The 59135-nt window shown below is 40.9% G+C and overlaps 5 protein-coding genes across 5 annotated transcripts; all 5 read right to left on the bottom strand.

Annotated features, from left to right (window-relative positions):
- Positions 1-12179: 12179 nt before the first annotated feature.
- On the bottom strand, positions 12180-19025 carry LOC131883670 (uncharacterized). Its single transcript, XM_059231187.1, has 3 exons — positions 18801-19025; positions 18552-18740; positions 12180-13444 (listed from the first exon to the last, which is right to left on the bottom strand). The coding sequence occupies exons 1-3, from the start codon at positions 18865-18867 to the stop codon at positions 13080-13082; spliced, it is 621 nt and encodes a 206-aa protein (XP_059087170.1). The 5' UTR covers positions 18868-19025; the 3' UTR covers positions 12180-13079.
- A 7786-nt stretch (positions 19026-26811) lies between these two features.
- LOC131883673 (uncharacterized) lies at positions 26812-28492 on the bottom strand. The gene is made up of 3 exons (XM_059231189.1): positions 27554-28492; positions 27269-27481; positions 26812-27130 (listed from the first exon to the last, which is right to left on the bottom strand). The coding sequence occupies exons 1-3, from the start codon at positions 28393-28395 to the stop codon at positions 26866-26868; spliced, it is 1320 nt and encodes a 439-aa protein (XP_059087172.1). The 5' UTR covers positions 28396-28492; the 3' UTR covers positions 26812-26865.
- A 3880-nt stretch (positions 28493-32372) lies between these two features.
- Positions 32373-34246, bottom strand: LOC131883674 (uncharacterized). The gene is made up of 5 exons (XM_059231190.1): positions 34115-34246; positions 33745-34049; positions 33466-33678; positions 33339-33403; positions 32373-33266 (listed from the first exon to the last, which is right to left on the bottom strand). The coding sequence occupies exons 2-5, from the start codon at positions 33986-33988 to the stop codon at positions 32493-32495; spliced, it is 1296 nt and encodes a 431-aa protein (XP_059087173.1). The 5' UTR covers positions 33989-34049; positions 34115-34246; the 3' UTR covers positions 32373-32492.
- Positions 34247-36600: 2354 nt separating this feature from the next.
- LOC131883503 (nuclear hormone receptor-like 1) lies at positions 36601-38291 on the bottom strand. The gene is made up of 2 exons (XM_059230986.1): positions 37863-38291; positions 36601-37810 (listed from the first exon to the last, which is right to left on the bottom strand). Exons 1-2 carry the CDS (start codon positions 38289-38291, stop codon positions 36653-36655), a joined length of 1587 nt encoding a protein of 528 aa, XP_059086969.1. The 3' UTR covers positions 36601-36652.
- Positions 38292-53232: 14941 nt separating this feature from the next.
- LOC131883502 (uncharacterized) lies at positions 53233-56265 on the bottom strand. Its single transcript, XM_059230985.1, has one exon. It carries the CDS (start codon positions 56263-56265, stop codon positions 53233-53235), a length of 3033 nt encoding a protein of 1010 aa, XP_059086968.1.
- Between the last annotated feature and the right edge of the window lie 2870 nt (positions 56266-59135).

Below are 59135 nucleotides of genomic sequence, written 5' to 3'. Positions count from 1 at the left end.
TATACCATACTTCCCATGACGAAACCAAAGAACACCCTCTCACTTTGGAAAACCAATTTGAACGCACAATCGGACACTTGGCTTGATGAACTCAGACCTTATACTGACCCTAGGAAGACCAATTGGCCCTGCAGAACTTCCAAGACCGTCAGCAGTAATGCTATGAACAAAATTTGCTGGTTCTATCCAAATTCAAAAATATTACCTGAAAATTTGAAAGACGCAGTTTGGTTTGTAGCTAAGCACAAATTTGCAAGATTCCTTACCAGTGCCAATGCATTTATAATTTTAGTTTGCTGACATGAATTATCAACTCCTTGGTTTGGGAGAACGCCACCACTGAACTCCCTACATCAAAAAGAAAAAGCGAAACTTGTTAATCACTTTATGATTTAATCCCCACACCCCCTTTTCCATAACTCTGCTGCAACACATTTGTCTTCTTAAATTAGAAGCAACAGTCTTAAACTGTCTACGTCTCATCTTGGTTCGAGATGTGTCTCACAAAAAACTCGTTAATTGATTTCCCAAACAAAACCAGAGGGCCGTTGTAAACCATCACACAAAGGCACCTTGATAATAATATGTGACCAGGGTACTTGCAAGTGCCGCTGGTCTGCACAAATGTCAGCCCCGCCCTCCCAAGGGCTGCACCAAAATGTGTATTTCTTGACTGAAAAACCAAGCCACCATTCTCCCCATGCCATCTTCCCAGATACAACAGAGTATTCCACTCAAGGGCCAACCACTCACTCAACATGTTACCTTGAGGGCTAGCGCCATCTTGCTTTGAATGGCGCTTGGTCATATTGACTGCTATCATCTGATTCCTTGGGCCTGGAATGGTGGGACCATCCCTTCCGTGAGTTTGTCTCTCTCTTTGCTTGTGCATGGATGAAATTTGAGTGAGCTTGTACCTCCCCCAAAGTCACTTGACTTTCATTCTCTACTCCGGATTCAATCACGGGTTCCCAAGGTTTTCTCTCCCTCGGGGAGACCTCGGCCGTTTTCCTATCACGAGCGAACAAAGTATCCGGGGTCACGGGCCATCCGAGGTGACGGGCCATCCGGGGTCACGGGCCATCCGGGGTCACGGGCCATCCGCGGTCACGGACCATCCGGGGTCACGGGCCATCCGGGGTCACGGGTCATCCGGGGTCACCGGCCATTCGGGGTCACGGGCCATCCGGGGTCACCGGCATTCGGGGTCACGGGCCATCCGGGTCACGGGCCATCCGCGTCACGGGCCATCCGGGGTCACGGGCCATCCGGGGTCACGGGCCATCCGGGCATCACGGGCCATCCGGGCATCACGGAGCCATCCACACACTGGCTGGCATTCCGCACTGGCAGGCACACCAGTGAGCGATCCACACACCATGGCTCCAGGCATCTGGCCCTCACAAGGGGCAACTGGCCTCTACACAGGCATCACAGTCCAAATCTGGGGTCATCACGGACATAACCAGGGCATCAAGGAGCCATCTACACCCTGGCTGGCATTCCTCACTGGCAGGCACACCAGTGGGCGATCCACACACCAGGCTCTTGGGCATCTGGCCCTCACAAGGGGCAACTGGCCTCCACACAGGCAAAACGGAAATCGCCTCACCATCCGCACTCCGGCGGGAAATCCGCGCCCTATTAGGCTCTGGGCATCTGGCCAGCCAACAACGGGAGGCTCTGGTCTCCACGCGGAGTTTTAAGGATGGGGCGGGCTCTTGCCAGCTGCAAGGTCCTCTCCTCCACATCTCTCACACTAGGAGAGTAACGCTCGATCCTCGAAAGCGGAGAGCAACACAGGTGGACAGAGGGCAGCAGCCGGCCAAACCGACTGCGCCATGTCATGTTCTCATTGGGAGCGTATTTGAGATGACTGTGTTGTTTATTGACTTGGACGAGTTTATATAGATAGTGTGTTGTCTCGGTCTCGGTCGGTAGCATCTGCCAAACACATATTCCAGGGTTGCCATGCATTGTTAACATTGGACATTTACATTATTATACCACATGCCCCCCTCCTGTAGATCGACAACTTCGAATTTAACTAACATTGATGAAACGACTCGGAGGTTTGATGTTTCGTTTCGGTCTTGGGTTGGTTTGGCATTGTGCCGTGTTCCAGTCAAGATGGTCGATGAGGACTGCAGTATCCTTGATGGGCTTGATGAAGATCCGGTTTCTGGTTAAGGTGCGTCCTTCTGAATTGGTGACATAAGAACGTCCGCGATTTCTGATATTTGTTATTGTTCCTTTGCGAGACCAATCTGTGTTTTGATGGTGCTTGATCCGGACGTGTTGACCAACGCAAAGTTTTGGCATATCGCGTGTGGAGGAATCGTGATGCTTTCTTATTTTTTCCTTCATGTGGACTTGTGTCATAGACGCTTGCTTTAATTTGTCTTCCGGAATGCGTTCATATTTGGAGGAGTGAGCCGGAAGAAGAGTCCTCTGAAGCCGATTGAACAACAACTGAGAAGGTGCTTTCCCGTCCAATGTTCTAGGCGTGTTTCTCCACTCAGACAAAGCAAGATTGAACTCGTTAACGTCCAGATGTCCGTTTTTCCAATATTTCTTGGTGAGATCTTTCATGGCTTTTACACATGCTTCAGCATGTCCGTTGGATCTTGGATAATGAGCTGACGACAATACCTGTTGGATGTGAAACTGTTGGCAAAAATCGCCAAATTCACGCGATGAAAATTGTAATCCGCCATCTGATACAATCGTGGCAGGGATGCCATAATCACGGAACACCAGACGCAACTCTTCAATTACTTTGCTCGAATTCGGAAGCTTTCCGAATCGAACCACAATGGGCCATCCTGAAAAACGGTTGACTATGACCATGAAGTGGACGGCGCCAAACTCAAACAGGTCAACAGACACAGACTGGAAAGGGTATTGAGATTGATAATCTGACATTAAAGTCTCATGTTGTTGGCTTGGACGAAAACGCTGGCATGTCTCGCAGTTTTCCACCATCAGTTTCACCTCGTTGCTTATTCCATGCCAAAAAAATAATTCCCGAGCTCGACCACGGGAGCGAGTGATTCCTTGATGTGATTGGTGTAACACATGAAGAACTTGAGCGCGAGCGTGACGTGGGACAACAATACGGTGGCCATCATAAAGTACAAGACCGTTTGGTTCCACGGATAGATCCTCCCAACATCTCAGGTACGGCTTGGCGGGGTGGTCATGGCGAAGCTTCTGGACTTGTTTGCGATGTAGTGACAAGACACTGTGAGCCAGCTGACCGTAAGAGCTATCTGAGGCCGCTGCTTGTAGTAAAGGTTCCAGCAACAGGTCCACGTTGTTTTCATCCTTGCTCCCCACTTCCACCTCACTGCTAAGCAGGGCATGAACGTTTGGGTACTCAGAGTTATCATCTTCTTCTATTATTGGATCGCTAATGGGAGACCTACTCAAGGCATCTGCGATGGAATGAGTTTTTCCGGCCACCCACGTGACTGTAAAGTTGTAGCCTGTCAGCTTTTCCAAGATTCGCTGCATTCTTGGGTTGTTGACGGATCCCAGGTTGGCAGAATTGACAATGGACTGGAGTGGCTTGTGGTCAGTTACAACCTCAAAAACAGGAAGACCCCACAAGTACACTCGACAAGCATAAACTGCATATTGGATAGCCAGAGCCTCCAATTCGCCCACTGAATACCTGGTCTCAGCATCAGTAAGGAAACGGCTTCCACATTGCACAACCCTCCACATGGGGTTGTTTATTTGGCCATGATCCTGAAGCAACGCGAAACCCAGTCCCTTCAACCGGGACGCATCTGTAACCAGATGGGACGTTTTGTTGACATCAAAATGCGCGAGAATGGGCGGTGACGTCAATGCCTCTTTAACAGATTTGAAGGCTTCTTCATGTTCCTCCAACCACTGGAAGGCATTAGATGAGCAAAGGAGAGGGCAAAGTCCTGCAGCTTTTTCTGCCACTTCACTAGAGAACGAAGCCAACTGGTTAATTAAACCGAAAAAGGACCGCAGATCAGTGATATTAGAGGGAGATGGAAATTCTCGGATAGCGGCCATTTTAGTAGGGTCAGCTTCTATGCCTTCTCGTCCTACTATTATGCCAACGTAAGAAACAGCCGAGTTGATTGCCATTTTCTTTGCCGACAAGGTGATGTCGTTGGTCGCACAACGGTCCAAAACCTGATACAAAAGCGACTTTACCTCCTCAAACGAGTTGGCAAAAAGCAAAACGTCATCCACTAGCTGGACAAACCCATGGGTGCCCTGGTATAACAATATCGACCCCACGGCGTCAAAAACGTTGTTAGCAACTGGCTTTCTGGGTCTAGTGGCACCTGCCAGTATCCTCGGGATGCGTCCAAGGTTGCAAACCATTTTGCTTGGGGAGGGATGGCTGCTTTGACGTCTGAAATGCTGGGGAAAGGGTGGACAGGACGTTCCACCACCCGATTCAATCCTTTGAAATCCACCACTGGGCGGATTCCACCATCCTTTTTTCTCACGACCAGGAATGGCAAAACGACTTTGGTAGGCTCATGGACTTGGCGGATGATTCCCTCGTCAATCATCTTATTCAATTCCAATTTTGTCGCGTCTCTAATTGCATAGGGAATTTTGCGGGCCACGGTGCATGGATTTGGCACGTCCTCATCTGCCACATTCTTACGAATGTGAATTTTCATAGGTGGACCAACCATGGGCTTGAGTTTTGCCAAGTCATTGAAAACGGTGGGATATTCTTTGATGAGTTGCAGACGAAGCTTTTGAATCGTCAAGGAGCCTGGGTCTTGCTCCAAACTGCACACCTGTGAGCCATATTTAGAGCAGATTTGATCAGACATCGGGAACGATTTCGGGATGATGTCCAGGTCCACTAGAGCGTGCCATGAGATTAGCGTGTCAGAAACTTGAGGTGATGCATAGACCATGACCACAGTTTCTCGGTCATACCATTTGAACCGGAGATTTATCGCCCCATCACACTGCATGGGCGTGCCATTTGCAGCATGCAATGCAACTGCACGGGAAGCATCTGGTGTCAATCCCTTTTGGTGCAATATTTTGGTGGCCATGATAGTGTCATTTGCTCCAGTGTCTGGTAGATCGTTGATTGAGAACGTCACGGTATTGTCCATGTTAGACACCTGAAGTGAAGCTTTTGGAGACGATTTGTTCACGTTGTTGATGATGGTCCCGACTTGGACCAAATTCGTTTTCACTTGGGATTTGGGTTTCCTTTCCTCTTCTGATCTGAGCTTGAGACACATTTTCTTATAGTGGCCCTTGATACCACAGAACAGACAACTCAAAATCTTGGCTGGACAATCGTTGCCCAAATGGACCTTGTGTCCACATTTGTTGCATGGTACGTTGCCTCCTTGCCATAAGCTGTCTCCCGCTTGTCGTTTTCCAGGTCCATGTCGATCATTCTTGTACTTGGGATTCCCTTGGACGTTCTTTTTAGACTGCTTATATATAGGTGGACACAACATTCACACCCGAACTAGGACTCACAGCCATGGATGCTTGGTTTCGTTCAGACTCTTCCCATGCAAGACATTCAGATTTGACGGCTGCAAAGTCCGTGGAGGTCTTTTTTCGAAGCAGCTCAACTTGCAAGTTTTTGCAGTGGACGGTCGCAACAATGTGGGAGGCTAACACCTCCTCATAAGGCATTTTATCCAATTTGGCATTGTCCGCCACCAGCCTCAGACGCACTAGATACTGAGAAAACTTTTCGCCTGGCTGTTGTTTACAACGGAAAAAGTGAAATCGCCTCGTCGCCAGATTTAACGACTCTCCAAAGTGGTCCTGCAACGCATTTAACACGTCTGATACTGGCGACCCGTCCGGAATCTCAAGTAGGAGACGGAGCGTATCTTGTACACCCACCGACATGCATGATCGAAGATGAGCTCGCTGATTCTCGATGGACATGGAACCCATGTTGTTTGTCCGATAGTAATCTTCAAACCGCACTCGCCAATTTTGAAATGTTGCCAGGTTCACGCCGATTTCAAGACTATCGGGTTTGAGAGTGGTGACTAACCGACTATGAGCTTGGGTGAGGGTTTGAGCTTGGGTGGCATCTCCACCTTGAACCTGTTGCAACGCCAACACTTGCGCTTCATGCAACTCAATCTCACGTCGTGTACGTTCTTTACTCTCCATTTGGTTCCTAGTGCCAACTGTGAATTTTTTTGCGGCGTCCATGATGTCTTCCAGTTTGGAAAACTCCAGGAAGTACTTCTCTTTTAATCCAGCTTCTGGATCCATGTTCAAAAGATCGTGTAGATCCGACAATCCTACACGTACTTTGTCCAGTGAGGCCTCGGTCATAGGAATGTATCCTTCGACCTTTTGAATGTCACTGATGGTGAGGGCACTGGCCTTTTCGAGCTCCTGAAGAGCTTTGTCCATGGCCATGGCTTTTTTGGAGGCGCTAGCCAACAAGGCCGCCACGCTCCGCTTTGAGCGTGAAATGTTCGCCATTTTGAATTACCGCTTGCAGTTGTGTGGGATATAGTTTGCAAACACAAAATGGTCACACTGCAGTCGCAATTTTCAAATCACCAGAGATGAAAATGATGACGGAATTTCCGAATTTTCGAGAGCGAATTCCGGGCTCCCGATCCGATGTCGACACGCCAGCGACGGCAAATCTTGGCCACGGGCAGGAGTTCAAACGGGTCAAACTGTTGGACACTTATTTTTACTTTTTGCTTCATGGGAGTTCAAGCAGTCTCGGCCCGAGTTCAAATTTATGGATTTATGAATTTATAGATTTAACTTCTATCTGTATATGTTGCAACCCTTCGCTTATTTTGATGTGACATTCGACCATCTTCCAAAGTACGACGAACTACTACGAAAGCAACAACAACAACATTAACAACATTTGTCATGTCCCCGGAATTCAACTACCATCCAACTAAAAGCAAAACCATCTTACCATCTGTGTCCCTCAAGCATTAAAATAAGTAGGGTTCTCATATCATTTCCAGCAGGGCAGGGGGATGAACTTTGTGATCATCCCGACCATCAAACATCTACTATTCAACAACAACTTAAACACACATAAATATAGCCGGTGTAACAAAATCTATAACATCAAATTTCCTTTATTCATTACTATCATGAAAAAGACATATATTTAATCACAAAATGTAACCACTCTGGAGGCGTTCTTTAACAAAAATACAGCCAAAAAAAGAAATAGCGCGCGGAGTCTTGAGTCATTTCATTCTAATATCTAGAAGGTAAAATATTAGAAGAAACACAAGCGTAGTTTTAATACGGAACAATGAAGCATACATTGATTGAGAAAAGGCGAAAAAGAACATCCTTAGGATGGCATAAAAAAAAAACTTACCCATGGCTTGATATCACATATAATTTTCAATATTACTCTTAACATTATTACGCGGTATTGTAAGGTGCAAAAACCGAGCAGCTAGATAATTCACCAATAGCTTTTTTCATATTTACCTACAGTGAAAAATAAAATCAATAAATTGAAGCATGGACTCTCGGATTTCATTTGGCCTTTGTAAAGACTTCCTGACAAAACCGACCCGAATTTGGTGAAACAGCTTTTCAAAATATGTCATTGTGCTTAGAAACTTGGATTTGAACAGGGTATAGTCTCAACATTGGTGCTTCGGCCCATCTGGTTGACCGAAGAGTAAAATTTCGGGATTCATTGTTGCATGAACTGACTGCGTCTCCTGAGTTACTCTAGCCGTATTTTGGATCAATACTTGGCAGAGATCAGTAACTTGGCAACATATTTTGAACGTAACGGCAATAACAGATTGTTCTTGGCCTAGATTTCATTATTCATAATTGGCTCGTGTGCTTGGGGTCATATGACATTCTAACGGTAGTAAAACATTTCTATTTTAAACTGGATTTTTTATTGGTATTGCATGCATTTGGGAAAAATGCTGTCATGTAGTGGGCCTAGAAAGGCATGACTAGGCTAGTGGCATGATGAAGCAAAATGCAATGGATTTGATAAACTCAATAATCTTTGCAGTCAAGAGCTTTTTTTCTTTTAAGGATTTTACGGTGTATCCAACCTCGCACAATTTGGAATTCTTCATTACTCTAAATGAATTTTTTTTCACTATTGTTGTAGTCGTTTTTCTTTGAAAATAAATTTGATTGTCAACAAGGGCTGGCACAATACTTAAAGAGCAACAGGAGCCTCGACATTTTGTTTTACTTCTTATTCTTTGGCTTGTGTGAAATCACAACTTCTTTCTGCCCATCTATTCGTACAACTGAACGAAACTTGAAAATGACTTTTCAAGCGTCTCATCTCTGTGTCATGAAATGACGTTGAATCATACCAAGCATTCTATTAGCTTTCGATTCAAGCTCAGCAGAGTATTCACTGAATTTCAGACGTTTATTAAAAGCCACTCCATGGTAAACATGAGCAGGATGTCTTGAGAGGCAAATGACACCAATCTTATAGTCGTTCACATATACCTTTCGGCCGACACTCCACAACGTGCACTTGCGTACATTGAACTGCATTTTGTTTGCGTTGCCCAATCACAAAGAGTTTCCAGATCATCCAGCAGAAGGTGCGATTCATTTGGACCAAAAATTTGCGGAAGCAGCTTCACGTCATCAGCAAACTTCATCACTAGGGAACCGTGCTTCGGTTTAGGTCGTTGATGAACACTAGGAATAGTAGTGGACCTAGAATACTGCCCTGTGGAACACAGGAAGTCACTGCCTCCCAACGGGAAGAATGGCCATTCAAGGTAACTCTTTGTTTCCTATCCATCAGCTAGGATTGGGTCCAATTAAGAACGTCTCCTTCTATCCCAGCAAGTCGAAGCTTCGAAATCAGGAGAAAGTGGCACACCTTATCAAAGGCTTTAGAAAAATCCATAAACATGACGTCGATTGGGAATTTGTTGTCCAAAGGATGAGTCAAGTAGTCCTAAAAACCAGTCCACTAGTGGTACAAGACAAGCCGTAGCGGAAACCATGTTGGTCAGATGCCAGGATGGCGTTATCTTTGAAGAATTTCATCATTACTTTCTGCATAAAATTCCCCATCACTGAGCCTTGGGGGATCCTCGGTCTCAGACAGCTCTTTAGTTTCATGGTCTATGGGATGTGAGGTGGCATAGTCAGTTGAGGTACTTGAGTCAGGCACAAAGATGTCCCTTCCTTCATTGGGAGCGTACGTAGGACAATGCATTTTGAGGTGATCTGTTTCACCACAGAAAAAAAACATCTCTTGATCTGACTGGGATGGGAAAATCGAATTTTCCACCGCCCAACGTAGACAAAAGCGGAAATCTCACCAGAAATCTTCACAGGCACTTTCATGTTACCTGCTCCCAACCCACTAAGAGGAGAGTCCTTTCTCAACGATAATAGAGGTTGGAGTGGCAAATGATGCTATTGCTTGCTCCAAGCCTTTGCAGGAAACGTCCTCCGGAACTTGGACGAACCTCAAAAACGGTTCCCTAAAACCTCCTCGGGAAGTTCCTTTTCTTCCATCCACAATTCGCTTGAAATCGACTTTGGTTCCAAAACACTCGCTCACAATAACTTCCTGCTTTGTAGCGACTATGGTGGGTTTACCTGCCGATCCAACCCCTTTCACTCGCATAATTTCGCCATGAGTTAAGGCCAGGTCTTGAAAGATGAATTTGGCCACAACATCGCTCGAAATATGCTCTTCTCCAGACTCGCAAGTTATGTCCAAGACCAACGCCTAATATTTCCTCACCATGTTTGCATACGACAAAATTGGTGGAAACTGTTGATCACTGCCCCCTAAGGCCACACCAGTGATGTCCGCCGGTTCCATCTATCGGGAGGAAAGTTTGAGATCTCCATCCGTTGGTCGGAGCACTTTATTTGGAAAAAAGACAAGTATCTGAAGAGCTCGTAACCACATATCCGTTGTCCCTGAACGCAGATTCAGAATCGAAGTTGTAGGGGAAACAGTACATAAAGTTAAAATTTTCGGCCTAGTCTTGGTCAGCTAGATAATCTTTTGACAAGGTAACTTTGAAACCAACCACTTTACAAATAAATGGTGTAAAAATGACCTGCCATCAATGGAGTTGCTTCTTATTTTGCAATTTTTATTTTCGGAAAGTGACTCAGAGTGACTATGATCAAGAGTAGGCCGATTTGGCGGAAGGTGGTTCGCAGCGCATATTTCTAGAAGTTTGTGATCTATTGCAAATGAACAGCGCGTTAGCTTCTTGACACAAATTGCATGCAAAGTACTTTAAATTCGGTAACACAATATTCAAACGCTTTTTTACACATGGATTTCTCGGTGGCTCAAGCACATATTCCTAAGTCGATAAAAAATATTCATCTCCTAGTTGTTACACTATATCATTCAAAGCAGCTCGAAATATGATTGACTGTTAACCGATTTCAAAAAGGTGTTATGTTTGAGCCCATACATCAGAAGTTTCCAAATATCAAACGAGATTTTCGGGGCACCAAAGAATAACCAGAGGCTTGTTTTTTAAAGCTCGTATGTACGTCTTGAATCAGCATCGACTCACTACTTTGGGGATTCCACCTTAATACCGGTCAACCTCCAAGCCTTAAGTCAGAGGTGCCAGCGTCTAAAAAACTGGCCTCAGCATGAGTAAAGTGTTCATTAGTGCCTTTCTTTGTGAATCTCTTTATGATCAAGAAACAAATTCCCTGTTTATATGGGCAAGATATTCTCGTGGTATCGTGATTAGAAGTGACGTGTATGGCCTCTAAATTGGACTAACAACCGCGATAATGTGTTGCTGGCCACCTCAATGGGCTGATGGCCACCCAAAGGTTCTCCGATGTACGTACAGTACCACAACATGGGATATGCATTTTTTAGTTGTGGTGCTACAATCGGAGGTTTGTTCCTCGACCCGCCAGCAAAGCTATCCATCAAATCATTTGCAAATGGTTCCGATAGGCAGTCCGTATTAGATTGCTTCTCCGTCTCTGGGTGGGGTTAGCGTATAAAAGATTCCTTAAGAAGGGTCGGTTAAGAGAATCGAACCAAGGGCTACGATCATTTCCGGAAACTACTGGCGTTTTTTACCTCTACTTGGACTGCACTGAATAGACCACTGCATGGAGCGTGTATACAAGAGCCGAAACGGGAAAACCGGGAAGGAGGCAACAATGACTGCGATGGGTATAGGGGCTGAGGAGGCGGCTAAAGTTGGTTGGTCATGACGACCGGTTGCACAATTTGAAAAAATAACAAATTGACTGCAGTGTTTGCGCATTAAGTCACAATCACGATATCATTTTCTTAAAAAATGCAACTATTCACACATGAAATGGTGGCCTGGTTGTGCCACTTTGTACAATAGATGTTCTGGGGCAATTTTTCGTTTGCTGAAGTGCGCAGGCAGGTTCATAGGTACTTGTGGTGTAACATTTTTAACGGTCTCTCCAGTTCTATTTTACCCTTTGGTGTTTCATGGTTCCTCTTGTTAGTCGGTAAACGGGGTTGTAAATTCAGCCAAAATATGAAAAACACAATTTCTCAAATTGCCATTAGGTGTACAATAGATAGAAAGGATAAAGGTAATAGGGCCACTTTCGATTGATACAGATCACACTGGGTTACCCTCTTGTACTAGTTTGAGAGGATTAGGGATCGGAAACTAAGTTGAAAATCTATTTCAGTTAAGAAAATCAGCCAAAATAATTACCGAGAGCGTAAAAATTACGGATAAGAAGGTACAAAAAGTTTTTATTTGTTTGGTTATTCAAGTATTATGGTGGTTTTAAGGCAAAAGTCGCCTGATTATTGTTTTCACGATCGTCTTGCTCTTTGGGCTCAGATATTTAGTCTCACTTTTACATCAGCGATGTGGCCTCTAAGTGATAGCCAATTTTTGAAGCATCCTGTTTTCATGTTCCAGGACCAAGTAGATGAATGGTCTCTATAATCAACACTATTATTGTACGAGAATCTAAAATAATTAGAATGATATAACAATTTCTATTTTTGCCATTTTCTGCCACTGATTTTGGACCATTTTTTGCCGTTTTCTGCCACCATTTTCTGCCAGGTGGTAGAAAGTTACCAACCGCCGTTAAGCTACATAAAGTTAGATTACATTTGCAGTACAGCACTCCTACATGTGTTCAACGGTTCCTCTTAATGAAAGCTAGGGGTTCAAGGTCACACAAATCTTTGAGCGGGGACAAACATTGTCAGATAGAGGCAAGGTAGCCTTGAATTTCCTTCCACCCTGTATTTCTCGAAAAATACGTCTAAACAAGAGCAAAGTCCTTTAATTTCCATAAAAATCCTCGGTTTTCCTTTATTTTATGGTTCCGACCCCTAGAGACGATACATTAGTAAATGCACTTAGCGGCCGGCAGGCCGGGGTTCCACCATCCGGCCAGTATACACAACAAAAAAGATGCAAGGAAATGTCCTTGAAATAAGTTACAAACACGGAACCAAATTGAATAGCACATTAATTATTCTGGTCGCATCAAATCTAGTTTCTAATGCAAAACATGTCAACTACGGATATTGAGTTAAATACACCAAGTGGAGTATACAATACTTAGAGGGAAACTCGAAGGAGTGAACTTACTTCCGCGTTACCTATGTGTTGTTTACTGGAAACCAAATCGAATATCGCATAAATCTTTTAGATTGAATCGAGTCTACGGGTAAAATGCTAAATAACAAGCGTTCGATCTGATGTGAGTGGTTTTCTTAAAATGCAAGTTAAACAATGTGCATCACCCTCAAAAATTGAGCTCTTAATACGTTATATAGGTTTATCAATAGTTGGCGAAAAATTCAATTACGTGATTATTCTTTTCCTTGCGAAACAAGAATGATATGAGAGAGTATTAAAACTGACAAATCGATTAGTAATTGTCCTCAACCCTTGTCCACGCTTCAATTAATTGAGTCTCAATCTATCGAACATGGACATTGTTCTGATATAAACAACATAATGCAAGCTGATTCATATAGCTGTGGTTTAATTTAGTATGGATTGTGTTTACGTTCCGACAGTGATCAAGGGCACTCACAATAAATAGGTTTCACGTGCTCACCGTAAACTTTTGCCTCGATCCATCCAACCCTGACCAACCTCATTGATTTGTGTCGCCCGCTCGACCGTCACATTTGCCCAACAGCGACAACGAAATTGACAGACTGATGGATATTCTTGGTTCAAGTAACTGATGAACATCCGGGATTGTTGACTTTGCTTATAAGAGCCAGTGTATACGAAAGACGATTGAGCAACTGTAACACCTAGAGCAACCATGCCTCCAGTCATGAACGAAGGCTGGAACGAAAATGGTGTCCCATCCACCCACGTTGTGCTTACGTGAGAGCAAGCACTGTCCAGACACTCCTTTGCGACGCGAACGGGTTCGATACCAATATGGATGAAATCACTTTTTTTAGCTTGAAAAGAAAAAAAATGGTTTGGGTGATGTGGCCGATGTGGGTTTTCTAAATGAGAAACTGAAGTAGTATGGACTTGAAAAATGGGCAAATGGGCAGATTGGAAAGGTTGCTTTTAAGCTTGCAGTGATCCTGTTCATAAGTATGTGTCATTAGTGATGCACGGTTTCGAAAGCAAAGTAGGTTCAGCCCGAATTCAATTAGTTGGACTAATATTCTTGCTATTGTGTTAATCCAGGGACTCTAAAGAGAGGAAACGGCACGGCTTTCCCCTGACCGCCAAGTTAGGCCATTGCGTTGAATCAAGACAGTAACTCTAGTATCAATAAAGCAAGATTATCAATACTAGATAGTACATTGAAGTGGTTTTAATCAAATAATGATCTCTTTGATGTACAACTCCCTTCATATCGTAAATATTTCAGAATTAGTTTTGAAACTCAAAAGAATAAGGAAATACCCATGAATATCAAATTTATCAAAAACATTCAAATCGTCTTTCAAATCAGTGAAATATTGCGCAAAACTGGCTCAAAAACATGCATAGATAGAAAATAAACAAAAATAATTTTGTTAATTGATGAGGAACTTACACTGACAAAATATAAAAGAAATGTAAGGAATAAGCAAAAGAAGGAACATGTACATAAATGTTAACATTTTGGAATGTTTGGGAGGAAAAATTGATAATTTTGTCTCAATCCGCACATTTGACAAAAGCATCAGGCATTGGTGGAAAATGAATGAGCTATTTTTTAGTAGAGTTCAGATTTCTACTTTTTAGGGAAGTTTTCATGAACGGCAGGCATTATTTCAGGGGCACAGAGGAATACCAAAGCACAGTACACTAGATTTCAATTTTTTAGTGTCCTTGGTTAATCATGCAATCAGTGAGTGGTTCTGAGTGGGTGTGGAAAAAAGTTTCATAATCATGAACTTTGCTTTGAAAACTTTCAATCCATATCCAATAGTTAAAAATATGTTTTATAGATATTGTAAAAGAGTAACTTGCTAATTAGCAACGCGATTTGAGTTCCTGCTACAACAATCGGCGGGAGAACAATTTGTGGAGGTGCAAGTGAGAAGTGAAATGGATCATTGACCAATTGAAGTTATGGACTTACCACGACCAAGACTAGTCTTAACAGCAAGCCAATTCAGCCGTAATTAAGTTTAAGTTTAAAATGCAAAATATCTCATCTCATAGAAGAGTGTTTCAACTATTCACTATTACATGGGAGAACAAAACATGAAATTTACTAGCTAAAATTTGGCGAGAGAGTTTGCCCCCGCATCGCTCCTGAAATTATTTCTTTCCTCCACGTTAGGATGCAGGTCAGCCATTGGAGCAATAACGGTTTTTGGATCCTCAATGAGAGAGAAAAGGAGAAAATGGTTTGGAACTTTTTTTTGTTGTTTCAATTTAATAATCAATCCATATCAGCCACCAAAGGAAGGGTTCCAAAACTCCAATCCGAGAAAGTTCTTATAGATTTTCTTGAAGCCAAACTCACTTTGCTGAATCATGTTTATTAGAACTAGAGGGCGAATGTGAATGTTTTGTCTTGAAAAAGTGCAGAAAAGTGTGAAAAAGTTTACCAATTTGTTGGATGTTTTGACTCACCTCTGATAGTTATAGTTATATGAAACCGAATGTTGCTCCTAATCAAAGCATTGAATTGCCGGCACTGGTGCTTGCTTTGCAAGCGTGAGCAAAGACGGGATAGCCTCATTTCTTATCTCTACGCAATTTAAGCCGGTAAATAATTCGAAAAATAACCATCCTGGATCATTCAAGTTTGAAACAGTTTTAGTTCTCATGAAACATAGCTACCAGGTAGATCACAATTCCAAAATTTTGTACACTTTAACATAGTTTTTATCTTGCGCTGATGGATTCTCTGAACAAGATAATGTTTTGTCTTTTCATATCTTTCTTGTTGATGCAATGCTTGAACTTTCCAATAGAAGCAAACTCAGAGGTATTATCTAATTCTCCTGCCGTATGGAGAACTTATGTTTTCGTTATCAAACTTAACTTTGGAGGGTTTTAAGAAATTTGCAAAATGCAGAAATTCTTGCTTTTAGTTTCACTTTTTCATGATGTTTCAATTTTGAAAGCAATGAGCTAAACCAAATTCCCTTGAATTAGTTTGAAAGTTCCATTTACAGGGTAAGCTTACAGCTAGGGAAAAAATAAAAAAGGAAATTGCTCTAATTCACTTTAAAATAGTCTGACCAAAACGATATTTTGCCTGGCAATTCTTTTGGTATATGTACCGACATTTTTCATGTTGATTGATTTCAGCACATCCGCCTGTTTGTCAGACTCTACCCTGAAATTGGTGTGGAACAAGAGCACAAGCTGCACGGACTGTGTCCTCTGAGATTTTGGCCCATTCCTCCTATACTACTGTTACTCTGAGGCTGGTCACATAGCTGTGACTTACACTACACGCCATGGTCACAAGAATGAACCACAAGGAGAAGTCCATAGGTTTGAGGGCAATCACTTTTACTTGTCCCAAAAATTGGGTGAAATTAGCCATGTACCACTTTTGCACAAGTTCGGACTTTTGGGCGGGCGCACCGTCATGCTGGAAATTGACATCGTACTCCAGGCACTTAGACTGGATGCACCTAACGTAAGTTCAATGTTCGTGCCTTCAAAATTTTCGGCGTGATATTCACAGCAGTTTGATACTTACAATTCAAAATTGAAGAAAAAGTGGCATTTGAACAATATTCCATGAAAAGTGTTTTACAGCAAAAAAAATCGCAAAAGGTAAAAAAAGTATTTCTAGGTGAAAAAACTTTCAGATCCGCCCTCCAATTAGAAACAACCCTTCTTTTGGGGGCAACAAAGAGTTTTTGTTGACCTCCTTTCCCCTTTTATATTTATGTACTAGAGCGAGCGCCAAATTATTGTTCATGTTTGCTCAACTTTGCAAGGAAATAAGGTCTGATTAATTCCTTTTGAATGCGATTTAAGGTTCAAAGAACCGTGGTGGCTGAGAGGTCTAATGTACCTAATAGAGACACGACTTGGATTTCGAGAGGAAATGGGTTCGAAACCCACCTTGGGAGTCAATTGTGATTCTTTTCATCATGTCACATCAAGCACAAACGAAATTGAGTGCATGCACATATTAAACAGAATCATACCTTAACCAACGATATTGACTTGGCATGAATAGATAATGATGGTCTACCTAGATCATGAATATTTAAGACGCTGAAACAACTTTCAAAACTTTAGTTTGATCCCGTTATCTTATTGCAACGCTTTTAGGAGTACAGTACCAATGTACCGAGCAAGCAAGTTCTACGAAAGTTGCAGTTTATTTGTTGTGTGCAAATGTTCTTGTGGATATTACCAGGATTTATATCCACTTCATAATTGATTTATGAAGGAAAAAGTTGGTTAATCTGGCTGTTCTTGGATTCAAAGGTTGAAAAAGAATTTTGTTTCAAAACGTGTTGAAGTCTGACGTAAGAATTGATAACACAGACGTGGACTGTATTGCTCAAACCATAAGGGATTCTCAAGGGCTTGAATACACTCGCAAGCCTGAATTGACCCTACAAATTAATATGTGCTTCTGAAAATACAGAGTATTAAATACTAGTGACAATAAAATATACAAGTACTCTCTGGCAGCAAGGACTCCGAGCACATTTTAACATGATTACTCAACTGATTAAGCTTATAGAGCAGGTCATTGAGAGACTGGAGAGTCATGAATCATTCGAATGGTCATGATTCCGATAGTCTGGAAAAGGTTCTTAACCGGTGACCGGACAACTCGACCCAGCGAACAAGTCAACCCACTACAACTCGACCCAGTACAATGACTAAACAACATATTGGCCAAAAAAACATGATTATGGAACAAAACTAAAGCTTGATGAATCAGCATTCGATGTGCATGCAAAGATGTTAGCATCAGTAAGGCATTAAATAAAAAATCAAGTTTGATTAAAACATTATCAAACTTGATTTTCACACCTTGATTGATGTAAACATAACTTGCTTTTAAAGATCAAATGATGAATTGTGTAAATCCTTTCAAATTTTGACATGTTTTACATTACAGTTCCAAATTTGCTCCATAAGTATGAACTATTTGTAAGCCAACATGTTGGGCCTAATATCTGTAATGGGTTGAGTTGTCCACTCCACTGGGTCGAGTTGTCCGTTGGGTCGAGTTGCCCTGAGTCGATTTGCCCCGGGTCGAGTTGCCCGCTGGGTCGAGTTGTCCTGGAACCTTCTGAACCAAATCTACTCTTGGGTTGCTATGAGTAATATGGCACTGAATAGAATGGACTTCCGCTCAATGACCTTTGGGTCGATGCTATTAGACTTTCCACTAGAAGATGCTGAAGGCAAGCTTAGTCAAGATGTGAATACTGATTTGAATCGTACACTACCGCATACCACAGCAGGTAGCCTGATGCTGACTTTGCCCAAATGAGTACTTGCCCAAACTTGGGTTTACAGTGTATACCAACACTTTGGGGAAAATAAGTGAGGCTAAACCTTCACAGATATTCTTCTTCCAGAGCAAGTTAAGTCAACTCATGCAAGAATAGCAGTAATTTGCGCAGACCATGAAACGACAATGTACCTGTGATTGTACCTGTTGTTGGTGCGTGCCCCCTCCCCCAATAAACGACGGATCTCTGCTTATTAGGTGGCCCAAGTTCTGCTTGTACACCGGTAGAACTTAGGTGTGCTGGGGGAGATTAAGATAAATAATCATGGGAGGTTGCGACTAGGGCTACCAATTTACATTTTCATTGGCTTATGCCATTATTGCTGGAATGTCGGAAGCCCTTGAGTTAGGCTTAAAAAGTAACCGATAGTTTTCTTTTGTCAAACCAGGGTTGCTTTTTGCTCAAAATTGACCCCTTACGTTTTGATAGAATTGGCTGATGCTTTCACTTTCCAAGTTTTCTGGCATCCTTGAATTTGAAATTTGAGTTGATCCCATTACTACAATTTGGTGTCTCTTATTACATGCTACACGCCAGACGATGAGTGGCTAGTCATAAAAAACTCTAATATGATTTGTAAAAAAACTGTTCGAACTTCAAATATATTTACCATAAAATTGCAGCGCCTTGTATTCATCCTCGCTTTGAAACACGCCGAGATGCCCTCCATCCCGCTTGCATAACTCTATAGCGTCGCTAAAGAAGGCAGGTTCTGTCACGTAACGATAATAATCATTGAATTTCAATTCATAATTCTTATTTGGTGGAATACATTCTCCGAGCACGTGGCTAACCAGTCCTATTAGGGATCAAATGAAAGATTGTAATGTCTAGAGTTGCACGTTCAACCTATACGTACCAATGAAAAAAGTGCCCCCAATCAAACACGGTCGTTTGGCTTTCATCATAGTAGTGAACTGGCTCATGGTTCACAGAATAATGCAAGGCAGTGTGTTGGTTTCAGGAGCATGCCAAGTAGAAAAGAAGTTGCTAGGCGAGCTATCCCATTATTGAATATGAAATACAGTGTGCTCTGAAAATTAAGGTTTCTTCCCCTTGAACGAAAAGAACAGATAAGGACTGAAAATTCTTAACCGCGCCTATAAACAGGTTGAATCTAGACATGCTGACCTGCTAACTTTAATAGCGTTAAAAGGTGCAAAAAAAGTATTGTAGAGCAGTCGAACCCGAAGGCTTTTTTTCTCATGCCAACTCTAAGAGAGCGGAAACGCCCTATATGGCCCTTCAAGGTCAACGAGGAAGCCACAGACAAGGTAGAGGCTATGGTTATTCATGGAGTAGGTCAGTACTAGAGAGGAAAGCTCCCTAAATGTCGCTAGAAGACGATTCAGTTTTCTCCCAATGTAAACCTTTAAGCTAATGTCAAACTCAATTTTTCTAGAAAGATGGCCACGAAACCTGCATTTTGATTCCTCTTTGGGCGGTCATTTGTCATTGCTCATTTCCTAATATAAGTGTGTAGTCTAATAAATGGGGATCCTTAGAACAGTCCGATCCATCTTGGCAGGAATCTTGAGTCAATTATTTACAGGGTGACAAGAAAAGCTTAGGACACATATTTTGTTATTTTATTTTGTAAATGAAAAATTGTCAAGTTTTCATTGAACGAAAAAAATGTCTGCACCCATAGTACATGAAACTCAATATATAAATATTTACAATAGCCCCCTTTGGCCTTAACAAATGCGTCCAGGCATTTAGGCACTGCATTAACTTGGATTAACAAGGAAAACTTGCATTAAATGATGAGAATAATAAAATATCTGATTTGAATGAGACATCATAATAAATATGACTAGCATTGTTTATTGTGTGAACCACTCAACAATCAAATTGATAGTAACAGAGGGGGTTTAAGAATAGACTAACAATTAGGAACCATAATTGGGACAATATATGTGTAAAATTGAACAGGTTGTAAAAACTATTGTGATCCAACGAGAAAAAGAATCTCGCAATAAAGACTTTTAAATAGGATGAAAAGTTTTTTCAACCCACTCACTGTTCAAGAACGTTTCAGGGATACAGGCAAAGTATTCCATATATATAGGCAGAACGCACAAAAAATGAATGGTAACATACACAAGATTTGACAGATAGTTTTAAAAGAGGTACGTTTTCTGATGGGGTACCCCTGCATGGTTTTGTGAGGGCTTATTTTGAGATGAAATTTAGTCCCAGTGGCACCTACTGCAAGTATCAGATAGATTCTTGAACATAAATTTTAAAAAAAAGTGACCGCCCAGGAAGTTTATTTAATTGATGACGTCATCAGTCAGCTATAGCTTAAAGGTCACTATTGAATGCTTGAACTGGGAGTTCATTGAGCACTCTCTCAGTGTAAATACATCTGATAAGGAGGTACGGTAAAAATTGGATATAAGAGCAGCTTTGGGGCCGTGCATTTCTGCTCTTATATCCGATGCTCCAGTTCCGCGGTTCCAGACGAAAAACTGATGACAGAAAACAAATTTTTAAGCCATAATTTGATGTGGTTTTACGGTCCAAACAAAACGCAACCATAAAAATCGAGAAAAATGAAACAAAATGCAAGGAGGGCAGTGTGTTGGCTGTATGTTTATGTACATAATTTGTTTGCTTTTATGAGAAAGCGGCTGAAAACTTGCTTTTATGAAAATAAAAATAAATATTTTGCCGCCTTCAATTCTGCTCTTATATCCGTTGAGGCCCAAAATTTTGTGCTCTTATATCCAATGCTACTTTACTAGACTTTACTATACAATTTGATTTTGGGATTCACAATCCTGCTCTTATAACCGATGCTCTTATATCCGATTTTTACTGTATCACATACAAAACCTCTCTGGAAGACGTCTGAAATTCGTTCTAGCTTTCGGCTCCAGTACTCAGGTACTCCATGGGTTAACATAGTGAGAGATCAGAGCCCGATATTTTGAACAAATAAAATCAGTCATAGGATTGAAGTTAGAACGGAAACAAGGATTTTGGTGTTTGAATGCAAGATCCAGGACGGGGCTGCGACTGAACTTAGACTTCTTTCTCATCAGAAATTTTCTTGTCCCCAATCACGGTTTGCCAAGAACAAAAGTCGCCTGAAATTACATCAGCCAATAAATATATAGGATTTTGTATTTGTGGGTATGCTAGAGCATTGCCTAAAGATTCAGAAATGATTTAGCATGATATCGGTTGCAGTTCATTTAAAAGGTAATGTCGAAAGGTTAATTATGGATCTTTCTTACACTACCTCTATGAAGACGTTCCATCAATACTCAATTGGATTGCAATGCTTTTGTCACTAAGTCTACGAAATATGAGACATCAGAGAAACATCACATAGTTATCCCATTAAACTTGACGTCATCAATTCCATCCTCTTATTACATATTTTTTTGCATTTTTCACTTCGGAAACATTCACTCTTTTCACATCTAATTGCTCTAAGCAGGGTTGCCAGGTGGAGGAATTCACCGCCAAATAACTCAAACATGGCGGAATGAAAAAGTCGTTTGCGGCGTTAAATTTCAATTGGCGGTAAACCAAAAATGTGGCGGAATATAGCAGAATGAAACCTGAAGGAACTTGTAGAAAAGGCATGGTTGATAATGTCGCAAATTTTAGTTGTTGCTTTCATTTTGAGTTAAACATGTTTTTGACCATACTCATTTTATCTAAATTCAGCTATAAACATATAAGCATATAGGAATTCTTCTCATTTACTGATATTCAATGCATCTTCAAAATCCAAAAAACTTTCCAAACAATATTTTAAGAATAAAAGCAATCATTATTGTAGGAAATATACTAATTTCAAACTTTATCAATTGGACCGGATGTTATATTTTCTAACAAGAAGTCTCTAATGATTCATGACTTTAGACAAAAACATTGTTGCAAAAACTACCGGTGTTGAGTAAATGAAGCTATGTAATCAGAATATGACATACAATTTTCCCAGTTTTTGAGTGCTTTGTGCCAACCATACATTGACAGAGGGTGGCTTTAGTCCCTGCTTGTTGTCTGAGGTTAGATAAAAAAGATTTTTTTGGTATTTTAGAGCTAAACTGTAAAGGTTTGGCTTGTTCTTCTTTTGGCGCCATCAATGAGCTATTCTTTAAAGAAGACATAAGTTTACAAGTGATTTACTTACATGTTTGCAGTTTTTAAGTTTCGTATTTTTGGACACTTTTGTCCACTTTTGTTCACTTTTGGACACCCTTTTTGGACACTTTTGGACAAAGGTGGACAACAATGTTCGAAAAGAAATGCCCACCCTGTATGCAAGGTAATTCGGGATCAAATAACTATGTTTGTCCAGAAATTGGGTTGTGCTTGCGGAACAGCAGAAAAGTACGGAAGAATGTACTTTATCGAAAACAGAGCCTCTCAACTCAATCGGGGCAATTTGCGCAGTTCTGTCAGCGTATTGATAATTTGACTCAATATCAATACTTTATAAACATACTGTGCTCTTGAGTTTTTTAGGTTTTCCTCGCTACAATGCACTCTTGATACTCAGAAATTCGTTCCCTTATTCTATTGAATTAATTTCCGTTGACAGCAAGACAAGATTCAATGTGACGTTGTCAAGCTTCGAAAATCTTGGTTTAGCTTGATTATGTTGCGTCAAATTTCCAAAGTCTCCACATTTGCATAATGATTAAAGGCACAGGCTTCTAACAGCGAAGCTGTACCGGCTTGGCAACGTCTAACACTGTTTTTCCATTGCAGGTTTTCGTTTACATTTTTTTTTTTGTAAACCCTCGTACTATTAAAATGAAAGGTTATAGTTCATCGATTTATTACCTTTTAATCTTTATATGATATTTGGTCTACCAACGTATTTGAGTTGGCAGATCGAGCTAGTCCTTGAATGTAGGGTTGATCTGAAATGCTGCCTAAAAGTTTTTCCAAGTCTGACTAGAAGAATGCTACCGGATCTACAACGCCTACGGATTACCTACGAATATTACAAGGTAGCAAATTGTACAATGAAGGGGCAAAGAAGAAGAGTGGACTTCATTGTTCGAACTAGCTTGGATTCGCGAGGTCTTGAAGGTGCTCTCAAAACGCACATTAAGCCTCTACGGTCACTAGAATTTACCCTAAAACCTGGACTGGGACAAAATTTATGTGACATGTTTATCTTCCAGGTTTGTTTTTACATGGGCCCCTCTAACCCCTACAGGGCATATGAACTCCAAAACTATCAAAATGAGAGATTATAATTCGTCTATGTTTCACCGTTTAAAGTTAAAGTGTAAGTTGGTCTATCAAAGAATTGGAGTTGACAGACCGAGCTAATCCTTAAATGTAGGGTTGACCTGGACCGTTACTTAAATTTTTGGTCCAAACCTGACTTGAAATATGCTGCCGCATCAACAAGGCCTATTTTTCCATACAAATATTAGAGGCAAACAAATCATACAAAGAGGGAGCCCAAGAAAGAAGAGAAGGGGACCTCATTGTTCGACCTAACCTGGATTCCCGAGGGCTTGAAGGTGCTCTAAAAATGCACATTAAGCCCTGACGGTCACTAGAATTGACCCTAAAACCTGGGTTGGCACCAAGCTCATGGATGCTTTTGAAGCCGCGCAATATCAGAAACATTTCGTACCTTCTCTGATCACTGTACAGGCCCAACTCTTTTAGTGTTCCTGTGATGTTCCTGGTGAAGAATCTTTTGCCATTTTTTTTTACCTTTTGCAAACCTGCTGAACTCATGGGAGCCGAAATGGGCAAAGCATATTTAACATGTGGCTGAACAATCGACTGGAACAGAGTGTGTATTTGGATAGCATTGTGAATCATGTTTAAAACATGAATTAGTCTCAGTTGTTATTTTTACCAAGAGGGGAAGTTCAGTGTGAATGTTGCTTTGGTGCATATTCATTAAAGAACACCCTTTTGCTATATATTGTTCTCTAAAAGTGTCTTGATTAAGCACACCTAAAATAGGCAGAAACCACTACTTCCGCTCAATGAAGAGTTCAATTGCTTTGGCTAACGTGCAGTTCAGGATATTAGTGAAAGTTCCTTTTCAATATTGTTATGCATTTTCCTCCCATTCCTGAAGTCGTCTCACATTTTCTAGTAAACATAACAAATTAACACTGAAATTATTTGCTTTGCTCTGTTTTTCATGTTCTTCTTTCTGTATCTTTTTCTTAGTCCCTTCTTTTCTTATAACTTCAAACCAATATGATTTTCCATAAGCCTTTCAATTTGATTTTGTAATTCTTCCAACTCACGTTATCGTGTTGCAGCTTGGCCTCTGTAACATTATTGACTATCTATGTCATGTCTTCGTTAATTTGCCCAGGTCCTGGTGAAAACAAGCTTTTGCTTACCCAGAACCTGAGGAATTACATGCTTATGAAATTTTTGATGTATCAAGATGCTAACGCAATGATAAAATTCCGACATTACTTAATCATGATCAAAGTGTTCCTGAAATAAATCTATCTATCTATCTATCTATCTATCTATTTTGTACTCTGCATAGCGAACCTAATGCCACGTCATTATCCTCGTCATGTCTTTGAAAGGCCAACAATTTAATGTTCACAAAATCATTCGCAAAAGAATCATTCACTCATAATCAATAGTTTGTGTCCAAGCTACCTCAAGACGATCATGGAAAGTTCAGTATGAACGTTCTTTGTGCTTGCCGGCTTGATCAACGCTTTATTGACATGTTCGCATTTTGTGCATTGCGAGTTTCTGGGAACAAAGTATACGTTATCCTATAGCATGGATGACGTTATCTTGGGCAAACTTGACGCCGCCAAATGTACTCCAATAGTATAATAGAAAACTTAGAAACAATTGAACTTAACCCCCGACCAGAAATTGAAAAAACTTTAGTCACGCTATCCAAGCCAAGAAGATTTGCTCGGCATAGACGGTCAAAATTAAAGGGTGGAACATCACAAGGTTTAGGCTGTAGCAAAAATAATTCTTGTCAACCCATTTTTTCTCCTATGGATCAAGTTTTTCAGCCGTCCAAGTTTAGTTGGAGCTGAACTGGTGATACAACATGGACGTTGGATGACGACATGGACAACATGCCAGCCAGGGCGTGGATTTCCCACCAGTGTGCGGATGGCTCCGTGGTGCCCGCTTCACTCCGTGACCCGGATGGTTGGCCCGTGGCCCGTATGGTTGGCCCCTGACCCCGATGGTTGGCCCGTGACTCCGATGGTTGACCCGTGACCCGGATGAATATCATCCCTTCCCCGAAAAGGGAGATGGTGTGATTGTACCTATGCTCATGCTCGCACCTATCAATCTAGTCGATGTATATTTAAACCTGATCTAGTCAAGTAATAAGCAGTCATCTCATCAAGCTCCCAATGAGACCATGACACCAAGGTAAGGCCTATATCATCGTTTTAGCCCCAATTCTTACAGATATTAAAGCCTACCGGGGTATGCGACGAGAAATGGATAGACCTCCAGAGAAATTGCGACCTCGAGACATTGAAGTATTAAAGGAAGATGACGTCAATATCTAATTTTGGGAGGGCACTCGAACTTTTGAGGCTTAATTATTCTTTTGTAACGGATTTATGAAACAAGGGAAGAAAATTTGACAGGTTTTTGATTTTTTTTTTTGCTTCTTTGAAACTTTGAAAAGTGGGCAATTTTCAAACACTTTGGAAATTCCGTTTGATCCAATGAATTTTGCATCAAGTAAAAATTATTGAGCTAAGCACATTTGAACATTTGCTCAAGAATCGTGCCGTGATCCGATAAAGTCCAGGGGAGTTTGAACATATGAGTGATTTTCTAGGCCACCTTGGTATCAAGCCTGTTAATACTAACATCTTTAAACTAGAAGGATTATCGTAAAACGGGCTTTATTTGCTACCTGCTGGAGTGCCAAGGGATTTCCACAAACTATTCTCCAAGAGTAGAGGTCATTTCTTTGAGATTCGATTCAGATGCACCATTGGTCCCGATAGAGAGCCCTATTTGGGGTTTAACAATATTCTAGAATTTGTTTAGGACTTATAAGCTTAGGATTAGTTTTTACATCTTCAATCACTTTGGATTCCGTCTATAGTTCTTGGCTTTCAATTAAGTCCTCAATCTCAATAGCTTTCAGTTTGTCTTCAATTTTGGACTCTGTATTAATTTTGGTTTGACCAATTTCCATCTGTGAATCAAGTTCATTCGTGTTTGAAAGTGTTTTTCCTATGCTAAGAACAATTTGATCCCTTCTCCACCAGGTATTTTTCGTTGAAGTGTCTTCAAACCAACGCACATTTATTCATATACCTTGGTCATCCGCTGAATAGCTTCGTTAAGATTGAGCTCGCGTTCCATATTAGAAATCAAGTCACGCTCTGATAAGTAGTCTGTGAGGAATGGCACTTGATCGTGGTGAAAGACATGCTTTGAACTGTTAACTTTGTTTACCCAAACAATACCAAATGAAAACCCATATTAGAGTGGGTGACAGCTTCAAAAGTTGTGATCTGATAAGTGGGTTTTGGTTACCGGGACCTTCGTAATAAGCTTTGGATTACTTACTAATATGTAATTTCAAGTGGATAGTTTCAAAGTAATTTTTGGTTGGCCCAAAGGTCATTGAACGGAATGCGAAGAAGGCCTTTTTGCTCTCAGTAACCCAAGAGTAGATTCGATCTAGGTGCTTTGCAAGGCTACAGGAATCTTGGCCATTCCTACCAAAAACTAACTACGTGCCTTTAGCCAGAGAGACCTTTTGTTATAGGCATCCTTGCTTTAGCATAAGAGGAGATACTGTTAGTGATATTAAGCTTTTGAGGCGAGGCAAAGAATATTAGGACAACTAAAATATAAACTAAAGAAACTAAAACAGGAAACGTGGTACCAAAAGCAGTTTCATCAAGGAAACATCTTCATTTATAGGTTTGGGTATGTCAAAAGTCAGACTACAGAGTGAAGTACCCATAGTCAACCATCTCTAAAAAGGAGCACGAAATTCGATGACCAATAAGTGGGTCTTTGGCCATGGTGATCTTAGCGCGTTCAATGGACAACTTGTTCATTTCTTCAATGACTTTGGGATCACTGAAATCTCCGGCAAATTCGTCTGAACCCACAACATCCTCCTTTTTGGCAAGCATCGTGGGCAACATCAACATGGCCATCATGAATCCGAAGAATGAGCATTTCCTATAGTCCTCGATCAATTCACTGAAAACATTGCAAGGGTCTTATCATTTCCTTTTTTTGTTGTCAGTTACTTGAACACTATTGAAAACATCATAAAAGACTCCGGGGCTTCATATCAAACCAATCAAGTTGGCGCCCAAAATCATTTCGAATCCTTACGTTAAACTGAAAGGCGTCGGATTATCGTCCAAGTCTTGGAGAGTCAATGTCAATGACTCGTGGTAACATTTCAGGATGTCACTCATGTGAGCTTTCCGAAGATCAGGTGTGGTCGAAAGGAAAAGAAAGTATGACAAATCAATTGTAGGCGAGGCCCATTTTGTGAGTGCCAGATCAACAAAACAAACATCACTTGGCTTGTCCCCGTCGTATCTAGAATTAAGAAGAATATTCCATAAAAAAGAAAACGCTCTCATGAGAGTCTGGGCACAAAAGGAAACTTACTTAAAGAGCATGTTATTGAACCACGGGTCTCCATGACAAAGGACATTGAAGCGACATACGTCTGGACGAGTCAATTGGTCTCGCAGCTTAAAAGGGTCGATTTTTTCCTTTGAAAACCGTCTAAAGGAGGCCAAGTATTGATCTCCTTTAGGCCCAGAACTCGATAAGGCGTTGTAAAAGCTTTCCATAAATCCGACAGAGAATGGTTCCATGATGGCCGCCATTTTAGGATCACTCATATAATCTTTAGCTTGGATAGGTTCCTTTTCCACAATTTGGTCAAGACCATCATGTTTATATTTGTAATAAACGTGCGAGGTCCCATGAAATTGGCCTAAAGATTTGACAACCAGCTTCACGTGGTCCAAATCAAGTCCAGATTTCTTGGCTTTCGGCTCCGTAAATCCCATTGGTCCAAGATGTTCCATAACGATCATTGACCCATGAACGCAATCTTCTTTGGGAATGTTTTGTACGAATTCACCATAAACAAAAGGACAGAATTTCAAGTCGATCTTTGCCCCCTTTTTGGCAATCAAGGCATTCAATGCTGGGAGGAGTTCTTCATAAAATCCCAATTCCTTTTGTTCCATGACTAACATGCGAAGGAAAGCAAATTTGTCGGGATCATCCAACGGGACTTTGGCCATCCATTTAAATGTCTTGGATTTGCCATTGACTTTAGCTTCCAAGTGACAAGACACCACTTGTCCCATATAGTTTTGCCCTTTCTCCGCACCAGGTGCTAGATCAATGCGGACCAATTTCACGTCTTTAGTATTTTCTTTCCGTTGAAGAATCTCCAAAAATTTTTCCTTCGTCAATGTTTTGTGTTCAAACATGTTCTTTACTGTAGGGAACTAAATATGTGTGTAGCACTACGATTTTAAGTCCTGGATGAAAGAACACACGCTGAAAAGTGGGCCTTTTCATGATGGGCTCACACATTTATTGTCACGATTGTTATCTCATCGATACTTCGGAAACAAGAATTAGTGAAAGATAACATTAGAGGAGTCACAGAGGTTGCAGCATTGGCCTTTCTTAGGACTGCTTAGGCCTTTAAAACTTTAAAATATGGCGCTTTAGCGGACTTGGTAACCGATACTCAGAATAGAGCTCCATGCATACTTATCCCTACAGTGAAATTTCAGAACCCACCAATGAATTAGAGTTAACAGGTCTGGTGCTCTTTGAATACATGTTTAGCCTGGCATTTTTGTCAAAACCTTGCCCAAGTCTGATTTTAAATACCCGGTTTGTCAAAAAAGAACTGGTTATAGGACCAAAAAGTTTCAAATGGTCATATTTCTGTCAATGATGAACCGATCTAGCCGAAATTTCATTTGCAAACTCTTGTGGCATTGACCAATTTAAGTTATTAATCAGCTCTGTTCTTGACGTTCATACATGCCTCCAGATGATGACTGAACGAGGAGCAATTTCTGAGTAAGAATAGGGGCTTTAAAGCCCGTATAGGTGTGGGTGAGTGTGATCATCAAGGCTTTATGTAAGTAGAATATTGTTTTGCAGGCTTTGCTGTACTTTGCGGCCAAATTGAGTAATACGACACTGCCAGATGAAGAGCATTGTTTGACTTTTGATCCTTGACTAAAAATGGCTTGTTCATGGCCTTTAAATAGGCCTCGTCTTGTTACTTGTGTGGACTAGGGCCTGTCTAGGTTCTAAGTAATAACCGGAATGATAAATGATACAATTTTGAAAAAATATGTTTACTCAACTTGGCAAACACTTTATTTATAAATCATCAAAAAACATGCCCATCAGCCAAATGTCTGGATTTCAAGAGTAAAGACATTAAATTAATGGACATCTCTGGCTGTATTTTCGTTCAAAGCTATTATGTACCGTCAAGTAATCATGACATCTGTGGTGTAAATCTGAATCATTGACAGTGTCTCCAAATTCTTATTAGAAACCACATATCCAAACCTTTGGTGTACAAAGGCTCTCTTCTGGCACTTTACAGTACATCAAACTTACTTGATCGAGCTAGTTGTTGGAGCCCCTTTTTTGGGTCCAGTATTTGAGCTAACTTTTGGGGGCACGTAAAACGAACTTTTCCTTGACAAACCCAAAACAGTGCTACCAAACGATAGACTGGCAAAACCATCTAGCCCCGACAGGCACAAACCAGTTATCTAAAATGTACAGGAACGGAACAGTCATGTTGTAATGATGGGTCTCGAATTATAATTTTCCTCGTGATGGTGCAAGCACTTTACGGAAAGGGAAGGAACAAGTTTCTGCTCATACAACACTAGAGTTGTTGGGTTTCTTCGACTGTCACAACTTACAGATCTAGTCCGAGCCGAACAAGATTGTCTTAACGGCTCATGGCAGTTTTTGCCATCGGCGGTAACGGTGAGGACATAATGAATTCTTTCAAACTTTCATTTTGATTCCATATTCATCATGCAAAATCATTTGCAAAGGAATCCTCCACTCATTATCAGAGATTCAAGTCTAATTTATGTCAAATATGAAGTTGGGAAGTTCAGTGAGAACGTTGTCTTGGTGCTTAGTTGTGTCGACAGGTAGTAAATTTCTCGGGATAACTAGCACCCATTTTGAACTCGTAACTCGTTAAAGTGCAAAAATGTATTATGAATGCAGTAGAAAATATAGGTGTTCTAAGAAATGGTTATGAATAATACATAACACCCCACATTCAATGCAAACTACATTTCAGTACATCAAAAATCATCCCGTCCTGACTTCTGCAGGTTCTACAATGCAAATTTTTTTTGCGGATTTCCTTACCGCTACCGGGATTGGAATCCCAGCAGTTCAAGACGAGAAGATTATTCATTTTACTTGACTTTTATTTATATATATTATTTGATCGACCAACGAATTAGAATTGGCTGATCTGGCTAATCCTTGAATATAAGGTTGATCCGGAATTTTAGTCAAAAACTTGTCCAAGTCTGACTTAAATCTTGCTACTGGATCAACCCCTACATAAACCCTACGAATATTTGAGGGCAGCAAATTGAACAATGAAGGAGCCCGAGAAAGAAGAGAGTTGGACTTCATTGTTTTAACTAGCCTGGATTCTCGAGGGCTTGAAGGTGCTCTCAAAACGCACATTAAGCCTCTACCGTCACTACAATTGACCCTAAATCCTGGGTTGGGACAAAGCTCATGAATGCTTTTGAAAACGTACAATATCAGATACCTTTCGTACCTTCTCTGAGTACTGTACAATCCCAACCTTTCTAACCTCTCCCAATACGAGAGCTCTCTCATATCTTCAATGTTCCTAGTAAAACATCTTTGGACCTGCTCGAGCTTTTGCAAACCTGCTGAACTAATTGGAGCCCAAATGGGAGAGGCATATTCAAGATGCGGCTGAACAATCGACTTGTACAGAGTTAGCATCGTGACACTATCTCTGGACTTAAACGTGCGATATATCCAACCACATGTTTGAAAAGCCTTACCAACTTTCAACTGGATATGCTCATCGAACTTTCCATTATCTTGAAGGACTACACCTAAATCCTTTATGGATGAGACCTGCTCAATGTCCTTACCGTCATCAGATAATTAGGAGACAGAGTCGGTAAATTGCACCTTTTATAGATCAATTGTTGGTGGACTAATTTATCTTTCAGAACGCACACGTCCAGATATTGCTTTTTCCGTTTGTGCTGTCGCTCGGGTTTGTACCAATCCGAAAATAAGTCGCTGGCAAGCTACTGGGTTTTTGTGAAGCAGACTTCACTGGCGATGCATTCGATCGGAAATCCACTTCCGGATATTTATTTTCCTTTTCCGGATGCCCCATATCTTGGAAGAGCAAGAAGCAGCCCATTAGCTCAAGAGGCTCTGTGGTGTAGAACACTCATGGGAGAGTTCGGACAAAGTGTGATTGAACCAACAGTGATCAAGGAGGATAACCAACCAGCAATTGCTCTGAACAAAAATTTACTTTTCCACCCCAGAAGTAACCGTATTGACATTAAGTATCACTTCATACGAGAGAAAATCGAACAAGCTATCATAAAAATCGAGTATACATCGTCTGAAACACAATTGGCAGATATATTCACCAAGTCGTTATCAGGACTTCAATTCAAAGAATTGAGGCAGCATATTGGAATGATCAGACAACCTGGATAGGGAGTGAGTGTTAGAGAACAATCAAGGTTCAGTGAATCTGACCATTAAAGTTGCATTGACAATGCTGTCGTAATCGCTATTCGTGTTAGTCTGAAATACAAGAAATATCTAACACCTTTTACGTTACGTTGGAAACGGCTAGTCCTTGGACTTTCCTAGCTTTCTAGCAATCCTGATTTTGAAAATTTAAATTTATTTAATCCCAACCCTTGTGGAGAGGCTAATGGCATGATTTCGTCTAAGATCTCTATCAGACAACCGGAATTCTGACGATTCCTAACTACTAATTTTGTATCATCAGCATAGGAAGAGATACTCACGTTACTACTACTGAGCGTCTGAAGAGGAGATATGAAGATGTAGAAAAGGAGAGGACCAAAAATGGAGCCCTGAGGGACACCCGACTTGACATAATGTATGTCACTACATCGACTGACTCATGACTCACAAGCCTCTCAATGACCTGCGCTCTAAATGCTCAATCAGTTGGGTAACGGTGCTAAAATGTGCTTGGAACCCGTGCTGGTTACGAGGAAGGACTTCATGAATATCAAGAAATTCAAGCCCAAGGGGCCCTACGCACATCATATTTTTCTTTTGCATTGATTATATCGAACCTTTATCTAAACCATTCCAATTCCAGAGACCCCGGAATGAATTACAAGTCGGCTTATCAAATAGCTTAATAATATTCCTACACGTCATTCTGCTTCTGCAGTTTTGCATTGCAAAAATGTCGACAGACACTTATCGACACAAAGGACAATTGGCTTTAATAACATTATCATGATTAATTATCATCTTCGAACAAAGAAGAAGCAATGCTGCCTAATTCAGAGGTCTCTAGAAACCTCACTATGCCACCAGAGTCTACCAACGACTTCAGGATTGAACGTCTGGCCAAGTATTTCAAGGTATTCACAGTGATGAAATAACGCTTCAGTTTGGGACTGTTCTTTTCCGTTGGATCAGGCTTGGCGCCAAATTTCAAAACCAAATTCAGGGCAGCTTCACTAACATTTGCTGCCATTTGAGCGATTGAGCGGCGGTTTGGCACGGCAACGTTCACATCGGCACCCTGTCGTAGGATGTATTCTAGATCTTGCATTGATATCCTTCCAGGTTGAAGACATGCGGAGAGTAGATTGTCACCGTAAAAATCCGTCTGGTTGATTTTGTATCCGTTGTCTAGAAACGGCCTCACAATGGAGCGGTCAACGTTGGAACGTTTACAGTATTGGATTAATGGATGTCCCCCTCGATTTTGGCATGGAAGCTCACAATTGACAATCTTGGAGAGATCTTCTTTACTTCTCGTAGCCTTAACTTTCTTCAGGTAGGCCTCTGTCAGATTAAAATTATTTCCTCCCAAAAGCAGCGAATATTGGACTCCAGTCCATGATCGATTCGCGGTGTATGGGATTTCATCGGGCAGATTGAAGTCAGTTTCGTCGAATAAGAAGCTCATGAAAGCTCGGGTGACATCGCCCATCTGATCCATAAAGAATAGATGGTGGAGAGGTGTTCGGAGTTCAGCATTTCCGAAAGTGTAATAATCATTGGTCTAAAAAATGAAATAAAATGCTATCAAGATTTGTTCCACCAAAACACGCATTGAGAAACCAGGCTTACGTACAGCAGATGGGGACAAGATCTGAAGGACGAGATCGGAATGTTGGCGTGTAATTGCCTTCCAGACATCTAAAGTCAATGGTCTTTTTGAAGTAAACTAAATCAATAAAAGAACTAGAATGGCTTCTTACCAAGCATGGATAAACTGTAGTTTTGACACAACAGTTGCACGCTATCTTTTCCGTCCGCAGCCTTAGCCCGTGGATTCGCATTATGCTTGAGAAGTAACAAGGCCATCTTGGCCTGACGATACCGAATGGCGAACATCAATGGCGTGTATCCGGCATCTTGGCCATCAATTTCACTCATTTCAACGTGAGCTCCATACTTGAGGAGAACTTCGACTGAAACCATGACGATACAGATTGTAATACTGAAATGAAGGAACTTCTATTAAACTCGTACGTTACCAGTTTCATAGGCTCCACTTTTCACGGCCGTGATTATGAAGTATTCATAGTTGTATCGACCATTGGGACTCAGGTCGGTTTGCTTCGAGAGACAATCAGACACATCAGAGCTACGATTGCCTTTGACAAGATGGTAGAATGTCGATGGAATAACTCGTGCCGAGTTCTCTTTATCGTCTTCATTGTCGGGACGGTTGTCCGGAATCCAGTCAAAGGGATTTTTACCACATTTGGGGATCTTCATAGTTAATAACACTCACTGCGATCGGAGTTAGGGAAACACTGGCAGTGACCAGGTTAGAAATCTGAGAAAGAAGAGCAAGTTTTTCTCTGGAACACACAACGACAAGTTGTGCGTTAGCTTGATCACCTGTGGAGTGAGGATCTTATGGTTGAGAGCACTATGTGCCGACCAACACAGCATATTTTTTCTACAGACTTCTCTTGGAGAGCTCTGAAGAAAGGTGTACATTGTACAGGCCTGGAAGAGAGCTGTACTAGTAGGTCAGAGAGGCTTTTTCGTATGCTTTCTTTCCAGTGAAGATGTACTCAACCGAACCTGCCCGTACGTATTACCTTGGAAGAGGTAATGTGGTACGGCGGGTGATTTCGAAAGAAAAAGAGTCTCTTAGAAACAGGTTTGATGTATTTGGAGTGGGAATCAGTGAGAGAGTTTGAGTGAAGCAATAATTTTGAAAGCTTATTCAATAAACGAGGCATCTCACGGAAAATGATGCGGTATGTTGAGATATTTTTTCTCCGATTTGGCAAAACTATCAACCAAGCGGGACGGAATATTTAGTCATTATTAATATCTTCGGTATTTGCAATATGTTATGTAATCGGGAAAGATGATATGTAGTGAAATGTTTTTTTTATGACCAATCTAATAATTCTGCGAAAACTTTTCAAACAAATTGAAGTAAAAAAAAAGAGTAAAAATTGAGATGTAGATATTTTTGCTAAGCACACTATCCGTTATTAATATTATACAAAGATCTACGTGGAAATTTCGATTGAGTGGAAGGAAAAACATAATCCACTCGTCATTCTTATAATTCCATCGTACTCTCAAAGCTTGGTTTCAAATGAGAAACGTACTCAAATGAATCAAATGTGATGTAAACAACTATGAAAAGACGACTTCGGGATAACTCACTTATAATAATATGTATGATATTTTAGTAGTACATCCTCTTTTTTTACTGTATGCTATTGTAAGTTGCATCATGTGATGTAATTTTTTTGTTAAAAAAATATCTCCCCTCGGTGCAAGATGATATTTTATTTTCGGTTTAGGCTTTCCCTTTTTCACGGTTGTTTGTTGTTGAATTCAGTTTTTGTTCCTTTTGTATGTTCCACTTATTTTCACATTTCATGTCTAAAAACATAGTAAAAAATCAAAAACCTATTCCATGCAAATTGAGAGCACACTTAGTTAACATTTGATTACAAATTGTGATATCATCTATTACACAACTACTTACTTATATTGGATTGATTGGTCCTAATTTCATCGGTTTTACCCCCAAAATGCCCCGGTTAATTCAATTTCCCAAAAAAAATAAAATGGATTCTCAATATCACAAAAGGAGAGATTATTTATCTTTTTCTTGCATAGTCTCACAATAGCTCAAAAAGCCATATAGTGTCACTTAAAACACACTAAAAGTTTAATCTTTGAAAATGTATTTTACAATCATCATGAGCACACTTACTTACGCATTCACTTGAATTCTGAAGACGATACATACTGCAGACAATCTCATAGATTTGGTCTTTTCTTGAAGATTTGTTGAAACTGATTAAAAATAGCTTCTTTTAGGCTGCATTGATTTTAGTGAAAGTTTCAGTGTTGTTCATCCAAATGTCGTTACATAAATCCAAAATAAATTTTCTAAAATCTGCTTTTTAAGGGTTTTAAATATGGTTGCATAACGTTTTGAGTTAATGCGAAATTGTGCAAGAAAAAGAAAAATAATTGTTCATGTTTGTGATGTTAAAAATCGATATTATATTTTTGTGAAATTGAATCATGGGAAGTGATTCAAATCATAACCGGGGCATTTTTGGGCGAAAACAATGAAATTTGGACCACTGAACCCACGTAAATAGGTAGTGGTTCAAGAGATATTATAATTCATTATCAAATGCTAACTAAGTGTGCTCCCAATTTTCATTGAATAGCTTTTTACAAATTTAAGTTTTTAGGCATCTAAGTTTCTCATGTGGGCTAGAATACCATAAAGTAATAAAATTAAGTTGTTCCTTATAATCTTCTGAGTTAGAGAAATGCCCAGATAAGTTTGGGATATCCCTGGAAACTTGATAGGGCTCTTTTTGAACACCCTGCTAAGGCACTTCGCCTCCGATGGTTAGGCAGAGAGACCTTTAACTAGTTTTAAAGTTTCAAATCATTTTTATTGAAATCGATTTTGTTTCCTTAAAAATGATGTCTTTATAAGTTCCAATCAAGTCTAACATTTTAAGAAATTGATTTTTTTTTTCTTACAGGTCAGGCCAAACAGTTGATCTTTGTTTAGATATTTATCAATTAAGATATTTGAAGAGTCCAGCATTTTAGGAAATTGAAAAATATTTTTTTCCCAACTAGCTAGACCAAACAGCAGAACAAATAGATATTACTTCACTTGACAATAACAGTGTAAACTTTTTGCTTTTTTCTTAAAGATTGCTTTTTGCGGTCACTGGAGGCATAGGTCATTATTACTACATCGCAATCAACCAGAGAGAGTAGATTTTGGAAAAAGAAACAATCCGAATATAAGAACATGTTCTCGAGATTTTTCGGAAGTTCGTACATCCGGATTTCATAAACATTGAACACATAACAAGTAAAAGAGAATAAATACATTTGTCAACAATACCAATAAAATACATCGGATGGTTAAAAATTGTACATATTTTGATTTAGGGCCGTTTCCTCGATGTTGGTCAGCTCGCGTACTTTTGTTACGATATCCATGCCTTCGCCGAGCTTGATATGAGCTTGGCCGGGGTACTTGAAATTGATGTACCTATATAAAATGTAACAATATTGAGTTTGGACCTGGCTAACCGGGCTCTCCGATTGTAATTTAAGAGAGTCCGGACAACAGATTAATATGATCATCATTAGTGTGAGCAATACGTCATCGGACACGCCTTGGGAGCTAAATCTCGGCCAGCATTGAATCGACAACACCAGTCTTTTCCTCCTCTCTCTAATGGATTGGTCATGGATCAGGTTGCTCAAATGATCCGAGGATTCTACATTGTCCTCAACGGAAATGTTATTCAAGGCTTCTTCAAGAACATCTACATTGACATTTGAAGCCGGATCGGTGGTGGCTTTGATTTTGTTGAAGTTCATGCGCAGGTTTTGATGAGTTTTCTCGATCTCTCGGCAGTTATTGACTTGAATCGCTTGGTCAAACGAGCTCCACATGCAATAGTTGCGGGATAAAAGCAGGAAACGATCCATTGGGTTGATTTTATTCAGTACCAAAAGGTCCGAAAACACTCTTGTCATCTCATTGCAAATGAATCGTTTCGAATATGCCAATAAAGTCGGATCAAACGGACTTCGCTTGTTGGCACATTCGACGAATTTCCTCAAAATCACCGGATTGCGAGAGTAAAACTCGGCAAGCACTTTAAAAGTCTTGGACATAATGTCTTCGCGGATCCCTTGAATTTGCTTCTCCTCATCCACCGTCCATTGGTTCCCTAGAACCACCTCCGGAGCCAAATGATTAACATCCCGTTTATTCCGGAGCCGCTTCCGTTTGGAGTTCCTTGCGGATCGCTCCTCATCATTCATGACCCACGTGGGTTTCATGCCCGCCGAGAGACACTTCTGGAATCGACAGAACTTACAACTCTTCCACGATTTCGAGTCAATGCCGCACTTTTGTTGGCCTTGGCATGAAAAACTCCGAGCTGCGGAGTTGACCGTGGCACGGCGGAAAAAAGCTCGACAACTGGAACACACTTGAGCTCCATAGTAAAAATGCTTGCCGGATGGATTGCCACACACCNTGGCCTCGGCATGAAAAACTCCGAGCTGCGGAGTTGACCGTGGAACGGCGGAAAAAAGCTCGACAACTGGAACACACTTGAGCTCCATAGTAAAGATGCTTGCCGGATGGATTGCCACACACCGGACAAACAAATGGAGCGCTCTCACTTGAACTCGAGCCTGATACTGGTGACCATGGCGTTTCACTGACATCGCTCTTTCCATCTCCGGATTGGGAGGCTTCTCGAGATCGGCCAGATGACAAAGTGACAGAGGATAATTCTGAGAACTGGTTGGGCACGAACAACTCTTCCCAACCAACTCCTCCCTCTAAATCTTGGATATCGATACCGTCCAAATCAAGATTTTGGAGAATCTTCACATTGGTGTCATTTGACACCTCTTCAACAGTGGTATCTTCATAGAACGAGGACGAGGACAGGATATTTGAATCTGGACCCAGACCCTCTGAGAGAATCTCATTAACCAAGTGGTCCAATTCACCTGGCTGGAAAACGGACTCCATGGCACTAATTCCGGAATGAGGTCAGGTTAAGGTATTATGATTGAGGTCTCGGTTATCTCTTCATATTGCTAAGGCGATGTAGCTGGCCCAAGTACAATCACAAAGTACATGATCAAATGAATGAAAGTATGATTGTGCAGTGCATTTTTGTAGCAGGCTTGCCAAGATTTTTAAGCTAGTTATCACCAGATTGCACATCAAAGTTTGTCAAATTTTGACCTATTTGTTTAAATAACTCTCGTAGACATTTGTGGAAATAAATTGTTGTTCATTTTATCGAATTGTAGGCTTTTGGCACATAAGGATAGTAATCGGTCACAACAGAAAAAAATACGTTTGGATGCAAATTTTAGATCTTATCTCGAAATTATTCCTCTTTCACCATGGATCTGGCAATGACGGATGGCTCAAAGTCTCAGTTTTAAATTCCGTCAAAGCTGTCAAAAATGCGACATGACATTTCCATAGTTGGCAACACTGTTATACAGATGCCAAAGGACAACTACAACTTTGCAATGGGTGTCTGTCAAATGTGCACTTGCATATTGCCCAATTTTTCTCAGTTGCCCTGACTAATATTTTATCCTGCAACATTGCCACACTTGGCTGAATACACTAGATTCAATAAAGACTTCAGTGCTGATCCATATCCGTAGAATTCGACTGTCCTTGACTAGGGATGTCTCAACCAGCTACAGAGGTCCTTCCTTGTCTTGCCACAATACAAATTGGATAAACGTTATTCTGCACCAATTAGTTGGCGGTGCTCATTTTTAAATTTGTGGCTAAATGTTAAAGGGTTTAGAGAAAAACTTTAAGGGTTATTAATATCGTGTTAGGTTAGGTTAGGTTAGGTTAGGTAAGGTTAGGTTAGATTTGATTAGGTTGGGTTAAGTTTAAAAAAGTACCACCGCCAACTAATTGGTGGAGAATAACGTTTACCTACAAATTGAAAACTGAATGTTCAAGGAGGATTTTTTAAGGGGTTACAGAAATTGCTTTAGTTACAGTGACTATATGGCTGAACCATTTACCTTCATTGGTGCCCCAATTGCCAACGGCATTTACTTTCCAATGAGACCATGGCAACACTTGTCCAACAACAACTTTCCAAGGACGGAAACCAGATTGAGCAAGCCATTTCTAGGGGGAGTACTGAGGGGTGCCAGCTGTGAGGTTGGCAGTGGATGTTTTCAGTAACTAATTCTAGCCAAGAGCGGAACAACTGACTAATCTTTTTTATACTGAAAAAGAGTTCATCGAAGAGCCTAAATCCATAATCTGGTGTATCTAGAGCAATTTTCAAAGAGGTAATACATTGTAATACATGCTTTTGTTTGTAACACTTTATCCCATCCACCCTGTACTTCGAATCTTGCCGTGTATTTCACGACCCCCTCTTCAATTCACTAAGTCGCTCTACTGAGAGTAGGGCAAGTCACGGACTTCTAAAAAAAGAGATGGACTCCGCTCAGTCACAGATTCTCTTTCTTGGGTGACCCACAAGGGAGAAACGACAAAGTAGCAACGCCAATTCAGCCTGTATTATGTCTTTAGGCTGCCTTAGTCTTGGCTTAATCGGCTAGGTCAACAGTTTGGCATTAAGTGGTGAAATGGGCTGGAATTTTCGACTCCTCCTACTTGCCTTGAACTTGCTCATTCAGGGCTTCTCTTTTCAAATGAGGAGGCTAATGATAAGGTTTAATATATACACTTCATTGAAGGAAAGCTACCAAGTGTCAAATATTTTGAACTGCATTATTATGGAAATGCTTGTTATTATTTTCAACTTCATTTCATTGTTAAACCAAGGCCATGATCAATAACTAAATTCCAATACAAAGTCAAGCTGGCTTTGGCTATCAAATCTGTTTGAACCCTGGTTGCGCTCGAGTCAAGAGGTGGCCATGACTGCAAAAAACATTTCGCCTGAACTCACGTACTTCACTAATCTACTTTAATTGAGTGTCAAAATAACATCATTGTTGACCATATTTTGTCCAGGGCACCCTAGGCAGGATTATCTATGATTCAGTGAAGCTGTTCTTGAAGTGTTTTCAACACGAGGGTATTTCCCATTGGCATTGTGGTCAAATGTGAATTCACCTTCAATTGCCCAATTCCAATCTGGTGAAATCACCAATGTTGTGTCCATAGGGAAGTTCTGAAGGCAAAAATCACAATGAAGAGGTAAGAAAGAATGAGCAAGTAGTGACACTTCTGGTACTTAATGTTTTAAACTCTCATTTAAGTCTAATTGAAAGCAGCAGAAACATGTGCATATCTCTTGTTTTCGACCAAAGTTTCTGTCTGTCAATGCATAACTAATAGAGTGGCGTGATATGAAGCCAAAGCAAAAACATTTGAAAACATTTGGAATTCCTCAAAAATCAGATCGTTTTGAAAATCACTTCATTTTGAAATTCAGCAGGAGTTATCATATCAATCCAAAAACTTGATATGCTCACTTCTTAAGATGTAATGATGAAGCTGAGTCTTGGGTTTGTGGCGTAACCACCCAAATATCTGATAAGAGATCCTTGCAATAATTAAGGTCTAAACTTATGTCACAGTTAACGATCACCTTTATTGACTCTAAACAACTATACTAAACCAATTGATCTTAGTCCTTTACAATATGTTCTGCAGGAATCACTGTCTCATCTTAGAAAAAGAATAAGAATAACTTTTAAATAATCTCTTTAACACCACTAAAGTGCATACCTAAAATCAGAAATATGAAGAATTGGGCCTCAAATTGCCTTGACCATTGAAACGCATTATGAATTGCACAATACCAAAAAAAGAAAATTGTCTTTCAGTAAAAGTTATTAAAGCAGATTTCCCTAGCTGTTTGAAGTCCTAGTTGTTACAAAAGATATACAAATCGGTTTTAACATGCCATTCATACTTTGGGAAGTACATAATGGGAATCAAGTTCTTCAATCCAACTCTCAACTCTTATTTATTCAAATTACAGATATTAAATTTTTGTATCTTTAAGTTGCTCTCAGACCTCTCAACAAGCCTGGAAGATTTACGAGCTTGTTTTTGCTAAAATATATCAGTGTATGTGAAAAACAATCAAAATTACTGATTGTTAATGTTTGTTTAGGAGAATTGCAACAATGAGGTTTTTGCAAATCCCTATAATCAAGCATTGTACAAGGACAAAGTAAACAAATGTTTAAGTAGCATTCCAGATCAACCCTACATTCCAGGCCTAGCTCAGTCTGCCAACTCAAACTCATTGGTAGACCAAATAACATGGAAAGATTGAAAGGTAATGGATAGATGAATATAACCTTTCATTTCAATAGCACTGGGGATTACATTCCTTGTAGCGGTTAGAAAAGCCCGTGAAAAAACAAACAAAAACCCAAAAGGAATCACATTGAAGGAGCTCCTGTAAATTGAAAATATGTTCTTGAATCTCAATTACTTGTAAAAAAAACCAAGTACATAATACCTTCCCCGCCCTAACTATTACATACTTTTTGGATTGTAGGAGTTATAACGCACCTCATGAACTTGCTGTCATAGTTTAACACCTTGCTGTTTCCAATTCAATTCAACATTAAATGTTTTCTACTGAGGAAGACTACATGTGGAAACTGAGAAGCTCATTTTCAATTCATTTACAATTTTGTATGATAGAATTGCTTTGGATCATTTAGATTTGATTGTAATATCCAAGTGGAAGGGTCAAGTTATTTTTGAAAGTTTCATATTGATTTAAGCTAATGTAACTAGAAGCTCATTTTTGGGTAGAGATGAAAGAAGAGTTTTGCAAATATCATTCTATATTAGGTATTATGTCTTGCTTTTACAATTGGCAATAAGTGCCAATTGAAACCTATATCTTGGGTTTGTCAAGGAGGAGAATTTTTACTAACACTACTGGAATTTGCATCCTTAGCTTTAAAGAAGAATTAATGATGGAAAATTAGGAACTAAAAATAGGGCAATTGTCTTAATATTCGTAACTATTGATATTTTTGTATTTTCCATGAAAGAAGCACTGAAAATGATGTCAAGGGTGCTCTTTCAAACAAAGAGAGAGATCGCCTCTTTCCCCTCTATGGGTCACCTTCTTTTGCCGTGCGCCATCCAGGTCTTCTAGAAATCCATGGGCAAGTGAACTTCAAGGTTAGCCAATGAAAAACAAAGTTGTGAACAGCCAAATCAGTACGGGTCACACTTGGTGACGGAGGATGCGTCGATGCACAAAGCATGGGAAAGATTCGGATTGTGACCCTAGTCGATGGTCAAAGCCGAAATTGTACACTGCATGATGTTTTGTATGTTCCGGAGCTTGCAGTATTTCCAAAGTATATTTGACCGCGATGGATGCAACTTCAGAATTCGAAGGGTATCATTTTAGCTATTGCCATGAAGTTAGACAACTTGTGTCACCTGAGATGTACTTCAGATAAAGCTGCCACAAATGCCTTCACTGATGAAGTTCCAATGGTAAAGAAGTGGCATCAGAGGCTTGTACATCTCGGGATCAGCGGGATCAGTGAATTGGTCAGTCGAGGAATGGTCAATGGACTCAATGTCAAGCAAGTCCGGAGTCTGACACCGTGTAATCCGTGTGTGAGAGAGAAGCTCGCTAGACAATCCTTTCCAAAGCAGTCAACAAGGCAAGCAGATCAACTTCTTGGACTTGTTCATAGTGATGTGTGCGGTAAGATGGAAAGCCCTCTCCCGGGGGATACAATTATTTCTTGACATTTGTGGATCATAAGTGGTGCTCTCAAACTTATGCAAATAACATTTATTTGCATCCTGGGCCCTTAGCTGCATCTTTTTGCATCCTGAATCTTTATTTACATCATTTGTATCTTTGGCCCGTTTTCACATTTTTATGCATTTTAGGCCTCTTTTGAGTGATTTTGTTTGGATTGAAAATTTGTGTTGTCACTATTTTGGTGAGAAATCGGCACTTTTGACGTGTCTGCATAATTCAGGGTCCCGCCTACCATCTCTTTGCTAGGACACAAACTATTGTACAACACACTGGAAATATTGAATAAGCATATCTTATCAAACAAAACCCCATTAACAGTAACCCACCGAGCACGTCAAAACTGTCAAAGCTGTTCTATTGACAATATCTGTGGTTCTTATGGAAATATTGTCTTTGATTATTGTTCAGATACTGATCCACTGAGATTAGAGCATACTGTTATTAGAATATATGTGTCCATCTTAACAAATTGCTTAAGATACCTCAGTATGCCATGACAATATAAAGGATCTTTCAAGTTTATTTGCATCCTTATTTGAATCGTGGGCTTGTTCTTTTGCCTCTTTATTTGCATCTTGAGGTCCTTTTTTAAGCATAATTTTGAGAACCCTAGTGATAAGTCACGCTACGTTTGGGTTTTCATTCTCAAGATGAAGAGCGATGTTTTTTCAGGTCTTCTTGAATTGGAAAGCTCAAGTAGAGAAGGAAACCGGGTGCAAACACAAGGCTTTAAGGACTGACAATGGAGGAGAGTACACCTCAAGAGGTTTCGAGGATTTCCTGACAAAGAAGGGAATCAAGCACGAGCTGACTGTCCCGCGAAATCCGGAGCAAAATGGCGTGGCTGAACGATTGAAGCGAACACTAATTGAATCATTTCGTACCACGATGATTGATGGAGGCTTCCCTAAAAGGTTTTTGCGTGGAATTAGTGAAGACTGCGTCCTTTCTTAAAAACCGTTGGCCTACTAAGGCATTGGAGGGCCTCACACCGTTTGAGGCTTGGACAGGATCGAAACCTGATGTGTCACATCTTCGCCGAATTGGATGTGTTGCGTTCAGACACATTCCAGATGAAGAAAGGCACAAGTTAGACGACAAGGCCAAGGGAGTCTTCATGATTGCGTACAAGGATAACGGCTAGGGATATTGCGTGTACGATCAAGAAGATGGAAGAATGCTCTATTGTCGGAGTGTGGTGTTTCGCGAGGACCAAGTTGGCTTCCGTGAATCCCCGGATCAGAATTCCAAGGATCTGCTTGACCTAAACGACTTTCTTGGTCATGAGGAAGGAACGCAACAACACCGACCCCCTGGAGACTATCCAGGGGCCCCAGTCAAAAGTGCCAGTCAGGAAGGCAAGAGAACGGCAAGCACCAGATCATCTGGGTGAGAGGGTGACTGGCGTCATGCGACCCCTGCTCTGTTACAGAAGCCCTAGAGAGAGATGATACAGCGGGGTGGAAGAATGCCATGGTCGAGGAAATTGATTCTCTGAGACAAAACGAAATTTGGGATCTCGTGGACAAGAACATCGTAAAGACAAAGTGGGTCTTCAAGATCAAGAAAAAACGAACGGGTCAACCATTGAGGCATAAAGTCCGACTTGTTCCAAAGGGTTTAGTCAGAAACATGGTTCAGATTACGACGAAACATTCATTCTCCCCTGTAATTCGTTTTGAAACCATCCGAATCATGTTATCTTTTGCAGCCAAACTACAGATGAGAGTGGAGCAAATGGACATAAGAACTACTTTTTCACAATGGTGAAGTAAAGGAGAAAGTTTTCATCGAGTATCCTGAGATGCTTGGAGTAAGCAAAATCAAGGACCAAGTGTGTAAGCTCAAAAAGAGCTTGTACTGGTTGAAGCACTCCCCTCGTTGTTGGAATACCCTACTGGATGAATACCTCAAAGGTTTGGGGTTCATCCAAACCAACGAGGATCCTTGCCTGTACATGTGCATCATGAAGAGAACCCATTGTTCCTGGCGATGTACGTGGATGACTTGGTTTTAGCCTGTAAGGATATAGACCGAATGTCAGAAATAGAGAAGTTGATGTTCCCTCGATTTGCAGCCAAGGACCCTTCTTAGGAGTTAACATTTACCACGATCTCGGGTCAGGTTTCATCTGGATTGGAGAGCCTATCTATGGACAGGAGTTGTTAGACAGGCGTGGAATGGGAAACTGCAATGAAGCTGAAACGCTTACAGACCCCGGTCTTAAATTGGTTAGAGCTTCGAGTGAGGAACAGCAGGAGGATCTAACCATATATCATTGCTTGGTTGGAGGACTCCTTTATCTGTCTGGACGAACAAGACCCTACCTGGCCTTTGCGGTTAGCAGCACTGCCAAGTTTTGCTTGAATCCTCAGAGAGAACACTGGACAGCCGCCAAACGTATCGTGCGATATCTCAAAGGTACTTTCACACTTGAACTTCAATTCTCACGCTTGTGTGAGATTGAGCTTGTCGGACACTCCGATTTTCGATTGGGCAGGTAACATCGAGGATCGAAGATCAACCTTCGGATACGTATTCCGTGTTGTTGGAGGTCTTGTATCATGGAAAAGCACCAAACAACAGTCTGTCGCACTCTCGACCGCGGAAGCTGAGTATATGGCATTATCTAATGCATCTCAAGAAGCTATCTGGCTTTGGAGATTTGTGGAGAGTATGGGACAAGTTTTGAATGAAGCAACTGTCATGTTTGAGGGCAATCTTCCTTTGATTGGACTGGCCCTGGACCACGTTACACTGCACATATTTGACGCCGCTAAATGTACCCTAATGGTTTAACGGAAATTTTAGAAACCATTGAACTCAACCTCCCGACCAGAAATTGAAAAAATAATGGTCACGCTCTCCAAGCGAGCAAATTCCCTCGCCATAGACATTCGAAATTATAGGGAAAAACATGGTTAGTTTTACAGTTTTGAGGAATTCCTGTCTACTAAGATTTTTGCCTCTTGTTCAAGTTTTTCAGCTGTCCAAGTTAAGTTGAAGCAAGGACGGCTCTACCATGGACACTTAGTCACCCTAAAAATTAACAACTGAGAGACATCGAAAGTAGAGATCAAAAGGGCTAAATTTGAATGTCTATCCGCCTGTCTGTGAATCTGTGTAAAAGAATGTCAATCATAGATTTCCCATAAAAATTTCATAACATGGAAGAGCCCAAGACATGACAAACCAAGTGTATTCACCCTCAGATCACCAACCAAGATAATTAATATTAATGACTGTTACTCCCTAAATTGTCCGCCGCATTACTGTCACCTGCAGAGAGCATTGAATGTTTATAGAAATGATTTCATTTCTCTCCCAAGCCGAATAGCAATAACCAACCTTATCTAGCACTGACACTCCAGCTTGTGGACCTTTAAGTAGTATTCATTGGGGGTTTCAGATCAGGAATTGCTTGTGGTTGCAATTAGGCCTTGGGATCCCATTCAGAAACGAGCACATGGCATCGACGTCCCTCCCGTGTAATCCGTACCCCTGTCACTGGAGACCGCGTTGGGCTCGCTCTGACGAATGTCAGGGACCTGGTGATATTTCGTGGACTGTATTTCCCTCCTTTTCCTCTTGGGTTGAACAAATTTAGCACACCTTATTTTTTCTTCCTCCATAACCTTGATGGCGTCTTTATTTCTCCCTTGCTCTTACTTAACTCGTTATTCAGCTTTTTCTTTTCAGGTTGTTCAACCTGACATAGAACTGGCATGATTATAATAAAAAGGTGACCATATCATAAGGGGCGAGAAACAATCCATCATGAAAAGATTTCCGTCTCAACATCCTCTACCTTTTCTCGTCGCCTGATTCAAACTCTCTGAGTAGACACAACTTCGTGATCGGGCGGACCATTTCCCCTTACTTAACCTTGGCAGCTCAAACATTTCCATCTGATCCAGGGAACATTTCATGAACTGTTCTGACTTTCCATCTAGCTCAATTTGACATGGGATCCACCATTAGCACAATGTACCCGATTTTCAAGTTTCGATTTCTTGATCACTATTTTTTCCCTTGGGCAAGGAGGGTGGGTAGGAACTCCTTGTTCCATCGGTCCCAGACCTCATCAATAAGACGTTCCAAATAATGATAGTGACATCTCAGAGTCATCACCGCGTATTCTCTGGCCGGCATTGTTGAGTTTGAATGGAGCAACAAAAATGATTTGGAGTTAAGGCACATGGTTCGTTAGAATCTCCCAATTCATACACCAATGGCATCTCATCCTCCCTCAATTGTCGATGACTCCTGTTCTCCTTGTCCAAAATCGCTTTCATGGCCGTTTCTACAGATCGCACTCATGGTGGTTGCAGTGACCATGAGATCCTGGTCTCTAATTTGAAACTGTAGGAACGTACATAATAGAGCACTCTAGGTATCTTGAACCTAGGTTGGTTTTAGTTTTTAATGGCTGAAAGCTTATGTAAGTGCCAAAAGCAAATAAATCTGGGGTTTCATATTCACAATATATGACTTGATGGTAAAAAACGAAAGTATAAAATATTGGAGAGGTTAAGTACACTGACCATTTTAATGCAACTTTAGATATTCTATACATTATATACCCTTTTAGACATTAATGTTCAAAACGGTGATAAAAGTAACATTAGTGGATTAAAATGTACTGACCTCAATACCAAATTGAAACAAAACTCGCTTTTTTTGACCTGCTGAAGTAAAAAAGTACACTGCCCTTTACTTGTCTGTCTGATACGCACTGTCCTTCTCCATGTCTGTAGTACTCCTTGGTTGAGGCAAACGGGTGATACAAGATGGACGAACCGTGAAATTTGACTTGTTCAAATAAAGATTACAAGTGATAGGAATTCGTGCAAAGTTCTAAAATATTTTTTATGTGAGTAGTTTTCAGAAACATTCAAGCACTCCTTGAAAGCGAATCAGACGTGTTTTATAAACTACAGAGCGAAAAAGGGGCCAACTACTACACGATCCTGGAATTCCAATGTCCGATTAAATCCGTTTAAATCAACAATGTCCGGACTCAAGTTGTCCTTTCCGGTCAAACACCGGACTTCCAACACATTATTGCACTTGGCCTCTTCGGAATATTGGCGGTAGCGCACCTTTGCCCTGCCCCCAGCCAAATACCACCGACGACAGGAGCTGACAAAGGATCTGTTCAATCTTTCCCACACATCTGTTGCAATAACCAAGATTTTCATCATTTACCGCTACCCTCCCGGTCTATGTACTGTATGTGATTTTTCTCTTTCATATTTTCATTTGCACTGAACCAACTCTAGTCACCTTTGCTGTCGTATCACAATCAGTCAACTATTTTATCATTCTTACCCACTTCATTCTTTTATTCTTGCATCGATTTATTATATGTTGTTTATGCATACACTTTTACAAATTTTACTACCTGACAAGACCAAGAGTCTGAAAAAATGTGCTTATTATTATCTTATCTTTTTCTTTCTTTTCATTGTCATCCTATGTTAGGGCATTGCGGTAATATCTTTCCTTGTTGACGGCTCTGGTTACGTATATAAAAAGTCTGCCTGGTCCCCTTTGCTCCATACTCGGAGGGCACTTCAAGCTTGTGCAGGCTCGAAGCTGGATAGATAAATGGTCCGGGGAAATTGTTTAAAGTTGAGAAAGAAGAGATGTGGACTTCATTGTTCAAACTAGCCTGGATTCTCGAGGGCTTGAAGGTGCTCTCAAAACGCACATTAAGCCTCTACGGTCACTAGCATTGACCCAAAATCCTGGGTTGGGACAAAGCTCATGGATACTTTTGAAGACGTACTGTATCACATACCTTTCGTACCTTCTATGAACACTGTACAGTCCCAACTTTTTTGGCCTCTCCCAATATGAGAGCTCTCTCAATCCTGTGATGTTCCTAATGAAACATCTTTGGACTCATTCGACCTTTTGCAAACCTGCTGAACTCATTGGAGCCCAAATGGGTGAAGCATATTCAAGATGTGGCTGGGATGGGTCCTGGAGAATTTGAGCATATTAATGTTGGAAAGGGCATCCAATGCATCTTAGTAAGTAAGACCAAAATTATTCAAATCAAAAGGGTTCTGGTCAATAAATTCTTGTTGCATTTGTTGCCTTGGAAAAGATGCACCGTATTAGATTGTGTCACCAGAGCATTGGCCAATACTTTGGAATTGGATTCCGGATGATTATTATTTTCTACAAATGGTCCAACAAATTTCATTTCCTGTTTTGGAGCTCGCAGAGAACAGACCATAGAAAATCATAACTAGAATGCTTAAGCTCAACAGGAGCTGTGCCGCATGAGCATGTTTTCAGGTCAGCTGACACTGGTGGAAAAGGGACAAAGATATTTCGTGAAATCTCGCTTCAGACAAGTTGAATCATTCTCATGAAACGTCTGTTATTCCTCTTTAATCTTAACTTCTTTTGAATCTTACAAATATGCAGGTAAAAGAGCGGTAGAATAATAAAAACATGCTTTTTGGAGCATAATACATGTAACATGTCAAAAAAAGATTCAGACATTAGTACAGCAAATCACGTATACTATTGATTGCCCTTGTTTAGCAACGCATGTCGAAAGTGTAACAAAATGTATCCGAAATTGCAACCTAATGATGAGGCATTAGGAATTTCGTTTCAATCTCTCAAGAATGTGCTAGAATGTGGGCGACATGATTGCACCTTTACGTAATCAAGATCATTCCGACACCTCTGGAGGTGTCGGCCTCAACCGCCTCAATCCAGGCTTGTTCCTTGCCTTTCAGTTAAGTGTTTCCACCACATGGATGAAAACTTTAACTTGAGCCCTGTTCTAACCCCTTCAAAATTTCGTTCTTAAAAATGTGGTTGGACAACTTACTCAAACCCGTTTTATGAAGCGTGCTAGACAAGAGTAAGTGCTTGACAAGGAGTCGTATTAGTGGTTTCTACTCTGAATTTGGACGAGCCGTCAATGATTCAAATTTGTACCATTGTTGTCCTAAGCAGCTTGACTACGAATGAAACATTTTTTTCCACCAGCGACAGCTGAGACGAAAACATACGATCGCAGCGCCCTTGATCGATCTATATATGAAGTTATCTATGGAACAGACGCATTTAGTTTGATCTCGTTCTTATCTCCCAGGAATTTCGAACCAAGGTGTGACTTCCTCTGTTGCTCCTTGGTTGCTGTGCACGTGTAGTGTTCGTGGTGTTTGTGTGTGGGTGAATGAATGAGAATTACCATTTATTCACTCAATTAGGTTTGGTTTTTCCCGGCTCTTTGGTAAGACGTAATTACTTTAAAACCTAATAAGTTTATTGCTCATTTATGTTTATGCCTAGCTTTAGCAGTTTCTTTCTGATTTTAGTGTAGTTTTTCTAGTTCCAAATCGTTATGTGTAGTTCTTTTCCTAGTTTACTTATGTTCTTGACTCCTTGCTTTTCTCTGTCCCTTTCTTCTTGTTTACTATCTCCATCTTAGATTTGCATGTTTAGTTTGATGGGAAGTAGATCATTCCTATTTTGCTTTGTTGTCCTATACATCAAAACAAGATTGCACAGCCTTTTAGTTCTTTTCATTCTCTTGGTCTCTTGATTTTGCTGCTCATAGATACGTAGTTCCACCTGCATTCATCATGGAAGCTATTTTTGGAAAAGTCAGCAAAGAGGCTAGACAATGTTTGGACCTGGTCTTAGTTGGGAAGGATCCTTCCATAGCCAATAAGCCGTTTATTATAGAGGCTTTAGTTGCTTTGGTCAATGAAACTAGGGTGCTGCTTGAAGAACAGGCTCACCCAGTAGTTGAGAAGTCGACTAATTTGACCAACGTAGAGGTTGAAGTAGTATCTCCTCTTGAAAAAGCGCAGGAAAAGACAGTTGTAGAGAAAATAGTCTGTCCTGTTTATCGAAAGCAGCCTTGTCCTGAAGAAGGAAAAGGCTGTCAGTTTGAGCACCCTAAATGGTGTCAAAAACTTCTCAAGTTCGGCCTTGAGAAGTAAAATAGTAAGAAGGGATGTTCAAAGGTAGATTGTCCTTTTTTTCACCCGTACATGTGCCGTCAGTCCATGAGACTTAAGACGTGCTTTAAAACCTACGTCCATGTAGAAGGGACGCAAAGAAAGGCGAGAAATAGGATAGCTTAGTTTCGTAGTTTTAGAGCTGACCCTATTCCTAAACCTAATCCCACCCCAACCCCCTTCCAAAACCCATTTAGCTTCCTCCCTCCCTTTCCTCCTACCCCCCATCCTCTCTCCCAATTCCCTCATCTTCCTTCAAATACCCAATCCACCCCTATTCCTATAAACACTCTCCTCCTTAACATTCCTTGCCCCACCCCTATTCCCAAAATACGTTCCTATTCAAATGTAGCTGCCCAACCCATTCCTCAAACCCAACCATCCCCATTAGCTCATGCATTGCCTCCAGTAGAACGTAGCTTTGTTGATAAGAGGGATTATTTACGGTTGGAGAGGATGGTCCAAGATCTTGTGAACTTGGTCCGTCAAAAGAGAGGACCGTAAAGGGGCTATATTTGAACGTGCATTGTCTGATTTCTAAAACAGACAGCACAAAAGTTAAGATCTTAGAAGAACTAGCCGATGACAGAGAGATTGCATTCATCTCTATAACAGAAACCTGGCTTCGGCCAGGGGTCTTAGATGAAGAACTAACCATAGTTGGTTTCAACTTAGTTCGTTGTGATAGGATACGCCCTGATAATCCCATATTCCCACATGGGGAAGTATGCCTATATGTTAGGAATGATTTGCACATTAGTCATGTACAAATGTCGAATGGAGAAGTAGAGATCTTAGTTTGTCATATCCAAAGGCTTGATCTGTCTATTGTAACAATGGATAGACCCCCTTCTTGTTCAGCAAGCTCTTTTACGTCAGCTCTCCAATTCACTGGAAATGAGTTGGATTTGGCAGTTTGCTCGAAAGTTTTCTCTGTAGGGGACTTTAATTTTCCGGCTAGCGTTGTAGAGTGGGAGGTTAGTCCTGATGGGTATATTCCCATTTCGAAATCGACATCTCAGTCGTTTAAAAAGCTGGAAGAATTCGCGATCGTGCGCAAATTTCCCAGCACGTTGGTGTAGCCACTAGAGAGAATACTGTTCTCAACTTGGTCTTTTCCAATGACCCTGATCTGATCCAGTATGTCCATGTGACACCTAGTTATCTGTCAGATCATCATGTTCTTGAGATAGGGTCGACCATTAGTCAAAAGCCGGCGTGCTCTAGAGTAAAACCGGTCAAAAAGGTCGGTTTGGCTAAGTTCAAGTTCAAAGATGAACATTGGCCGTTGATTATAGAAAGATTAGAAGAACTTGACCTATTTCAATTTTGAAACAGGAATCGTCCATAGATGCAGCCATTGATAAATTAGTTTCAGTTTTTAAGGAAGTTTGCCGCATGCTAGCAATCTCTGAATGTGTTCCGAATGGTGGTACACGGACAAAAATTCCCAAAAATAGGAAGACTTTGTTCAAAGAGAGTTGCAAACTAGCAAAAAGGCTGAAGAGCACTTCGAATCCAGTAATTCATAATAATAATCTTTATTGCGACTCTTGGTCATGTCATGGCGTAAAAGTAACTATAAAATAAAATCTGATGTAAATACATCATACAAAATGGTAAAACATGAAGAATGTCAAAAAGGTAAAGGCAATAAAATAGTTGACTAGAAAGTGATATCACAATGAGTATGATTAGAATTGGTTCAATGCTTATGAAAAAAGGTAAGAGGTGAGTTGCAGATAGTACAAAGACAGGTAGGTAGAGGTAAGTGATGAAAATATTGGTCATGTGGTGGTACGAAATTCCTGCTCTGATTCTTCCACCAAATCTGGATCTCTCCGTATCACCTTAATCCTGGCTTCTTCCGACCAACTGTCGTTCCATAAAGACCTACCAGGTAGCGATGGCGAAGGACCTTTAGATCTTTCCGATGAAACATTAAATAGGACTGTAGTTTTTAAATTCTTTATATTTCTGAGTTTCACGCGACCACATGGGTTACCTTACTACCTCATGGGCATTTTCTTTCTATCTGACAATATTTTACAACAGCTGAAACATTTTCTCATTTTTGATTGGTTGGATAACAATACTCCGGATATAGTTAGCTGCTGAGTTTCAGGGTGACGCGATTGTCTCATCTTTTTCTCTTGAGCATTGGGGTGACCATTTGCTCCGAGATGAGAAATTACTCCATTTCCATCTCAACATTCTCCCCGCCTTTCTCATCTCCGGATCTAGTTACATCTGCCTGTTGAAGCAGACAGAGTTTGGTGATTGGACGTACTAAAGGCCCACTTGGAAGATTCACCTTTGCCGCTCGCACAAGACCGTCATTGCCGGCAAACACTTCAAGTATTGGTCCAATCTTCCATTGTCCTCGGAGTGCTAATGGATCCACAACCAAAACCACATCATCAACCATCAAATTTCGATTCCTGGTCTTCCACTTGTCTCTGGCCAACAATAGAGGTAGAAACTCTTTGTTCCAACGGGTCCAAACATCATCTATTAATCTTTGTAAGTAATGATAGTGCTTTCTTGGGCTCATCTGTTTGTAGTCTCGTGCTGGGACGGTCGAGTTGGGACGGAGGAGGATGAAATGGTTGGGCGTCAAAGCAGATGGCTCATTTGGATCACCAGATTCATAACTTAATGGTCGCGAATTCAAAAATGCCATCACATCAGCTAGAAGTAACCGAAACTCATCCTCTTTGATGTGCCGGTGATTTCGATTTTCCTTGTTTAATATGGCGTCCATTGTCCTCTTCACAGATTTCACAAGGGCCTCATGAGCTCCCCCCCAATGGGGAGCTCCCGGAGGTTGAAGTGTCCAAGTTATCCCCGTCTCAGGTTTAGCCACCACTCGTCTTGCTCCTGTAAAATTGGTTCCGTTGTCCGAATACATTGATCGAGGTCTACCCCGAACGGTTTCAAACATTCTGAAGACTGCTAGAAAGTCTTCAGAACTAAATCCTCTTGACACTTCGAGATGAACCGCTCTAGTTGTTAAACACGTGAAGAGTGCCCCCCATCGTTTGTCCGTCTTGTTTCGACTCACAAGAATCTGGTAGGGCCCAAAATAATCCACCGAGGTGTGACAAAACGCTGGAGAAGGGCAATCCAATCTTTCTGGTGGCAAGGAAGCCATGAGTTGTGAGAGAGGTTTGGCTGATCGTCTTACGCAAAATTCACACCTCCTCTGGGCTCTCTTCATTGCCTCTCTTCCTCGTAACACATGGTATTTCTGACGAACAAGAGACAGAGCGTGATTCACCCCGGCATGGTTTGCTTGTAAATGTAGGTCGTCCAAAATTAAGTCCGTAAGGGGATGCTTTGGATCCAAAACGATGGGATGACGGTACTCAAACGGGACTTGAGCTTTGTCCAGCCGACCTCCCACTCGCAATAACTGCTTGTCGTCAATAAATGGAGTGAGGCTTAGGAGCCTTGATGTCTTCTTTAAATCTTTCGACTTGCGAACACAGCTCAGTTCTCCATGGAAGCTCTCTTGTTGAGCCATCATGAGCAAGCGCTGCAATGTGTCCTCACTCTCCAAATTAGCGTACTCGTCTTTTTCAGTCGCCTTTTTCCTCGCATCCTCGAGTGTTTTCAGGTCTTTCCACCACAGGTTTGGTTCTTGTTGACTTCCGGTGACGTTATAAACTTGGAACTTTAGTTTAATGTCCTCCAAATTTTTTGGGACCTTGATATCATTCGGCCAAGCTGCTTCTTCTTTCCTCAAAAACTCGGGTCCCTGAATCCACGCATAAGGGACTACTTCCGAATTGATTTCCGATCTGGTTGCTAAATCGGCTGGGTTTAGTTTTCCAGGTACGTGTCTCCACTCATTTGGGGTGGTCAGTGATTGGATCTCTCCCACTCGGTTGGAAACAAATGGTTTGAAGAAGGAGGCCGTCCCTTGTAGCCATCCCCGAACAGCTGATGAGTCAGTCCAGAAAAAACGCTGTTGAATTGGATCCCGAAGTACATTTGCAATTGTGGTAGCAAGTCGAGCTCCCAGTAAAGACGCATTTAGCTCGAGCTTCGCCACTGATATTGGTTTGGTAGGTGCCAACCGAGTTCTGGCTGTCACCAAAGTCACCTTGATTTCCCCAGTGTTCTCCATTGAATGCCTGAGGTACGTGGCTGCAGCAAATGCTTCTTCACTAGCGTCGCAGAATGTATGCATTTGTGTGATCATGACTCCTTGAGGAACCAAACATCGATCGAATTTCACGGCGGAAAGCTTGAACGCGGACTGAATCCACTTTGACCACCATATTTTTTCTTCTTCGAACACTTCATCATCCCACTCAAGGTTTAGCCGCGAAAGATGTTGGATCCGGATTTTCCCCTTCACCGTAAACGGTGAAGCCAGTCCAAGAGGGTCAAAAATCCCAGCTACTTGTCCAAGAAGTTTTTGTCTGGTAAAGCTCAATTCTTGGGTCAAATTTTTCAATGTGAATGACAAAGTATCGCTGTCAACATTCCAACCCATTCCTAAAACACGCCCTTCGTCTCCCACAAGGTCGACCCTTTTTTTCAAGTCTGACTGGGTTTGTTCACTTACTTCTGGGAAATTTGACATCCACTTGACCAGGAAGAAGTTTCCATTGGCTAGCACTTTGCTCACCGATCGATTTGTGAACAAAGCTTCCTCTTTTGATCGGTAGCTGTTCAAGAAGTCATCCATGTAGAATTGGGTTTTGACTACGTCAAGTATTGCCGGTGTTCCAAACTCTTCAGCAGTTCGACACAAAACATGAATTGCTTGGCATGGTGATGAGGCGTCTCCAAAGACCACGCCAGTCATCTCAAAGAGTTCAGGCCCGCTTTCCGTTGACTCACTCCACAAAAATCTGTGAAAGCGAGCATCTGTCTTGTCCACACTGATACGGCTGTACATGGCTTCCACGTCGGCGGTGCTAGCTACCTCATATTCTCTGAACCGTATCAGAAGTTTGGCGAGGTCGTTCTGTAAAGGTGGTCCTGTGTACAGGTAATCGTTCAATGACTTCCCGTGATATTTTGCCGCAGAGTCAAAAACTACGCGGAGCTTTCTTTGGTTTGGGTCCTTGTACACTCCATGATGTGGTAACCACCTTTGTTGAGCATGATTAATCTCCTCCTGTTCGGTCACTTTGACTGCATAACCTTTTTCGATGTACTTGTTGATTGCTGTCCTGTAGTCCTCAGCAAAGTTCGGATTTCGTTCCATCTTCCTTTGCAAGGAAGCAAACCTCTTCTTTGCCAATTCCGGGATCATTTAATGGGCGAGCCTCTCCCCGCCATGGAAGTTCGACAATGTATCCTGGTCCATTCGTGATTTTCTTCGTTCCTGCTCAATCAGCTTCATGGCGTAAGCCCCCTCCAAGGACCAGACAGGCTCTTCTCTCTCGGGAGTCTCAGAACCGAACTTCTCTGTAGCAAAGAAGTCCCTGACTAAGGTTTCCAGTGAAGATGAATTTTCCACAAGGAAATTGATCGAATGGTGCTTTTCATTTTTTACTGGATCATAAGGTAACTGGCCTCTCACGACCCAGCCCAACTTACATCTCATGGCATAAGGCTCTTCGGGACCCCCTTTTCTAACCTCTAATGGAACTAAGAGGTCCCCGTGATCTAATCCAATCAAGACATCCACTTGCTGATCACATTCCATAAGTGGTAGATCTTCCAAATGGGCCAACTCGTTTTTTTTTCTTTTCCATGGCAATGGTTTCAAATTTGGACAAACTTGGTTAGAACTAATGCTTGAAACGAGGATCGATCATGAGATAACGGTCCACGAATGTCGAACTTCACCGAACTCAAATGTTGATCCACTTCCTTTGACACTAAGTTCAGTCGGACGGCTGTCTTCTTTGGGCGACGAATACCCAACTTGGTGACAAGAAGTTCACTGACCACTGATGTATCTGAACCCTCATCAACCAAGGCGTTTACCATGAACTCTCTATTATTGAACGAACATAACACCGGAATCACCCCTAAACATCCATTTCGATGGACCGAGTTGAGTTGAACACTAGAGTCGTTTTTCTTGGGTGAAGGGCCACTCTTTTGGTATTGTCTTTCTCCATGTGGAGCCATGAATGATGACTGCGCCGACATCCATCCTTTCTGCAACTCCAAGTGTTGATGTGGGGGCAAATTGAGGAGTAGTGATCCGATTCCAAGCAGAGATAACACAGTCCAAAGTTTCGGGCCATTTTCCTTTCTTCGGCGTTGGTGCAATCTTGAACTTCTCACAGTTCTTCTCCTTGTGCATCCCCTGCATATTTGACATGGCTTACTCTGTCTACCGTTTTGGATTCAATACCATTAACTTGTGCTTTCAATTTGTTCCTGTTCTGGTTCCCTCGCTATGGACGATTCCTGTTTCAAAATTGAAATCAGGTGAAGTTCTTCTAATCTTTCTATAATCAACGGCCAATGTTCATCTTTGAACTTGAACTTAGCCAAACCGACCTTTTTGACCGGTTCTACTCTAGAGCACGCCAGCTTTTGACTAATGGTCGACCCTATCTCAAGAACATGATCTGACAGATTACTAGGTGTCACATGGACCAAGGACACTAAAGCAAGGAAGCGCCACTTTGTTGTGATTACTAAACCTTTCCCGCCAAGTGAGGCCTAAACTTTTGCTGCTGAATTTGTTTAATGTCAATTGTTGGCATAAGTAATGTACAAAATATGTGACTAATATCATTTTCGTAACCATTGATTGTATTTGCTTCAAAACAAGCATCTAAATATACTTAAAATTACTCTAAACATGTCTTAAAGTACAACAACTGGAAAGTGCTAATTAGGTTTTCATAATAAAGCAAGAATTTGCTCTTAACACAATCCGTCAACACTTTTTTGCCAATAATATTATTTGCAGAAAATTGTTTCAGAAATATCTTGAACAAATTTCAAGCAATTTGGTTAGCTTATTCTCAAACTATGGTTCTTGCTCTGGGAATGGCCTTCAGTCCAAAAGTAGACATACTGTAGCTCTGAGCTACATATTGTTCTTTAAACTCATTTGGATGCTGCAAAATCATGGAGTAATATATCTTAAGCGATATGACACCTGTTTTTTTGACTATTTTGGATACTTTGGATGCTTTTGCAAAAAAAACACAATTTATTGGAGTCCAAAGTTCAAATTAAGATCTAGTGCACCGTATTTTGGTATTACTCTGTGCCCCTTAAATAATGCCTGACTTCCTTTTGTGCAAACTTCATAGTAAGTAGAAATTTTAAACTCTGCTAAAAGAAACAAACTCATTCATTTTTCACCAATGTCTGATGTTTTTTGTCAAATGTGTGGATTAAGACAAGATTATCAATTGTCCATCCCAAATATTCTAATATGTTAACATTTATGGACATGTACTTTTATTGCCTATTCCATACATTTCTTTTATATTTTGTCAGTATAAGTTCCTCATCAACTTGTAAAATTATTCTCGTTGATTTTCTATCTGTGCGTGTTTTGAGCCAGTTTTACGCAATATATCACACATTTGAAAAACAATTCGATTGTTTTTGATTTATTTGATGTTCATGGGTATTTCGTTTATTCTTCTGACTTTCAAAATCAATTCAGAAATATCTAATATAGGGACGGAGTTGTATTTCCAGGAGATCAATATTTAATTAAAAGCACTTAAATGTACTATGTACGATTGATAATCTTATTTTATTGATACTAGAGTTACTGTCTTGATTCAACGCAATGGCCTAACTTGGCGGTCAGGGAAAAGCCGTGTCGTTTCCTCTCTTTAGAGTCCCTGCATGGACATACTGGATCTGATCAGGGTCATTGGAAAAGACTAAGTCGAGAACGTTATTCTCTCTAGTGGCTACACCAACATGCTGGGAGAAATTGCTCCAGATCGCAAATTCTTCCAGCTTTTCGAACGACTGAGATGTCGATTTCGAAATGGGAATATACCCATCAAGACTAACTTTCCACTCTACAACGCTAGCCGGAAAATTAAATTCCCCTACAAAGAAAACCTTCGAGCAAACTGCCTTATCCAACTCATTTCCAGTGAATTGGAGAGCTGACGTAAAAGAGCTTGCTGAACAAGA

Source organism: Tigriopus californicus, chromosome 7 (assembly GCF_007210705.1).
Source record: "Tigriopus californicus strain San Diego chromosome 7, Tcal_SD_v2.1, whole genome shotgun sequence".
In the NCBI taxonomy this organism is placed as follows: Eukaryota; Metazoa; Arthropoda; class Copepoda; order Harpacticoida; family Harpacticidae; genus Tigriopus; species Tigriopus californicus.
The sequence above is the reverse complement of the archived record's forward strand: the minus strand, read 5'-3'. Positions and strand labels throughout refer to the sequence as shown.

What these genes read in the sequence shown, in the direction of transcription:
- LOC131883674 (XM_059231190.1), bottom strand. Translation starts at nt 33,988, where the DNA reads ATGAAGATCCCCAAATGTGGTAAAAATCCCTTTGACTGGATTCCGGAC. An exon ending in AAGTGGAGCCTATGAAACTG is followed by an intron (nt 33,679 to 33,744) that starts GTAACGTACGAG and finishes TCATGGTTTCAG; the next exon opens with TCGAAGTTCTCCTCAAGTAT. An exon ending in CTACAGTTTATCCATGCTTG is followed by an intron (nt 33,404 to 33,465) that starts GTAAGAAGCCAT and finishes CATTGACTTTAG; the next exon opens with ATGTCTGGAAGGCAATTACA.
- LOC131883673 (XM_059231189.1), bottom strand. Translation starts at nt 28,395, where the DNA reads ATGTTTGAACACAAAACATTGACGAAGGAAAAATTTTTGGAGATTCTT. An exon ending in TTCAATAACATGCTCTTTAA is followed by an intron (nt 27,482 to 27,553) that starts GTAAGTTTCCTT and finishes TCTTAATTCTAG; the next exon opens with ATACGACGGGGACAAGCCAA. An exon ending in CCGACGCCTTTCAGTTTAAC is followed by an intron (nt 27,131 to 27,268) that starts GTAAGGATTCGA and finishes CAATGTTTTCAG; the next exon opens with TGAATTGATCGAGGACTATA.
- LOC131883502 (XM_059230985.1), bottom strand. Translation starts at nt 56,265, where the DNA reads ATGGAACGAAATCCGAACTTTGCTGAGGACTACAGGACAGCAATCAAC.
- LOC131883670 (XM_059231187.1), bottom strand. Translation starts at nt 18,867, where the DNA reads ATGAGCCAGTTCACTACTATGATGAAAGCCAAACGACCGTGTTTGATT. An exon ending in TGGGGGCACTTTTTTCATTG is followed by an intron (nt 18,741 to 18,800) that starts GTACGTATAGGT and finishes GATCCCTAATAG; the next exon opens with GACTGGTTAGCCACGTGCTC. An exon ending in CAAGGCGCTGCAATTTTATG is followed by an intron (nt 13,445 to 18,551) that starts GTAAATATATTT and finishes TTTCTTTTCAAG; the next exon opens with CTAAAAAAAGTGATTTCATC.